The following is a 60948-nucleotide window of genomic DNA, read 5'->3' as shown; positions in this document are numbered from 1 at the left end:
CTCCTTTCTATAAAGTACACTCTAACAAATTAGAACGGGTTCAACACAAATTTCTTAGGTACTTAAATTTCAAGCTTAAAATTCCAATAGAAAACATTAATTATGTAAATTTGATGAATGGACTTAATTTAATTACGCTGTCTGACAGAAGAACCATTTCAGACCTAATTTTATTATACAGAGTCATGAACAACCTTATTGACAGCCCTGCCATCGTTGCTGCTATTAAACTCTATGTACCGACAAGAAATACTAGACAAAATACAACATTCTTTTGCGACACATATAAAACCAACTATCAGTCAAACTCACTTACCAATAGGATGCATGATTTGGGCAACAAGTTTGGTGGTATTATAGATATATTCCATGATTCCCTTTATAATCTTAAATTCAAATTAAACCAACACTTTGTGGAATCATACAAATTATTGTAATAGATTTAACGATTAGATATGTTATTGTAATGTTTTATATTATATTTTGTTCTTTGTTATTGTTAAATATTATGTTGTTTAAAATGTTTCTTTACGCCATATTCTTCAAAAACTACTTGTATATTTTTTTAAAATTCTTCACTTTTATAACTCTTAGTATAAATTCTAACTCGATAACTTATGTAAAACTTATTTATAATCTATGTAAAAGCCCCTATGGGCGTATAACAACAATAACAACAATCAGTTCCATTTTATAAATCCTGTTGATAAACTTCTTAATTGCAGTTTAACAAGACAAAGCATAGCACAGACAGTTTAGTGACATTTCACTACATAGAAAGAAGATGGCGCTGATTGCCAATTAGTAAAATGTGACGGGAGTTCATTGACCCGGGTCTTATGACTGCTTTACACCCTCCTTTTTTTCAGAAAGTTTGTCAATTCCTAAAAAATGGAGGTGTTCTGTTTTGGTAGTTGGTACCGTGAGTGGTATCTCTACGTTGGTAACGTTTTTTGTACAGTTTAAAAAGTCAGACATTATTTGATTTCTGTCATCTTTCATTGTTTTACATAACTATATCACGTTATGTTTATTCAGTGATAGATTTTTTAATTTTTCTTGTACGTTTTCATTAAAAAAATATGTTTTTATATCTAGTAAAATCTTTAGAATAAGTTGGATGTACAAATTATTGTTATGGCTTTTAGGCACACTTTAAACTACATCTAACACTTATTCTTTATAGTATTTATGCATAACCCACGAAAAGCTGCAAGGCTTTTAGCTTTTTTAACATCCATCGATAGTTCATTGAATATCTTGAATCCTTTAAAATAGAGATTATTTTGGGTTTTCGACAAATTTGTAAAGTCTAAAATCTCCACAGCTTCTCGTGGGGTATTCAGGTATTTAGAAATTAAAATTTACATTCTTTAACATGTATTTCCGGGGCATCTTATCTCAGAGCTTAAATATGAAGGTATTGTAAATTATACGCTGTCTCACACTTAACATACCTAGTTGTTTCTGCATATTCATTACCTTAGAAAACCTGCTACAATTCAATGCTCACATGCATCTATTTTGAGTTATTTTCAATTTTTTTTATCTGTGTTATTTTATTTCTTGTGCAAATACTTTTGTTAATGAATGAATCGAGACAGGGGTGTGACAGCTATTGCTTTGGCATCTGCGCTGCTGCGTTTTGGTGCTTTCACCTCATACATAATAATAATATCATATCGATCAAGATACCTATTAAAATCATTATGATAAAGGTTCAAACAATGAACGGGTAAACAAAAACATTGATTGGATAACGACCAAACACAAACCAAGCCCAAGAGAAATTTTATATCTTCTCTAATTGCAACTATCTGTATGAAATCGGAGATGTGAAAATAATGGTTGAATAGTGTGAAGTTAATCATTTGTGTCCCGATATGGAGTTAGAGATGAAAAGGTGGATGGTGTAAAGATAGCTTTAGATTATTTGTTTAATTAATGTAAAACTTGACCATTTCATGTCATCCAGGGTGGTAGATACTCTCAGTATCGCCATGGTAAAGATTCTTTTGTTCCACCGTTTATAATCCAAACATTTAAACTGTGTTTTATTTAGTGGTAAGATCTATATCAGAAAATCCAGTTCTTCCCAACCTTTCGTCCTCCTGACAAATAATCATTTATTTAATATTATCTTTTTGTTAATCCTTATATTTATGTAATTATGCTAAACTCTTGTTATTGACGAAAAAATATTTATAATTGTGTTTTTATCAAAAAATATGTTGTGTTATTTGTTGAGCGATGTACAATAAAACTAAGGTATTTAAAAAAAATGTGGATGAAAACATAACTATTGTTTTTGTTGTTGTTATTATTAGGGTTTACAAATCCCGCACCTTTTTCAAATCGGAATCCCGCAGGATTTCATCTAAGGGCTATTACATACATATGTTTGTTATCATTTCATATCAATTATCCCTGATTCAAGTATATAATATAGAAATGGTTACATAGTAAGTATTTGAATAACACTTTGGATGTTAAAAAACGAGTATGGGTCACCCATGACGTAGAAACGAGATTAAAAGTGAGCGGACAGTTTTCTAGTAGATTTCCTCAATAAAAGGCATTTGGTTCCAAAATTTCGACATTTGGAGTAAAAATATGTTATTTCGACTTTTTTCATGTTTGAAATTAAAATAGGTATTCCAATTTATAAAATTTATACATCAAGTATATTTAAAATATAAAAATCTTAGAGGCAAGTTTATATTGTGTCTTAAAATGGTATTTGTTTTTACGACATCTTCAAGAAGAAATATATAGCGCATTTAAAATACCTCGGAAATATTCTTAGAAAGTTTATAAAACAGACAAGCAACACCCCTTTGGCCGTGTAAACAATGTATATAAATATTTCCATTTACTAATTTATGTCAGTTTCTATATTAGTAAGGTTTTCACATACACGGTCGTTAATAAATTAAATTAAATTTTCAAAAAACTACCTTTTGTAATAAGACCGTTTGTTACTGCCATCTATTGGCTAAATGACGGAACTATTTACTAAACTTTGATATACCTTATTACCTACATATTGTAATGAGACCGTTTGTTACTGCCATCTATTGGCTAAATGACGGAACTATTTACTAAACTTTGATATACCTTATTACCTACATATTGTAATGAGACCGTTTGTTACTGCCATCTATTGGCTAAATGACGGAACTATTTACTAAACTTTGATATACCTTATTACCTACATATTGTAATGAGACCGTTTGTTACTGCCATCTATTGGTTAAATGACGGAACTATTTACTAATTACCTACATATTAATACTTCTATTACATTCAACAGATGTCACTGCTGATTCAGTTTATTTATTTATTATTTTACTTCTGGAGAGAATAAATTATTTAGTATTTATAGTTTTTATCATTTCTATGCTTTACATTCCGTTTCTTTTACGTTTTATTTATAAGTTTCCACCAATTCCAGATTATTAGAAGAACTACCAAAGTATGTAATGTACTCCTCATCGCCCAGAATTATAATGGAGGGTAATAATGTGGATTCTTCAGGCGATGTCTTCAATTTATCACTTAATAAATACAAATGACTGCCCCAGGACTTCACTTTTGTACAAAACGTATTGGTTTGTAAAATACCCTAAAAGGGTGTTAAAAAATAAATAGAAATTCTATAACAGAAATATTAAACTTGATTTTTTTTAATGTTGGTCCACAGAAAGTATATATTGTAATCAATTTAAGAAACCACAAAAGTAATCTTCCAAACCTAAATTAATTACCAAATCGGACTTTGTTTAATTGAATATACTATCTCAAATATTAAGAGAAATTTACTTTGCACTTGCGTATTCTGTACTACAATATATACATATTTAAATATTTTTATTTTTTTCTTTATTCATAAAAATATATTTGGATACAGGTTTTTTACATGCTTTTCGACTACCACACTAGACACATGTCCGTATTATGGTAGTCGAAATTTGTGTATAACTATATAAATGTAATACATGATTAATTCAGTTGTAAAATGGGAATAAGTTAAATAGGTTTAACTGAAAATAGGAAAGAGATGAAAATAAAGTTAAATTAAATAATTATTTTAAAAAGAAATTTTAAACAGAATTGAAATGAAAAAAAAAAAATAATAAAGCAAATGAACTTATTTAATGATGTCAGGTATTCTATAAAATAGTTATTTCCCTTCATAAATAACCAATTCTGAATATATAATATTATGTACATGATCACATACAGGAAAGGAATTGGAGTAGGTGAATCTTGTACCTAAACATAAAGATAAAAATAAAAATAAGGTAGGATACAAATAAAAATAATACATAATGCTAGGGATAATAGAAATAAAAATATGAATAATCGCATCAGCGTAATATAAAGTTTTTGTTGAAAGTTAATTTAGAGATAAAATTTTTACTCGAAAAATAAGAACATAACATAGCATAACATAGTAAGGTATTCTTTATAATATTTCCTTCCTTGAGCAAATAACCAGTTCTGTACACTAATGGCATAAAGATCATCAGTTTTCTATGTCTTAATATCAATACTCAGTAAGTTGAACATTTTAGGCGCTATATAAGAGAACTGTCGCTGGACGAAGGCTGTTTTTGTTGGAGGAATTTTACATTTTTGGTGTGATAAGTAGCGGGTGCAAATATTGTGTTGAGTTTTAAGTGTTAAATCATTTTTCCTTATGTGTATAAGAATTGTCTTAACGTATAATTGTCTAATGTCTAGGATTGCGAATTTTTTTAAAAGTGTGTCTGAAGGGTGGGGATGGGTGACATATTAATATAATCCTTAATCCTCAATATGGAATCATAGCTTGGGGGGTGCATATAAATCATCCCTTCTCCCACTCGAAACAATTAAAAGAAATCTTATAAAAATTATAATAATAAAACCGTATTACCCAACAATAAATGTATTCCAAGAATTCGCTGTTCCCCCACTTACAAAAATTTACGAAAAAATTAAACTACTTCATCTACACAAAGATATATTTAATGAAAATAATACCCCACTGCTAAATATTAGCATAAAGAATACTTCTGTTGGTGGACTGACAGTACCACCAGTACGAACCACAACAGCACAGAATCACTATGTATAAAAAGGAATAAAATTATTGAATCAATTTCCCACTGAAATGCGAACAGAAAAAAATACGACAAATATAAAAAAAAAAAATTAAATCATATTTTTGTAGTACCACCATATAATTTTAACTTTCTCTTAGATATATTCTTGACTGTTTTGTTATTCCTAATTTTTATGTACACCCTTTACACTCTTTTTGTTTTAATTACCGTTATAATCTTAAAAAATAAATAATCTTAAAGTATAAATCTCTAATTTGTTGAATTCTTAAGTTATTGATAAGGATTTATAAGTTATTAATAAGTTGTCATCTCCTAACCACAAGCGTTAGCTTTTGAAGGAGAGTGTATAAAATATGTAAGATATAATAGAAAGAGTTCAGGAACGATTTCTCAAATTCCTCAATTTTAAATCATTCAACATATACAACTCTTACGACGAAATCGAGAAACTACTCAACGGGAGGATTGTCGCTGATCAGATGCTCTTGTATAAAATTAATAACTCAAAAGTTGACTGCCCGGAGTTGCTGAACAAAATAAATTTCCATGCGCCAATTCGATATAGCATACAAAATACCCTTTTCCACATTGATAGATGCAATACCAATTCCAATCAAAATGAATTTATGCAAAGGACATGTAACTAATATAATAATAAATTTGCAAATATAGACACTCGTGCTGACATATTCACTGCTAGTTACAATCACTACAGAATTTTCTTTGTATCATACTAATATTATTAATAGATCAATGAAGATTTTAGGATTTATTATTAGAATAACCAAACAATTTTGTAACATTGATACTATTCGCATTTTATACATAACGCTAGTGAGAAGCATTTTGGAATATAACTCTACGATTTGAGCTCCACATTACAATATCCATATTCAAGCTATTGAAAAAGTCCAGCATAGATACCTTAGGTATATTAATTTTAAATTAGGTATTCCAAGAGAATCCGTGGACTATAATTTGTTATTAAACTGGACTAATCTCGTAAATTTATCAGATCGCAGAAAAATCTGTGATCTTTTAATATTATATAAAATAATTCACTCGGTCCTGGATACCCCTGATTTAATAGAACTAATACGATTTCATTGCCCTGGTCGCGCTAACAATAGACTGACTCTACCGTTCTACTATAATAACACACATACATTATCACATTATTACTCACCAATCAGTCGATTACACATTTTGGGAAATGAACATGCCAACATCGGCGACATTTATTTCTTAAAATTAGCGCAATATAAACATGCACTCAAAAATTATTTTTCCAAAATGTAATTTTATATACCTACGCAATATGGACATGTTGAAATGAGATGATGATATTTCTCGTTGTTCTTTTTTTGTTATTTTTGTTGTGATACACAAAATAATTGTACGTTATTTTTAAGTTTAAAACTACCATAATGTAATAATATTATTTTTCTTACTTTGTACTCTATTATATGTTTACTTATAAAAGGCAGTATAGCCGTTTATGTATTTAAAATAAAAATAAAATAAAATAAAATAAAAAATCACTACAGAATTTTCTTTGTATCATATTCTAACTCATATTCACGACTGTTAAATTGATTGTGCCTAATATTACTTGTGTGGCAACTTTTCCTTATCCCTCTCCTCCCCTTTCCCGTTCCAACCCAAGTCTATTTAAGTATACTTATAATCACATTTATTTTATTGCTGTATTGTAGGCATATTATAGGTTTACCGTTTGTTGAATTTACATTCGTATTATTATTTTTCTTATTTGCTGCTTTATTCTGTTTTTTTTCTATTTTTATTAAAAGTTCTAGTTTACAGGTTAGTTTTATGTTTTTGAAAATATATCTGCGAACATTAATAATTGGTCTGTTTTTTTTTGTTATCCTCTTATGCATATTGTATTACTAAGACTCTTTATGTTCCTCAAATAAATAAATAAATAAATAATATGTTATATTTTGTAAAAAATAAATAAAGTGTGGATGTAATGATAATAATAATGATAAGTTTTGTTACAGGATGTGGGGAAGTTAGTGCAATCCCACACGTCCCATATTAAAATACCAAACCAAACCAAACACTTTCCGAGCGCTCAATGCTGAAATTGATTATGTGGCAGAACGCTACAATAATATATGTGAGCATTCTAATCCATGAAAGGGGAACAATAGATTTTTAACTCTTAAACCCTACCACTCTGGGAATATAATTATTCCTACCGCGGGGTACTGAAGTACCCCGCGCAAAAATAATTAATATAATAAAAGTATATGAGATTTTTCTTTAAATATTATTTTTACTATGGCAAAGTAATAAGAAAAGACAATAAAATTTATTAATAAAAACTAATAGACATTTTTGTCGTCACATGAAGGACAGATTTTGTATTGATGGTCAACACAAATATGGCGGCGACAAGTGTTACAGACAGATCGAGAATTTCTGTCCTTTGTGCGCGGACAAAAGCAGCAGCGACCAGGTTTGGGATTATCAGGGACCGGCCTTTGATCTTCACTATGAATATTCAAGACTGCGCGTACAGTTTCTCCGATATCCCGGGGTAAACTTGGCCATTGTAATTTTGCTCTCATATGAGGCTTTATGAGTGCCATTGACAAACTCTTAAGAAATTAACACCACTTGATTATTTTCTCTTTATCAATGTTAGTTGACAGCTTGAATAAGACCCAAGAGTTGACACCAACGGCATTTCGCAACCCGTAGAAGAGACACATGGGCCACCTTTTGGTCTTCCTGGACGTCGAGTACTTCTTACAAAGTTGGTCGAACACATCCACCCCTCATTTGGTTTTATTTATTTATAAATTTACGCCCGACAGGGCTTTTACAAGTTATTTTCTTGTTTTTTACAAAGAACACAACAAATCAAAAATAAAACAAAGTCAAAGTAAAATCACAAAACAAAATCAAAAATGAAATAGAATACATAATAAAACACAACCTCTTACAAAAATAATGTCAAAAACGAAATAAAATGAATCTACTTAGTTTCTGTAGTTAAATTATATTGTATTTGATATTCTTTTTTCCAAAATAAATTGGGTAATGACTTGTTTATATGTGGTGAATGATGTGTTGAATATATCAACAACATCTTTATAGTCATTACCCAAATTTTGTATACGGCGAACGGGGGTATAGAATTGAGATTCAGTGTTGGAGTTATCACAATAGAACGGTAGATAATGCCTCAATGTTGGTTTACGAGGTATATGTAGGGAAATCAAATATAATAGTTCAGGGCTGTCAATTATTGAATTTATGATTTTATATAAACAATTTAGGTCATTAACTATTCTACGTTCAGATAATTTTAATAAATTAAGCTGACATAGTAGATAATCATAATTGACGCATTCCCTTGAAATACCCATTCTGAAATTAATAAATCTTAAGAATTTTTTTTGAATTCTTTCTATCGTGAGTGAATGACTAGCGTAACTAGATGCCCACACTGTCGAGTTGTACTCAATTTGACTCCTAACCAATGACACATACAAATGTTTATATGTTTGAATATTTTTAAATTGGCTGCAAATTCTTATAACAAAACCCAACATTTTCAAAGCTTTATTTGAATTAATTTCAATATGATTTATAAAATTCAGTTTTTGGTCAAAGTTTACACCTAAATCATTCACCTCGGTTACAGCGGTTAGAACTACATCATTGATGGAGTAATCATAAATAATTGGATTTTTTATTCTATGAAATCTCATAATTAGACATTTGTTTATATTTAGTTCTAGGTAGTTCTCTTGGCACCAAACAAATAGTTTACGCAAGTTATTTGACAATGTTTGACAGTCGTTCATATTTCTTATAGCTTTGTATATTTTCATATCGTCCGCAAACATTGAAACTTCGACATCGTCGAATATAGTGAGCACATCGTTCACAAATATCAAAAATAAAATTGGTCCCAAATGTGACCCTTGGGGGACACCGCTGGTAGCTTTAAATTTATAAGAAATAAAGCCATCAATTTTAACGGCCAATTGCCTGTTACTTAAATAACTGTTAAACCACATGTATAGATACCCTGCTATTCCTAATTTATGAAGCTTTTTTAACAACAGATCGTGATTAACCTTATCAAATGCTTTGCTGAAATCAGTATAGACTGAATCAACTTGTAACTTCTTAGACATGGATTCTGATATATAGTTTTGGTAAATTAAGAGATTGGACAAAGTAGACTTTCCTGATGTAAAACCATGCTGGTTAGGAGAAATTACTGGCTTGATACAGTGAATGATTTTATTTAAAATAAGTTTTTCAAACATTTTAGGAATAGTTGATAAAAGGCAGATCGGTCTATAATTGCTCACCTCATTTTTATCTCCTTTTTTAAATATCGGGGTGAGGAAGCTGTATTTCCATTTTTCAGGAAAGTGTCCTGTTTGTAGTGACTGGTTAAAAAGAAAATGTAGTGGATATGCAAGAGTAGTGGCGCAATTCTTTAAGAAAACAGGTGGGATATTATCAGGACCTCCGCTCTTGCTTTGATCCAATTGTTTTAGCTGAGTCAGTACATCGTTAAATTCAATTATTACATTAGTCAAATTTAAGTCATGATTCGTGAAGAAACTAGGCAAGTGATCGTTGATTATTATTGAGTCCCGGACATATACACTTTTGAAGAAGTCGGCAAATAGGTGAGCTACATTTTGGGAGTCGTTGGCTCTTTTACTTTCATAAAACATATTAGAGGGTATGCTAATATCATCATTTTTCATAGACTTTGCATGATTCCAAAATTGTTTTATGTTTCCATTAATTGACATTTCTACCGTATTTATATAATTGTTGTAACAAATTTTTGACATATTTTTACAATCTTTTCTTATTTTACTGAACTCAATATAATTTGGTAGGGACCTCACTGCTTTAAATTTTTTATGTAAAACTTTTTTTTAGCTATTAATTGAATTAATTCCTTGTTAAACCATTTTGGATGCTTTGATTCTTTGAATTTTATTAAGGGTATACAGTCTACGATAATGGCATTTATTTTATAATAAAATGATTCTATATTATAGATCATATTGTTTTCCTTGAGAAAAGTCCAATCTACTTTGCTGAGATGGTCATTAATATCATTGTAATTGGCATTCTTGAAATTAAAACTAGAACTTGAGAGTTTAATATTTTTTTACTATAGAAATGTATTATTTCTGGAAGCTTCACTTCATTATCCTTGTCAGGGCTGTCATGCATGGTGTACAGCATGATTAGAATTTTTTTCTTAGCTGTCTTCAGAGGACAATATGACAAAAGTGTGAGAGGTCCGTTGTAGGCAAACATTGATGTGCATCTCTCTCGATTTTTAGTGTCCAAGAAAACAGGAGGAATTTCTCGTTTATTCTTCTTTACAGTTCCAACTAATGTTATCCCTTCTTCCAGTAACTTCTTGGCTGTGGGTATAGACGTGAACCAACTGTTACATGTCAGGTTTCTGACCTTGTACGGGATCAGTCAGTTCCATGACATTATTATGACCTTTTCCGTACAGAACTAATGGAGAATCTAGCAAACAAACCAAGCGCCTACATTCTTCATTTATACCAGCCCCGTCATTGCCAGGTACTAAATACTCTTCATCTCCTTCTACACTATCTTGATCACCGTCTTCATGAGATGCGACTTCAGAATGGTCCCGGAAATCCTCGATAACACCGTCGGGCTCATCTTCTGAATCTTCTCCTAGGTTTAGCTCTTCGTCGTCATAAACCAACAAAGCAGCTGCAATTTCACCCTCCCAAGACTTCGAGTCTGGGATGCTAAATCTGAAAACTATACAGACACCTCATTACACTGCATACACATTCATAACACATTATTAGTCCATGAATGAATTCATTGTAAATAAACAAAATAATTTAATAGTATTTGTTTGACAGTTTCGTTAATAATTCATAATTATTATAATAATTCACGTATACTAACTATGTATATGCAAACATGTAAAAATTATTGTCAAATAAACGTTTTTTTTTTTAACTTCCGATTTTGTTGTCCGGGTTAAATCTTCCCCATAGGAAAAACTAAACCCTTCCACTCACTTTTCCACAAATGATCAGCTAGTCAATCAACACTATGCAAGTGCATTATATAAGTAAAATAAATACAAAACAATACAAGAACAACAACACGTCAACTCACCAGAGATCAAATGGGAAAAAAAAATTCACCGACTCCAGATATTTTCATATCAGAGGGTTCGGCTCGGTAGTACTTCTAACAGGGCCTATAAATCCTACTGATCCCTCAACATAAATATTTAAAAAATCTTTCGTTATCCTACATGTATTCAAAATGACCGACTTTTGCATCTTTATATATAAATTTTTTGATAGATCTAATACGCCTAAATTTTTAATGAGAGAGCTAGGTTTAATGCCAGTAGCCGAAATAACGAATGGTAATATTTTTATAGTCTGAGAATGCCAAATTCTTTTTATTTCGTTTCCTAAATCTGTGTATTTTCTAATTTTTTCATTAACAGATTTTTGAATGTTACAGGAATTTGGAATAGCTACATCAATGAAATAAGTTATTTTTTTAATTTTGTCATGTAAAACTATATCGGGTCTATTATGACTAATCGTTCGGTCTGTTAGTATAGTTTTATCATAATATATTTTATAAAATTCGTTTTCTAAAAATTAATTTGGTTCGTATTCATAATATGGTACTATATTACGGCAGTCAATCAGGTTATGTTTAATTACCAAATTTTGGTGAATTATTTTTAAAACTTGATTGTGCCTAAATGTATGCTCGGACGGTGCTAATATAGAACATCCAGATATAATATGTTCTATAGTTTCCGGAAAAGCCAAACATTTTCTACACAAATCATCAATTTGATTTGTATCTTTGATTATATGCTTTCTATAATTTTTAGTATTAATGACTCTATCCTGAATGGCAAGCATAAATCCTTCTATTTCTGCGCTCAACTCTCCAATTATTATTATTATTATTATTATTACGAATTTATTGCAGAAAAAATAGACAAAATATTTAAATAGTATCTATTTGACAGTTCCGTTTATTGTTCATTACGTAGTAAAATTCCAATGTTTTAAGGTGGTTTTAGTTCAAATTTTCAGGCATTCTCTGCATTCTCAGCTTCCGTTGATAATCGTAATTCTTTAAGTGAGTCGGTATTATTCCTTTTAACCTGCTTTTAAAACTTTTTCAGGGCATTTTTCAAAGATTTAAATGATAAATTACAGATTCACTTCTAGTACCGAGGGCTTCTCACTCGGAATGATAAAAACACCGTGATATGTGTTGACATTTGATGGAAAATGATTTAATTATTTATAACAATAAATATAATGAGTGGATTATCTACATAATATCTTACATCAACAAAATATTGTCTAAAACTATAGATTTATGTTGTAAATGTGGGTTTTATTACGTATCACTGTTTTATTTACTATGGTTGTATGTCTACATTAATTACGAAAGAAACTCTGCCATTACCAAGTCTGGGAATGGCATACAAAGGGTAGTTTTAGATGTGTTGGTTGTTTTCTGTCAAATCACATCATTTCGCCTATCATATACCTTTAATGAATCATACAAAATATGCTCTCATATTTTTCAACGGCTAATTTAATCAGAGTGAAATTGAAACTTGTAAAAATCGGTGACTGTATAAATCATTCATAGAACAACGAGAAATTAATAAAAGATTTTTATTAAACTTTCTACAATTTTTAGGCAGACAAATATAGTTTGTTTTTTTATAAATCGTTGTCAGTTACTAATTCCAATAATACTGTTGATTGAACGTTGATTGGTTGCAGGCGGCCTGCTGAGGATATCACTTCCCCTCCAGAGGTGGTGTTCGCCGTTACAAGGGTCGTGCTCCATCCACAGTTCCTCCCCGGGAACAACACTGAAGTTGTAGAAACTAATGACATAGCTCTTCTAGAAATGGACCGGCCGTAAGCATCAAACATTAATAATATATGACCTATTATCAATTTACAAATTCAATTGTCTAATATAATTTTACATAACTTATCAAATTAGCGACACATTCCATCACAATAGATACTCTCAGTATTGCCCCGGTAGCCGTGTTTGATGATCAGATCTGAATATCCAGGTACTTACTGCCCCCGCCCACCCACCGCCTTCCTCTCCCTTAATCCCTTTGGCATTATGTGGATGCCATAGTCCCACTGGCTCTGGGCAGTTGTGACCCTCGTGAGGTAATGTCACAAGACCAATTACAAATTAGCGACACATTCCATCACAATAGATACTCTCAGTATCGCCCCGGTAGCCGTGTTTGATGATCAGATCTGAATAGCCAGGTACTTACTGCCCCCCCCCACCGCCTTCCTCTCCCTTAATCCCTTTGGCATTATGTGGATGCCATAGTCCCACTGGCTCTGGGCAGTTGTGACCCTCGTGAGGTAATGTCACAAGACCAATTACAAATTAGCGACACATTCCATCACAATAGATACTCTCAGTATCGCCCCGGTAGCCGTGTTTGATGATCAGATCTGAATAGCCAGGTACTTACTGCCCCCCCCCACCGCCTTCCTCTCCCTTAATCCCTTTGGCATTATGTGGATGCCATAGTCCCACTGGCTCTGGGCAGTTGTGACCCTCGTGAGGTAATGTCACAAGACCAATTACAAATTAGCGACACATTCCATCACAATAGTCGAATAGACAATTCGAGTGTCGCCCAAACCTCCAACGGTGTTGGACGCGAGTGAGCGCCGTAAGCGGTGAATAAATAAAATAACACCTTCAACCAAGACAAATTATATAAATACATAAATTTACGGAAAATATATTTTTTTTAACCTGGAAAAATGGAGGAAGCGGTTGATCCGCATGCCTTCATAACAAAGGCGAAACAAAACATAAGTGACTTACATACAATCATAGAAGAAAATAAACTCACCAAAGAAACCAAATCAAAAATGATGAAAGAAATAAATAACATCATGGAAATGATATCGCACATGGCAATAGAATTAGCTAAATTACAAGAAAAGTGTGATATTCAAGAAAAAACCAAGCACAAAAATACCCATTATCATACTCTTCTGCAGTAAAAAACTTAATATCACAAACGCAAGAAAAACGATTTCACATAATAATTAAAAGCTTAAAAGAAGAAGACACTGAAAAAATAAAATAGAAAATACAAAAGATTAAAATATCGCAGTTGGGAATTCGAGTATGCGAAATTAAAAAAACAAAAAAAAACCTTATAATAACATGCCCAGAAAAAGAAGAAGCAAAAAAATTAAAAGATAAGATAAATGAAGTCGACAAAACCATAATAGCGGAGGTACTTCTGAAAACGGATCCATGCGTAATATTCAAAGGTCTTGACAAAGACTATACCGAAAAAGAATTCTTAGAAGACATCATTGAACAAAACAACGACATCAAAATGATATGTGAAAAATACCAAGACAAAGAAATATTACAAGTTAAGGCCATCATTACAAACAAAAAAACTAACAGCAAAAACTTAATACTACAAACAAATCCCGAAATGAGACTACATCTTATTAATAAAAAAAAATTCATCTAGGATTCATGAGAATCTATGTAGAAGACTGCAGTCCTCTTACCCAATGTTTCCACTGTCAAAGATTTGGACACACAGCACAAAAATGCTACAATAGAATGAATAAACCAACATGCAAGCACTGTTCAGAAGATCATCCCATCTCCGAGTGTAAATCCCTGGAACTGCCACCCAAATGCGCTAACTGCAACTCAGCTAACAAGAAGAAAGAAATAAACTCCTTGAACAGTAAAATGAATGAAGTAGACCACCGAACAAACAGCGAAACATGTAAGTTCCGATCTTACATGCTTAAATTAGCCAAAGAAAGAATTAACTACGACATTGAATAAAAATCTTATAAATAATTTTGTAAAATACAACCGAAAATGCATTAAATGGATGATTTCTTAAGTAACGAATTAGAGTTAAATATTAAAATTCAAGAATACGAATGTATATGTACCGATTCGTGTAACAAAATTATTTCTAAAAACATCAATGATATAATTATTATGCACATAAACATCCGTAGCGCTCAAAAAAATTTAGATGAATTAATTCTAAAAATAAATAATTTAATTAAAAAACCGGACTTTATAGTGTTATCCGAAACATTTACGAACGCTGAATCACCGTCTTATCACTTACCTGAGTACAACTATATTTCTACCAAAGTAGACATCAATAAAAATTCGGGAATAATAATATTTGCAAGCAATAAATTTAGTATTGTTAACATAATAGAACATCCAATACACTTAGTAAACTGCATCGAAGTACATTTCAAACTCGGCAAATCAATATACTATCTAATAGCTATCTATAGAACGCATGGCTCGAGTATTATTACATTTATTAATGACCTCAAATACATATTATTAAAATTAAAAAATAAACTTTGCTTCGTCGTAGGAGATTTTAACGTTAATATTAATGAAAAAATAGAAAATAATAACAAAAATGAATACATCAATTGTATGACTGAACAAAATTTTATATCTTGCATAAATAAAAATACTAGGGAAATAAAAGAACATACTCCATCTTGTTTAGACCACATTTGGACAAATGTAAACATTAAAGATCTTCACAAAATAAAATCAATTGTTTGGAAAACTAACATAACTGATCATCACTCATGCTTACTTCTGTATAATAATAAACATAAAAAACATAATATAATTACCAAAAAATCAACAATAGATATGACTATTCTCTCTGAAAAATTAAAAAAGGAGGATTGGAATAATGTTTTAAACAGTGATGATACTGAAATTTGTTCAACTAACTTCGAAAATATTATGTCACAACACATTAAAAATTCGACAACTGAGATAACAACACACATAAAATCAAAATTAAGATGTTTAAAGCCTTGGATTACCAAAGGACTTATTATATCTATCAGAAATAAAGAAAAACTTTACAAAATAACTTTAAAAAATCCCCAAGATGAAAAAGCATATATTTTCTATAAAAAATATAAAAATAAATTAACATCTTATATTAAAAAAAGTAAAGAAGAGTATTTTAAAAATAAAATATTATCTTCAGAAAATAACCATAAACAAATGTGGAAAACTGTTAATTTCGCCATAGAAAATAAAAAAAAAAACACAAAACATTAAGTACATTGAACATGATAAAAAAATTATAGATGCCAATATACAGCCTAAACAATGTGCAAACATATTTAATTCGTTCTTTGCAAATGTTGGGAAAAATCTTGCGAAAAATATTCATAAGCCTTCAAACCAAGAAAACCATAAAAATAAAAATATACAGAAACGTAATATACTTTCAATGTTTGAAACAACAACAGAATGTGAAATTTCGAAAATAATAGAAAATATGAAAGGAGGTTCGTCTCCCGGTTTTGATTCTATTACAACACACATGTTAAAAACTATGAAACCTCACTTAATAAAACCTATCACTCATTTATTAAACTTAAGTTTAACAACTGGAATTTTTCCAATGAACTACAAAACCACAATAATCTCACCTATTTACAAATCTGGAGATACACATCAATCAACGAATTATCGCCCAATATGTCTAATTTCTAATATAGGAAAGATCTTTGAAAAAATAGTAAAAAAACAATTGGTAAATTTTCTAGATAATAATAAAATATTACACAAAAACCAGTTTGGCTTTATAAAATCTCTCAGCACACAAGATGCTATTGCTAACGTAACTTCATACATTTCTGAATCATTGGATAAAAGTAAAAAATGTGCGGGTATATTTATTGACCTTAGGAAGGCATTCGATAGCATATCCCATGAGATGCTATTAAAAAAATTGAATAATATCGGCATAAAAGGCAACGCGATTAAATGGATCACCGACTACTTAAAAAACCGTCCTCAAGTAGTAAAAATCAATCGTGTTAATAGTGATCAAGAGATTACAAGCTTTGGAATCCCCCAAGGTACAGTGCTTGGACCAATTCTATTTACTATATATGTAAACGATATTTTTTTTCAACCTTTACATGGTCAAATTACGTCATACGCTGATGATACAGTATTAATAATAAGTGATAAGACTTGGGAAAAAGTAGAGTTAAAGGCCACAGAAGACATCAACACGCTCAAGAATTTTTTCGACACTAATTTACTGTCACTTAATAATGAAAAGACATTTGTAATTCCATTTGCAATCCATACAAATGATACTCCTAAAATTTTTAACATTGTCATACATAATAATACTAAAATTCACAGCCAAAACTATTGCAAATCAAACTGTACAGTACTAAAAACAACAAATAAAATTAAATATCTAGGAGTAATTATTGATAAAAATCTGAAATGGAAGGAACAAATATGTCAAGTAGTAAACAAAATTAGAAAATTAATATATATATATTTTTAAGAATTAGAAACTTTCTGTCGATAAAAAATCTATATATAATTTACTATGCCTTAGTTCAATCCACTTTACAATACGCTATTATTAGTTGGGGATCCGCGTATAAATGTAACCTTCTTCCAATTGAAATTATAAAAAGAACAATTACTAAAATTATATTCAAAAAAACCCTTTGACTACCCAACAGAACGCCTGTTTGAAGAATTTCAAGTACATTTAAGGACCTATATATTAAAAACTCACTAATCCAAATTATAAAAGAAAGAGATAAATATCAATTTTTAAATGAAAACAGAACGCGACTTAGACATGTTTTTCTATGCCCAAAACTAAATACGTCTTTTGCACAACATCATTATACTTACCAGGGAAGAACCTTTTTCAATTGTCTACCGGAAGAAATCAGAAGCATTAATGATAAAACCCAAATACTGCTCTCTGTCAAGAGACACTTTAAAAATATTCTGAAAAAAAAAACTACTCACTTAATTAATCTCACAAATATCCTTAGTTTTCCATAAATTTCTTTCTTTTTTTAAATTTATTATATTAATATATTATCCTTCACTACTATAAAAAAAATACTACAGCAAACATACATTTATGTACAGTGAATTAATTAAGTACTAACTAACAACAACAGTTATGTACACTCCCCTTCCATACACAAGCAAATGCTTTCAATGGAAGAGTAGTAAAAAGACCCAAGATGTAAAATGAATTATGTACCATGTAAACATATTATTAAAAATAAAAAATAATTACAAAAAAAAAAAATAGATACTCTCAGTATCGCCCCGGTAGCCGTGTTTGATGATCAGATCTGAATAGCCAGGTACTTACTGCCCCCCCCCCACCGCCTTCCTCTCCCTTAATCCCTTTGGCATTATGTGGATGCCATAGTCCCACTGGCACTGGGCAGTTGTGACCCTCGTGAGGTAATGTCACAAGACCAATTACAAATTAGCGACACATTCCATCACAATAGATACTCTCAGTATCGCCCCGGTAGCCGTGTTTGATGATCAGATCTGAATAGCCAGGTACTTACTGCCCCCCCCACCGCCTTCCTCTCCCTTAATCCCTTTGGCATTATGTGGATGCCATAGTCCCACTGGCTCTGGGCAGTTGTGACCCTCGTGAGGTAATGTCACAAGACCAATTACAAATAAGCGACACATTCCATCACAATAGATACTCTCAGTATCGCCCCGGTAGCCGTGTTTGATGATCAGATCTGAATAGCCAGGTACTTACTGCCCCCCCCTCCGCCTTCCTCTCCCTTAATCCCTTTGGCATTATGTGGATGCCATAGTCCCACTGGCTCTGGGCAGTTGTGACCCTCGAGTTAACCACCCAAGACGACCCTCACCTACAGGAAGACATCGCAGCACGCCCATTACAACCAGCACTTCATCTCGCCTAAAATAAACTATTAAACCTTAATAGTTTATGGATAGCAGTTGCATCCGGACAAGGACAATCACCGGGACGATATACTCTAATCACAATCCCTGAAACGACATATCAACACGTACCCTTCTACGGCTACTTGGAGAAGACCATTAATAAACAAACGAACATTTAGATGAACTTAAAACAACACGCGGCCACACGCGCAGCAATCCCAAAACAAAGGATCGATTTAAGAAAGACCACGTGTTCCACGTGCACTGGTACAATAACCCCATTATCGGAATGACACATTGACACTTTGACACGCAGCTCGAAAATAGGAAGATGACGCCCCACTCCACCGCACCAGCATGGACTATATAAACCCCAACTCCAGCTTCCAGACGACTCGATTCCGTGTATCGAATCCAAGCACTTGCTTGTCGTATTGTTCACTTAATAGTTTCCCTTTGAAATTGTACTTACATATTTTAAGTTGTATTGTTTAAATTAATTAATAAAGGATAAATCATCCACAAGTTATATTCTTTTTTTTAACACTAAGAAGACAACAAAAGTTAACTGGCGCCCAGTACGTGGGTCATTTCGAAGAAGCTGTTAAACTTGGCCGTAGCCAGGACTTCTTAGATATTCTTTAATATCTCGACGCGAAGAGGACCACACACCAAACAAATTCGTTAACTAGGCAATGAAGATCATCGCATCAATACTTCTGTGAGTACATTTTTTCAATTGATCGTCTATCCCATACGTACGATAGATCCCTTCCCTTCCTTATCCAAAAGGTTAGAGAGAAAACTATTTTTTTTTTAATTAAAAGTCACTTCGTATATTTCTAATTTATTAAAATGGCACAGCCAAATGAGAGGCCCGCTCCCCAATACTCGGAATCGATATTGGAGTACAGTGGCTCTCCCCAAGATATTAATTTATTTATAAAATCAGCCAGGGGGTATATTACTCGAAACGGCAATACGCCAAATAATGTTGAGAAAATAATCTCAAGATTACGTGGGAAAGCACTTCACGTAATTCTCATGAGCGATCATGATAACAATATTGAAACAATATTAGAAACATTGAAAAATGAATGTGGGGACAATAAGTCTGTGACGTTATTACAAACAGAATTGATAAACTTCAACCGCGGTCAGAAGGATTTCTCCTCAACGATCCATGAGATCAACCAAATTCTCTTTTCGATTAAAATTAAAATTTCCGATCAATATGGAGGGCCTAGTGCTCACATATTGATGGAACCATACAAAGATACGGCTCGAAATACTTTATTAAACCTCATGCCAACGCACATTAAATGCGCAAACTTAACAAAAAATTATGATGCCCTGTGCACAGAAATAAGGATGTTGGAGGCCCATGGCGAGCTCCACCAGCGGTCTAAACAAAATCTTGTGTTTCCACAAGCAGGACCATCTAATTTTATGCGGCCAGGACAACAATCAAATAAACCTTTTACTCCGCAAACGCAAAGCTCGTTCAAACCACATAATAATTCTAATCACAATAACTATAATAATAAACCGTGGCATAATAATAACCAGACGCATAATAATAAGTTCGGACAAAACCGCCCGTGGCACGGAAATAACAACAACAATTTTAATACGCACCAGACACGTGCCGGTGATGTCAGTATGAGAACGGCCCCAATGTCCCGACCTCCTAAAGGCCCGGTCATCGACCTCGGCAACGGACGTACGGCGCAGGAGCTATTCTATACCGACAGCAATGATCAGGAACGGCCGGATTTTTGGGAAGACCAAGAATCTCCCCGAGAAACCTAATCCACCTGAATCATATCAATAATGGCCTACCATATATAGTAGCGCCATTAAATATGAAAATTCTGATTGATACGGGAAGCTCCAAATCATTCATGACTAAAAATGTATATAATAGATTGTTTCGTGACTGTAGATATATAAATGAAGAGTTTACTGTACAAACAGCGCACTCTACGACCGCCCATAGAGGTACAGTCGTGACGCCATTTTGGAGAAAAGTATTCGGCAATAATAATGCTGAAATGCGTTTTTATATTTTTGACTTTTCCCATAAATACGATGTGTTAATGGGAATAGATATGTTAAAATTAATGAATGCAACATTAATTTTAAACAACTCAAATAATATTTTAAAAACTCCAACCAAACAAGTTCAGTTGTTCCATGTAATGGATATGAGTAAACTTGATGAGTTATTGGAGAAAAATAGGGATTTATTCTCTGAAGAACTGGTAGTTAATTGCTCACCTCATGTAAAACATGAAATAAAATTACTTAAAGAAGAGCCCGTGTATCAACGCGCTTATCGATTACCGTACGAACAGAGGCTTGAAGTTGAAAGACAAGTCGCTCAACTTCTGAAGGATGGAATCATCCGACCAAGCGATTCGCCTTGGGCAAGCCCTGTCCACATCGTCGAGAAAAAACTCGACCAATCGGGTATAAAAAAGTGGAGGATGGTCATAGACTATCGGAAACTCAACGAACAGACACGTAGTGACAAGTTTCCGCTCCCAAACATCGAAGACATTTTTTCACAGTTACATGGTAATAAATACTTTTCAACTTTAGATCTGACAAGTGGGTACCACCAGATCAAAATGTCCGATCAAGACATAGAAAAGACAGCATTCACTATTCCTAATCAACACTACGAATTTGTTAGAATGCCATTCGGATTAAAAAATGCTCCTGCTTCATTTCAGCGTATGATGAATAATGTATTACGTAAATACATAGGGAAAATATGTTTGGTATATTTAGATGACGTTATAGTATATGCCAACGACGAAGAAGAACACCTCAGGCGCTTAGAAATAGTTTTCAACGCCCTGCGGGAAGCAAATTTAAAAATAAATATCAATAAATGTGAATTTGTCAAGGAAGAAATTAAATTCTTAGGCCATATTCTTAATGGTGACGGACTGCAACCTGATCCCGCAAAACTTGATGCTATAAGAAAATTTCCCTTACCAAAGACAGTCAGGGATATAAAATCTTTTCTAGGACTAATCGGTTACTACCGTAAATTCGCCCCAAATTTAAGCAGAGTGACGAAACCACTCACAGAATGTACCCGAAAAAACGTAAAAATAAATAACCAAGACGAAAAGTTTTTAAATGCATTTAGGCTATGTAAAGAATTACTGATGAATGCCCCAATATTAAAATATCCCGACTTTAACGAAGAATTCACTGTAACCACAGATGCAAGTAACATTGCTCTGGGGGCTGTGTTGAGCCAAAAATCTCAACCTATTGCCTATATTTCTAGGACACTGTCGAAAACGGAAACCAAGTATAATACGACGGAAAAAGAATTGCTTGGTATACTATGGTCCCTCCAGCAATTCCGTCCGTATATTTATGGTAAACATTTTATTATAGAAACGGATCATCAACCGTTAGTATGGTTAACCAAATTGAAAGAACCCAATGCTAAACTTACTAGGTGGAGACTTAAACTCCAAGAATATGATTATACAATTAGACATAAGCGAGGTTGTAATAATCATGTAGCCGACGCACTTTCAAGGGTCGAAATTCATTATAGTGAGGACGGTGAGGAGCACGATTCATTACGAGTAGAAGCCACCTCGGGTGCCCAGAGTGTCACTGACACCGTGCATAGCAATGTGGATGACCATGAGGGTGGAATCCCAATTCGTAACGAACACCCACCCCCGCGTATGAATAGGATTTTTATCGAATTAAGCGATATTGAGAAGAATAGTTTAAGAGCTAAAGAAAAAGGTACGGACCTTGTATGGTGCATTCCTTTAGCAAATGCGGAAGCGGTATTTTTAAAATTGATTAAAACATGTTTAGATAAGGATAAATACGCAGTAATTATAAATAATGATAGACTATATGAGTGTTTAAGCGAATGCTATAGAAAAAATATTGATAAGAACTCGTTAAAATTAATACGTTTCACAAATGTTAAGATTGAACCCATAAATTTAGAAGAACAAAAAGAAGTAATTCGTTCGACGCATATCGAGAACCAACGTCATATGGGCCTAGATGCCTTACTTAGTAAAATAAAACGGACGCACTATTTCAATAACATGCGGACCAAAATAAAAGATTTTTTAAAAACATGTATAATATGTCAAAACTCTAAATACGAAAGACACCCAAAGTCTGCCCCATTAGAGGCTACCGTTACCCCCAATTGTCCAATGGAAATATGGCAGATTGATACTTACCATTTCGGACGTCAAAAATTCTTAACCATTGTAGATAGATTCTCTAAATGGGCATCTTGTACTTTAATCACTGTCGACAACAATGTCGCCATATGTGAAATACTTGTTAAAATATTTTCGTTAATCGGTATACCGAAAGAAATACATTTAGATCGTGAAACCACGTTCACGTCCACTACGACACGAGAGTTATTAGAAACGTACAATATTAAAACACATGTGACTACTACTGGTCATTCACAATCAAAAGCTGATATAGAACGCTTTCACTCCACTCTGACAGAAATATTGAGATTAATACGCACGGCAATACCGAACGTAACATCCGAAACCCAAATTAATTTAGCCTTGAATGCTTATAATAATAACATACATGGTGTAACTAAACATACACCAAACGAGGTACACTTTTGTCATGGGAACAGAGTACCACAACCTAATGGTGTGATTACCCAAAGCTACGTAGCCGACCACGCAAATCAATGTAAAGAACTCAAAAAATTGATACATGATTTACAGCATAAAACAAAAAATAAAACACGCGAACGAGTAAACAAAACACGTACGCAGCAAGAAATGTCCGTGGGACAACAGATACTTATAAAGGTTACCGCACGGGGTAAACATAAAAATAAATTTAAAGGACCGTTCACTATTACTAAAATACTACCACATAATGTACTTGAATATAAAAGTCTGAGAGGCCTAACAACAATTCACAAAGACAGTGTTAAATTGTTTCAGGCTGACGGCCATGACGCAAGCGCTACGGATCCGCCAATTAGCAGACAATGAGCACTTCATCGTCGCGCCCCTGGGAAATGCACGAGCCGTCGAAGGACAGTGGCACGTCATTCATACCCTAGATTTATCTAAACTAATTGAACAATCGCAACAACTAGGAATTAATTACGATAAACTTATAAAATGTAACAATGTAACCTTACCACACGTAGGATTAGAACGTTTGAAATATTTAATAGATCATAATAATCAGATAATTGATAATTTAGTTATAAATAGGAATAAAAGAGGCCTAATAAACGGACTCGGTTCAATAATTAAAGGAATTACGGGAAACTTAGATGATAATGATTTGGATAAATTAGTGCAACGAATTGAAACTAACCAAAATATAAATGAAAAGAGAATCTCGTTGAGTTCAAGAACATTGGAGGATTATCAATTGGTACTTTGGTCTCAAATGAGCCATGACCATTATGAAGATAAAACAGACTTGTTGATTACACATTTGATTTATCAGACGGAAACTATTACCGAGTTAATAACTAGAATTACGGAAGCTATCACGTTTGCCTCTCATGGAGTGTACCACCCTAGCATTATAAAACCGAAGGTATTTATGGAATCTATTTCACATGTAAATCCTGAACAACTACCTTCTAAAGATTTTGATATTATTCAACGCTTTTTGCAAGTTAAATTCGTTAAAGTTAAACAAACTTTACACTTTATTCTCTCTCTAACTTTAGTAGAACGCACAGTTTATATGTATAACGAAATAATTCCCATCATTTCCAAAACTAACAATAAATGTTTCCAACCCCACCTCCTACCGAGACGATTATTGAGAGATGGAAAGCAGATGTATAATGCACACAAGTGCCAAGTTATTACAGACAGCCTCAGCATATGCAACAAGGAACTCAACTCTATTGATGACTGCACAACTACCGTACTAGAAAACCACAGCGAACAAAACTGTAGTCTACGCCAGATTATATGTCCAGAAGAATATACACATGTCATTGGAGATAATATGATGTACCTGTTTCGCAACGAACCAACAGCATTACAAGCACAATGCCCTCAACACCAACAAAATATAGTAATTTCCAAATCTGTACTTGTAACAAATGACGAGTGCAGTATACAAGGCAAAACCTTCACTATGGGAAGAATCGTTAACCAAGAAACATTACTCATCACATATTCAAAGGAAGAATTACATGTACTAAAACTACCCATCCTACATGTAGATGAAATACAAGAACCACGCAGAGAATTCGATATCCCTACCACCACGACGGGATTTGAAGGAACTATACACATCACACTTACCAGCTGCTTGATAATTACGGCCATCGGATATATCCTTTGGAGAAGATATAAACCCTTCACAGTGCGAAGGAGTTTCAATTTTAGGGGGGGAGAGTTAACCACCCAAGACGACCCTCACCTACAGGAAGACATCGCAGCACGCCCATTACAACCAGCACTTCATCTCGCCTAAAATAAACTATTAAACCTTAATAGTTTATGGATAGCAGTTGCATCCGGACAAGGACAATCACCGGGACGATATACTCTAATCACAATCCCTGAAACGACATATCAACACGTACCCTTCTACGGCTACTTGGAGAAGACCATTAATAAACAAACGAACATTTAGATGAACTTAAAACAACACGCGGCCACACGCGCAGCAATCCCAAAACAAAGGATCGATTTAAGAAAGACCACGTGTTCCACGTGCACTGGTACAATAACCCCATTATCGGAATGACACATTGACACTTTGACACGCAGCTCGAAAATAGGAAGATGACGCCCCACTCCACCGCACCAGCATGGACTATATAAACCCCAACTCCAGCTTCCAGACGACTCGATTCCGTGTATCGAATCCAAGCACTTGCTTGTCGTATTGTTCACTTAATAGTTTCCCTTTGAAATTGTACTTACATATTTTAAGTTGTATTGTTTAAATTAATTAATAAAGGATAAATCATCCACAAGTTATATTCTTTTTTTTAACACTAAGAAGACAACAAAAGTTAACTCTCGTGAGGTAATGTCACAAGACCAATTACAAATTTCCTGGTATCAAAACATTTTCATTAAATTTTTCATATCTAAAATAATGTTACAATGGTAGTAAAGGTACAAATAAAACGGTGATCGGGTATATCATCAAAATGACAATTCAACACACAATAGGTTACATAGGTAACTATTAAACCTAGTTTTTGTTTCATCACTTTTAATGAATCTTTATCACTTTTTAAAGATAATGTAATAAGTAAAAATAATGATAGATAGAGTAACTCTGTGATGGTGTTTCAGGGTCCTCTTCAGCAAGAAGTATCGGCCGGTCTGTCTACACACGCCGCAGAACTCTGTGGGAGGACTGACACTGACTGTGTGGAACTGGAGGGGTAATAAGGTAAGTTAACCATAATGCCCGGGCAATGAGCTTGCAGAGGTCGCTGATATTTTCGTTTTAAATCTAGACACATTCAAAGCCAAATTAGTTCAGCACTTTTAGTTCATGTAAATAACGAGTAGGTTATCATTATTATTCACAATATCCTTTTCAATTATTCTTTTTTATTACACGCATATAAATTTCGAGTGCTTTTTTCAAGTTAGCGAGAAATTTAAGTGTTTTTGAATTTCATGTTTTTTTTAAAATATTTTTTTAACATTAGCTCAATACAGGAGGCAAAAAAAGCAAAAAAATCTTTGGGGATGCTGTGTGGGGGGGGGAGGCTTTTTAAGGAAAGGAATCATAGAAAGTTTTGGGAAGGAAAAAAGGTATGAGGGTTGGGTAGGAATCAATATGTCCAGGAGGAAGGGGAATCCATCCCTCCCACTGCGGTACAAGGCGATGGGTCGACAGGGTCCGGCTGGAGAGGTCAAAAGGTCTCCCTCAACCAGTCTCTCTCAATCTGACTAATCTCATCCATGAACCCGGGCACCCCTGCTAAGTCACCAAACGTAGCGAACCACTGGCATTGGTTATCCAATAAATGGTTCCCGGTAAATAATATTAATATTTCACACACTCTCCTGATAAAGCTGACGCTTGTGCTTAGGACAGGAGAACTTGTATATTACAACTACTCGTGTATATTATTGTGTAAAGTTAACTAAACGAAGTATAAAGTGAAAAGTAGATAGTTAAGTTAAGTGATATGCATGTTTTTAAACTTTATGGGTCTGACTTATAAAAGTGTTTTAAAACTAACACAACTGTTATTCAACCATTCATATATGGCAATCTGTTAAAATTTAAAATACGTTTATTAGTAAGGCGATAAGTATGTAAATTAGTGGCCTCCAGCATCTCTTCAGTACAAAAGTAAATACATAATAATTAGTTGTTATTGTTTCTGTGTATATTCACAGTTCCCAGCGACCCTTCAGCCCCAAGAGGAGTGCAGCAGACGGTTCCCTCACGGCAGTTATGGAGCACCTGGCGGAGTTACAGACGGACACATGTGCACCAACAGCAGTACGAGGCATTGTGCAAGTAGCAATGACGCAACTATTCATTAATTCAATGCACTGCTCGATGGGCCTTGCGGGCTATTCTGTGATTTTGTTAAATCATTCATTTATTAAATTTAAATATCCCTTTAGTTCCCATTTCTTATTAAATTAAAAGATTAACACACAAAGGGATCTTGTTGTATTGGTTCATTCAATCGCAAATGTTAAAATGATATTACAATAATACTAAATAGAATATTTGGTTATTTGTGTAAATTAAATGTTTTCTTTAGGTGGGTAGGTACTTACACTTTTTATACACTGTGTCCGGTAAATCGTAGCAAAAGTGGGAAGTTTGTGAATCTAAATAATATTTTGTGTTAATTTTGTGGCACAACAGTTTTTGATTTGAGATTTCGTTTTTGAGTAAATCGAGTCCAAAGATGGATTTTTTAGGTCTAATTTGAAAAAAAAAAAAGTTCCTTAGGGGGTTAATATCAGCTGTTATAAAATGCACTTAAGCGTACAGCCTGCTCTAATATCAGCTGTTATAAAATGCGCTTAAGCGTACAGCCTGCTCTAATATCAGCTGTTATAAAATGCACTTAAGCGTACAGCCTGCTCTAATATCAGCTGTTATAAAATGCACTTAAGCGTACAGCCTGCTCTAATATCAGCTGTTATAAAATGCGCTTAAGCGTACAGCCTGCTCTAATATCAGCTGTTATAAAATGCACTTAAGCGTACAGCCTGCTCTTATATCACCTGTTATAAAATGCACTTAAGCGTACAGCCTGCTCTAATATCAGCTGTTATAAAATGCGCTTAAGCGTACAGCCTGCTCTAATATCAGCTGTTATAAAATGCACTTAAGCGTACAGCCTGCTCTTATATCACCTGTTATAAAATGCACTTAAGCGTACAGCCTGCTCAAATATCAGCTGTTATAAAATGCACTTAAGCGTACAGCCTGCTCTAATATCAGCTGTTATAAAATGCACTTCAGCGTACAGCCTGCTCTTATATCACCTGTTATAAAATGCACTTAAGCGTACAGCCTGCTCTAATATCAGCTGTTATAAAATGCACTTAAGCGTACAGCCTGCTCTAATATCAGCTGTTATAAAATGCACTTAAGCGTACAGCCTGCTATAATATCACCTGTTATAAAATGCACTTAAGCGTACAGCCTGCTCTAATATCAGCTGTTATAAAATGCACTTAAGCGTACAGCCTGCTCTAATATCAGCTGTTATAAAATGCACTTAAGCGTACAGCCTGCTCTAATATCAGCTGTTATAAAATGCACTTAAGCGTACAGCCTGCTCTAATATCAGCTGTTATAAAATGCACTTCAGCGTACAGCCTGCTATAATATCACCTGTTATAAAATGCACTTAAGCGTACAGCCTGCTCTAATATCAGCTGTTATAAAATGCACTTAAGCGTACAGCCTGCTCTAATATCAGCTGTTATAAAATGCACTTAAGCGTACAGCCTGCTCTTATATCACCTGTTATAAAATGCACTTAAGCGTACAGCCTGCTCTAATATCAGCTGTTATAAAATGCACTTAAGCGTACAGCCTGCTCTAATATCAGCTGTTATAAAATGCACTTCAGCGTACAGCCTGCTATAATATCACCTGTTATAAAATGCACTTAAGCGTACAGCCTGCTCTAATATCAGCTGTTATAAAATGCACTTAAGCGTACAGCCTGCTCTAATATCAGCTGTTATAAAATGCACTTAAGCGTACAGCCTGCTCTAATATCAGCTGTTATAAAATGCACTTAAGCGTACAGCCTGCTCTAATATCAGCTGTTATAAAATGCACTTAAGCGTACAGCCTGCTCTAATATCAGCTGTTATAAAATGCACTTCAGCGTACAGCCTGCTCTAATATCAGCTGTTATAAAATGCACTTAAGCGTACAGCCTGCTCTAATATCAGCTGTTATAAAATGCACTTCAGCGTACAGCCTGCTATAATATCACCTGTTATAAAATGCACTGAAGCGTACAGCCTGCTCTAATATCAGCTGTTATAAAATGCACTTAAGCGTACAGCCTGCTCTAATATCGGCTGTTATAAAATGCACTTAAGCGTACAGCCTGCGCTAATATCGGCTGTTATAAAATGCACTTAAGCGTACAGCCTGCTCTAATATCGGCTGTTATAAAATGCACTTAAGCGTACAGCCTGCTCTAATATCAGCTGTTATAAAATGCACTTAAGCGTACAGCCTGCTCTAATATCAGCTGTTATAAAATGCACTTAAGCGTACAGCCTGCTCTAATATCAGCTGTTATAAAATGCACTTAAGCGTACAGCCTGCTCTAATATCAGCTGTTATAAAATGCACTTAAGCGTACAGCCTGCTCTAATATCAGCTGTTATAAAATGCACTTCAGCGTACAGCCTGCTCTAATATCAGCTGTTATAAAATGCACTTAAGCGTACAGCCTGCTCTTATATCGGCTGTTATAAAATGCACTTAAGCGTACAGCCTGCGCTAATATCGGCTGTTATAAAATGCACTTAAGCGTACAGCCTGCTCTAATATCGGCTGTTATAAAATGCACTTAAGCGTACAGCCTGCTCTAATATCAGCTGTTATAAAATGCACTTAAGCGTACAGCCTGCTCTAATATCAGCTGTTATAAAATGCACTTAAGCGTACAGCCTGCTCTAATATCAGCTGTTATAAAATGCACTTAAGCGTACAGCCTGCTCTAATATCAGCTGTTATAAAATGCACTTAAGCGTACAGCCTGCTCTAATATCAGCTGTTATAAAATGCACTTAAGCGTACAGCCTGCTCTAATATCAGCTGTTATAAAATGCACTTAAGCGTACAGCCTGCTCTAATATCAGCTGTTATAAAATGCACTTAAGCGTACAGCCTGCTCTAATATCAGCTGTTATAAAATGCACTTAAGCGTACAGCCTGCTCTAATATCAGCTGTTATAAAATGCACTTAAGCGTACAGCCTGCTCTAATATCAGCTGTTATAAAATGCACTTAAGCGTACAGCCTGCTCTAATATCAGCTGTTATAAAATGCACTTAAGCGTACTTCCTGCTCTAAAAGTTTTATACCCCTTTGGTTGCCGAAGATAAAACATAATGGCTTCTCTAGATGATGTAGATTTACAAGTTTCCCGCTTGTACGTGCGTGTTTCCGGACACCGTGCATCTAATTTATCTAGAGCACACATTTGGATGTATTTGTTTGAAACACCCTCCCACAGTCCCCTCTTACCCCGAAGTAACCCCACAGTACTGCAAAAAAAAAGAATTCTTTATTCTGATATTCTGTACCTTTCACATAAGTAGTGTAATGATTATATTATTTTTAATTTAAATCTCCATTTTATCAATTTACAGACTTACAAAAATTAAAGTGATTTAAAAAGTATAAGGGCCAGTTGTTCAAAGTTAATATTCAAGTTCTGTGAAGGTTCTATCCATGTTCTATTATTGTATCATTAGTAGAACTTGGATAGAACCTTCGCAGAACTAGAAAATTAACTTTGAAATTTAATGAATCGTTGAAATTCTGTGTAACAACCCGTCCCAAGTGTGTATTTTATAATCATTGTTTCATATTTAAGCCATATTTAGTTTAACCGTCACGTTGTTTGACAATGTCACTAATATTGATTGATTGATTAATCAACTGTGAAGATTACTATTTTTACAAACTGTTTATAACAGATAATACAGAACAAGTTTTTTTAGCAAAATCAGTAAATTAGACCAAGTTTAAATATGCTAAAATATTAAACAAAACTTTGATTGTTGAGAATGACTCCCGTGTGAATTACTGCGTACTTACTGACCACGGGCAGAATACCTCCCATTACCTTGTGGGCGGCTGTTGTGCCGCGCTGTCCACTCGTGCCACCGAGCTTTTCACTGCACAAAGGGATATTTCGCATAGACTGACTCTAATGTGTGCATTGCAGTTCTTCGGAGAAAACTACCTCACAGCCAGCAACGGTGGCAGAGTGGCCTGCACCCGGCTGCTGGTGGGGCTCCACATGGATATGGAGATAGTCGGTGACACCTGCCAGCGACTGTTCCTCCGCATGTCCCACTACATCCCCTGGGTGGAGAGTGTGGTGTGGCCATAAACTGCGTCTGCCCGTCTGACCATCAACTGTTCCTCCGCATGTCCCACTACACCCCCTGGGTGGAGAGTGTGGTGTGGCCATAAACTGCGTCTGCCCGTCTGACCATCAACTGTTCCTCCGCATGTCCCACTACACCCCCTGGGTGGAGAGTGTGGTGTGGCCATAAACTGCGTCTGCCCGTCTGACCATCAACTGTTCCTCCGCATGTCCCACTACACCCCCTGGGTGGAGAGTGTGGTGTGGCCATAAGCTGCGTCTGCCCGTCTGACCATCAACTGTTCCTCCGCATGTCCCACTACACCCCCTGGGTGGAGAGTGTGGTGTGGCCATAAACTGCGTCTGCCCGTCTGACCATCAACTGTCCCTCCGCATGTCCCACTACACCCCCTGGGTGGAGAGTGTGGTGTGGCCATAAGCTGCGTCTGCCCGTCTGACCATCAACTGTTCCTCCGCATGTCCCACTACACCCCCTGGGTGGAGAGAGTGGTGTGACCATAAGCTGCGTCTGCCCGTCTGACCATAAACTGTTCCTCCGCGTGGCCCACTACACCCCCTGGGTGGAGAGTGTGGTGTGGCCATAAGCTGCGTCTGCCCGTCTGACCATAAACTGTTCCTCCGCGTGGCCCACTACACCCCCTGGGTGGAGAGTGTGGTGTGGCCATAAGCTGCGTCTGCCCGTCTGACCATCAACTGTTCCTCCGCATGTCCCACTACACCCCCTGGGTGGAGAGTGTGGTGTGGCCATAAGCTGCGTCTGCACGTCTGACCATCAACTGTTCCTCCGCATGTCCCACTACATCCCCTGGGTGGAGAGTGTGGTGTGGCCATAAACTGCGTCTGCCCGTCTGACCATCAACTGTTCCTCCGCATGTCCCACTACACCCCCTGGGTGGAGAGTGTGGTGTGGCCATAAACTGCGTCTGCCCGTCTGACCATCAACTGTTCCTCCGCATGTCCCACTACACCCCCTGGGTGGAGAGTGTGGTGTGGCCATAAGCTGCGTCTGCCCGTCTGACCATCAACTGTTCCTCCGCATGTCCCACTACACCCCCTGGGTGGAGAGTGTGGTGTGGCCATAAGCTGCGTCTGCCCGTCTGACCATAAACTGTTCCTCCGCATGTCCCACTACACCCCCTGGGTGGAGAGTGTGATGTGGCCATAAGCTGCGTCTGCCCGTCTGACCATCAGCTCAAAAAACCAGATGTTCCTTATCTTTATTTTCTTTTAATGTAATACACCATAGAGTAATATTTTGTATATTCATATTTTTTCAATATATTAATATTTTTTTGAATTAGAAAATATATTTGCAATTACTATGAATGTTTATAGCGTTATGTAATAGTACTAAATACTTCATATTTAGTTATGTAATAGCGCACACCTTTAAAAAATCACGGGATAGTCTGAATTCTCGACTAATAATTTCCATTTTTGTAAATATCAATTAAAATAATTTTCTGTTAATATATTTTATTAGAAGAATATAACTAACTAACTAACCAACCATCACGCCGTTTCCCCGCAGGGGTAGGCAGAGAGGACGGACCGCCAAACAACTCGGTCTTGGCACACACTCCTTGCCTCATTCACATTCATACATCGTCTCATACATACTCTTCTATTATTCTGACTCTTGACATGACCCGACTCGAGTATCTGATTCACTTGATCGTGCCATGTCTTCCTCGGGCGTCCCCGACTTCTGCTACCATTCACATTTGCATCATATATCCTCCTTACACTCCTATCTTCGCTCATTCGCTCTACATGCCCAAACCATCTAAGCGTCCCTTTCTTAATCTTACTCATTACGCTTTCATCAGCCTTGCACTCTTTGCGGATCTCCACATTCCTCACACGATCAAACATGGTTTTACCACACATACGCCTCAGGGATCTCATTTCAACAGAATATTATATACTTAAATCGCTTGTCTGAATTCTTCACACAATCAGTTCCAATTTTTAAATCCTGTTGACAAACTTCTTAATTGCAGTTTAACAACATAAAGCACAGACAACTGTAATAAGTGTTTGATTATGTACCCTCTCTGCAATGTGTTTTAGTGTTGCTGTCGCTCAATCTGCCTGTGGAGATAGAGAAACAATAGCGCATGTTGGTTTTACGTTTAACAGATTGCACTGTTTTTCAAATAAGTATTTTGCCCAACAGATGGCGCTGTTTTTTTAAACATGTTTTTACCTGTCACGGGTGACATCTATATAATATAGGTATATAAAACACACGCTTATTCGAACGCAAAATTGTGTCAAAATTTCATATCAATCGGTAAAGAACTTTCAAAGATAAGATTTTCAACAAACGAAAATTTACATTTATAATAATAATAATAATATGGAATTTATATAGCGCAGTTTAGTGACATTTCACTACATAGAAAGAAGATGGCGCTGATTGCCAATTAGTAAAATGTGACGGGAGTTCATTCACCCGGGTCTTATGACTGCTTTACACCCTCCTTTTTTTCATAAAGTTTGTTGATTCCTAAAAAATGGAGGTGTTCTGTTTTGGTAGTTGGTACCGTGAGTGGTATATCTACATTGGTAACGTTTTTTGTACAGTTTAAGATGTCAGACATTATTTGATTTCTCTCATCTCTCATTGCTTTACCTAACTATATCACATTATGTTTATTCAGTGTGAGATTTTTTAATTTTTCTTGTCTGTTTTCATGAAAAAACATGTTTTTATATCTAGTAAAAACCTTTTAGAATAACTTGGATGTACAAATTATTTGTATGGCTTTTAGGCACACTTTAAACTATAACTAACACTTATTCTTTATAGCATTTATGCATAACCCACGAAAAGCTGCAAGGCTTTTAGCTTCTTTAACATCAATCGATAGTTCATTGAATATCTTGAATCCTTTAAAATAGAGATTATTTTGGTTTCCCGACAAATTTGTAAAGTTTGAAATCTCCACAGCTTCTCGTGGGGTATTCAGGTATTTAGAAATTAAAATTTACATTCTTAAACATGTATTTCCGGGGCATCTTATCTCAGAGCTTAAATATGAAGGTATTGTAAATTATACGCTGTCTCACACTTAACATACCTAGTTGTTTCTGCATATTCATTACCTTAGAAAACCTGCTAAAATTCAATTCTGCTCACATGCATCTATTTTGAGTTATTTTCAATTTTTTTTTATCTTTGTTATTTATTTTCTTGTGCAAACATACAAAGATAAAAAATGAAAATAACACAAAATAGAGGCATGCGAGCTTTAGGTTTTTAGGAAATAATACACGAGAACTTTACATACGAATAAAGAATATCTATGTGTGTTAACTTCTGTTGTAAATACTTTTATTAATGAATTTTCGAGACAGGGGTGTGACAGCTATTGCTTTGACATCTGCGCTGCTGTGTTTTGGTGCTTTCACCTCATACATAATACGAATATCATATCGATCAAGATACCTATTAAAATCATTATGATAAAGGTTAAAACGATGAACGGGTAAACAAAAACATTGATTAGATAACGACCAAACACAAACCAATCCCAAGAGAAATTTTATATCTTCCCTAATTGCAACTATCTGTATGAAATCGTAGGTGTGAAAATAATGTTTTTTTATAAATTTAATTTAGATTAAATTTGATAATATTATTATTAAGTTCTGCAAGTGTTTTCGTTTTTAATTATTGTGACAGCAGTTTCGGCTTACAAGGCCATTTTCAAACTGTGGTTAGTCCACATTGAGACGACGTATTTATACTATTTCAAATGTAAATTTTTAAGGTGCATTCATTGATTTATTACTGTTTAAACCGATGACATGATCTATTGTTGGTTAAACCAATCTATGTTTTCCCCACAGTAAATGGTAATGAGTTCTTAATTATTTATACTCAATAACAGTGGCATATATGAATTAAAATGTGACCACGCCGATTGTAACGCCACTTACATCGGACAAACGGGGAGGGCATTCTCAACTAGATTCAAAGAACATATACGATGTTATAATAATAAAAACACATCCTCAAAATTCGCAGAACATCTCTTGGTGAATAATCATACCCCACTTAACAACAAGGGTCCTAAACCATTGCATATAGAAAAAAAGGGCATTAGATTAAATTTACTTGAACAATTAGAAATCAATAAACGAACGAATGACCCAAATTTAACACTAATTAATAAAGTACGGAAAATAATTTACTCACCACTTCTCAGTATTTTCACAAAACCCAAGCAGTATAATGCACCCAAATAATTCATAGCAATAAATTCATTAGAAAATAATTAAGAACTCATTACCATTTACTGAGGGGAAAACATAGATTGGTTTAACCAACAATAGATCATGTCATCGGTTTAAACAATAATAAATCAATGTATGCACCTTAAAAATTTACATTTGAAATAGTATAAATACGTCGTCTCAATGTGGACTAACCACAGTTTGAAAATGGCCTTGTAAGCCGAAACAGCTGTCACAATAATAAAAAACTAAAACACTTGCAGAACTTAATAATAATATTATCAAATTTAATCTAAATTAAATTTATAAAAAAATTAAATGGAGTTCTACGAATTAAACACAAAAACAATAAATAGTGAAAATAATGGTTGAATAGTGTGAAGTTAATCATTTGTGTCCCGATATGGAGTTAGAGATGAAAAGGTGGATGGTGTAAAGATAGCTTTAGATTATTTGTTTAATTAATGTAAAACTCGACCATTTCGTGTCATCCAGGGTGGTAGATACTCTCAGTATCGCCATGGTAAAGATTATTTTTTCCACCGTTTTTAATCCAAACATTTAAGCTGTGTTTTATTTAGTGGTCAGATCTATATCAGACAATCCAGTTCTTCCCAACCTTTCGTCCTCCTGACAAATAATCATTTATTTATTATTATCTTTTTGTTAATCCTTATATTTATGTAATTATGCTATGCTCTTGTTATTGACGAAAAAATATTTATAATTGTGTTTTTATCAAAAAATATGTTGTGTTATTTGTTGAGCGATGTACAATAAAACTAAGGTATATAAAAAAATATTTTTTGTTGTTATTATTAGGGTTTACAAATCCCGCACCTTTTTAAAATCGGAATCCCGCAGGATTTCAACTGAGGGCTATTACATACATATGTTTGTTATCATTTCATATCAATTATCCCTGATACAAGTATATAATATTAAAATGGTTACATAGTAAGTATTTGAAGAACACTTTGGATGTTAAAAAACGAGTATGGGTCACCCATGACGTAGAAACGAGATTAAATGTGAGCTGACAGTTTTTTAGTAGATTCCCTAAATAAAAGGAATTTGGTTCCAAAATTTCGACATTTGGAGTAAAAATATGTTATTTCGACTTTTTTCGTGTTTGAAATTAAAGTATTCCAATTTATAAAATTTGTACATCAAAGTATATTTAAAATATAAAAATCTTAGAGGCAAGTTTATATTGTTTCTTAAAATGGTATTCAAATTATTAAAATGGTATTTCAAGACGAAATATATAGCACATTTAAAATACCTCGGAAATATTCAAGTTTATACAACAGACAAGCAACACCCCTTTGGCCGTGTAAACAATGTATATAATTATTTCCATTTACTAATTTATGTCAGTTTCTATATTAGTAAGGTTTTCACATACACGGTCGTTAATAAATTAAATTAAATTTTCAAAAAACTACATTTTGTAATAATACCGTTTGTTACTGCCATCTATTGGCTAAATGACGGAACTATTTACTAAACTTCGATATACCTTATTACCTACATATTAATACTTCTATTACATTCAAAAGATGTCACTGCTGATTCAATTTATTTATTTAATATTTTACTTCTGGAAAGAATAAATTATTTAGTATTTTCGATAAAATTTTTACAAGTTTTTATCAACTGCTCCCGTCTGGAGCCAGTGAGACTATGGCATCCCCAATTGGGGGATGTTGTGAGGATGAAGGTAAGTGGGGAAGGGAAAGAGGAAGGTGGGGAGTACCTGGCTATTCAGATCTAGTCACTAAACACGGCTAAAGCCATTTGGAGCAACGTTTCAATTCTGAATGGTGGTCTTACACCAGGGCGATACTGGTAGTATCTTCCACTCTGGAACGTGCCGCAAATATACTATATATTATTTTAATTAATTAATTGTGAAATAACACAAATTAATCAAATAAAATTTATTTGCGCACGCCGGGTTCGAACCCGCGACCTTCGGAATGGCAGTCCAATGCGTTACCACTGGACTATGCCGGCCGTCAGTTATTAATGGCTTAATAGTTATTATAGGTCACTTCAAGTAGTTCGCTACGTTTGGTGACTTGGCAGGGGTGCCCGGGTTCATCGGGTGGGGTGGGTCCAGGTCTTGGCGACCCGACTTGGGCCCAATCAGGAGAGGCCGGTTGGAGAGAGACCCTTTGACCTCTCCAACTGGTCTCGCTCGACCCATCGGGAGGGATGGATTCACACTTCCGTCACTTCTGGACACACTGAATCCTACCCACCCCTCATATCTTTTTCTTTCCCAGAACTTCCACACTGCATCACAAAAATGACATAGTGTGTGTGTAATGTAAAAAAAAGTTAAAATTAATGCTGTAATTCAAATAACGCTTTCTTGAAAAATACGAAATTTCAAATATAGGATAAAAAAACTTGTTTTTGTAAAAAAAAAAAAATAACAATTTTTTGTTATTTTCTCAACTACTATACAAGGCTCATGTCCGTATTGTAGACGTACATGATTTGTGTAAGGATGACAATAATAAAACATAACGGAAAAGAAAAATGTACTTAAGGGTAAAACAAAAATTTGAAAAATGCATATCATAATTAAAGTTCACAGTTTTTTGTTTTTGTTTTCTGGGAATTAAAAGCAAGCAGTTTTTTCTGTTATTTTTTCTGGGTAATTAAAACCAAGTTCACAGTTTTTTTTCTCAGATTTAAAAGCAAGTAGGTACACAGTTTTTTGTTGTGTTTTCTGAATTAAAATCAATATCACAAAAGTGAAGAGATATTTTTCTTCCCAATTCCTTAAATAAAATGACTTTGTTTTTTATCATCCAATCAGTTCCAATTTTGAAAATAACACTAAAATTCAAAGCAAATTCTCACATTATTTGTGTGTATATTTTTGTTTGCTGTTTGAAGTCCTGCCGTTTTCAGTTTAAAATTATTAGTGTTTTAGTTTCTCCGTTATTCATTTTGATGTGTATCGGTTTTAGGTAGATCATATTCTAAAACATTTTATGTTTCATCAACAGATGTCTCTTTTGCTTGAAAATCTTTTGGTTGGCTTTTAGTTTCATCAAAAGATGTCGCTTTTTATTGTCTTTTACCAAATAATCAATGATATTATTAATACATCTTAAGCTGCTGCCACACGCAAAGCTCAGATCAAAAGTTAATGTACAGCGCATCATCTTTTCTACCGACACACGACGCTATCAAATATTTCTTCCTATGGTAGGAGAGGGGGTCAGTTGAATTCGAGAGCGGCCGAGGAACATAATTTCATCTGTCAAAGTGACAACTTTACTTACTGACAGCTTGAGCACGTTTTCGAAATGGATGATACTTGTCGCCTATTGCTGGATCTGTTGGACAGCTCATCCTCAGATGATGATGCCGCCAACTATATAATTATAAATGCTATTTATAAAATTTTTAGATTTTAAACAATCTGCGCGTAAATAGCGCATTTTCACATAACCTGACATAACCTCTCCGTCGAATCAGGAAATTCGCAGTTCGCACGCCGATCGACGAAAGCGACATATAATAAATTATTGTAAAATAAGCTCACGTCGATTTCCAAAAATGTCGAAGGCAAAGGCGGCAAGGACCAACACCAGGGCAGGGAACGAGAAGAGAGCACGAGAGCTGACAAGAGCAAACCAGATTACCCAGGAAAACAATCAACAAACGAACAAACTAGAAGCTTCTCTATGTAGGTATCAGGCCGTCCAACTTTATCAAAAAACCGAATGATATTACCATATAAACATACTGAGATTAAAAATATGATTAATTTTGAAAGGGCGAAAATTTGTTTACTTCAAATTCAAATATTGATTATATTTATATTTTAAATATATGTTAAGTATGTTTGCCAAATAAAGTTTTTTTTTATGTTTCTAAATTTACTAGCACACATGACGATATGAGCTAACATAATAAATAAGAAATGCATTATTAGGCTGCTTATGACGTCATGGCTGTCAAAGGGAACACGGAACTTAGTTGGTAGCTCCGTAATTAAAATGACCCCCTCTCCTTTTTACGGCGGAGAGGGGGACGCATAAGTTTTCAAATATCGCTTCGGGAGCGGATACGTAAAATAAATTCGGTTAGCGAAGTTCAGAACCACACTTATAGCGCGTTATCTTTTTACGTGTGTCGGGTCTGTATGGGATTGTATGGCGAGCGCTATTGTGCTTTATATTATCTGTTGATGTGAGCTTTGCGTGTGGCAGCACCATTACTCCAGTGAAATAGTTGCTATATCAACAATTCTAGCCGCTAGAGGCGCTATTGTAGCTTATTGAGTGTGATATTCCTTTCAATGGCAGCAAATTGAATTTCTTCAGTACCTACTTCAGTGGCGGTGTTTGACGCTTTTTAATTTGTATTTTATATTTCAATCAATATTGATATTTCAATATCAAAAATAATATATAAAAATGTCCCAAAAAGTAGGTTCTGTGTGTGCAGTTTACTAACGTAATAATTACAAACAACAATGGATGCCAAAAAAAACAGGTTGACAGGTTGGTTGGTGAAATATAAAACAGGTTGACAGTTTGGTTGGTGAAATATAAAACAGGTTGACAGGTTGGTTGGTGAAATATTAAACAGGTTGACAGGTTGGTTGGTGAAATATAAAACAGATTGACAGGTTGGTTGGTGAAATATAAAACAGGTTAACAGGTTGGTTGGTGAAATATTAAACAGGTTGACAGGTTGGTTGGTGAAATATAAAACAGGTTGACAGGTTGGTTGGTGAAATATAAAAATAGTTCGTTAAATCCTAGCGAATAAATTAAGTATTTTATTACATTTCTAAGCCATCGAAGACAGTGTAAAGCTGCTGCCACACGCAAAGCTCACATCAAAAGTTAATGTACAGCGCATCATCTTTTCTACCGACACACGACGCTATCAAATATTTCTTCCTATGGTAGGAGAGGGGGTCAGTTGAATTCGAGAGCGGCCGAGGAACATAATTGCTGTCAAAGGGAACACGGAACTTAGTTGGTAGCTCCGTAATTAAAATGACCCCCTCTCCTTTTTACGGCGGAGAGGGGGACGCATAACTTTTCAAATATCGCGTCGGGAGCGGTTACGTAAAATAAATTCGGTTAGCGAAGTTCAGAACCACACTTATAGCGCGTTATCTTTTTACGTGTGTCGGGTCTGTATGGGATTGTATGGCGAGCGCTATTGTGCTTTATATTATCTGTTGATGTGATCTTTGCGTGTGGCAGCAGCTTAAAGATTAAACGCGACGTTCGTTATAATATACGTGTCCATAGATGGCGTTAATTTAATTATTTCATTAAAATACGCTTTCTACAAGCTATGTTTAAAATATGAAGATGAATTATTTGTTTGCGCCCGTACGTACGTAATATGAATATGATAAGATAGTTTTATCTCTAGAAAAACCCCGTTCTTATATGAAAGGCACACAAATACAATATAGTATCGATTATTTAATCCAATATTGTATTTGGTATGCCTTTCTTGAAAGAATTGAGTTTTAATACGGATAAAACTATTAACGGGTGTACGTACGAGCGCAAACTAATAATGCATCTTAATATTTTAAAGCTTAATTTGCAAAAGGTATATTTTAATAAAATCGCATGTGCTTACATATAAAGAATTTATTCCGTACATGTAAAAACCATTAACATTTATGAAAGAAAACCTGACGCACAACTCACGCCGCTAGGAGGCGCTAGTGAAGCGTGTTGCCATCATAATGATGAACAGTAACTGTCGTAATTCGAGTCGGACGTGTCGGACTGTGCTCTACATCGCATATATATCTGATATGGCGACCAGATCATCCCAAGCTTGGGACACAATTACCACGGCCCTAAAGGACCTCACGGAACAAATAGGAGGACTTAAAAATCATATAAAGGAGCTCAACGTCAAAATTGGTGAGCAATCCAATATTATTGTCACTCAAAATTCTACCTTCGCCAATCTATCGGCGAAGATAGTAGCACTAGAGGCGGCATACCGTACGGAGGGGCGCGCAACCAGCGATCCGGGTGCCCCACCCGCCCCGCCCGCCCTACCTGCGGACAATATCCCGACACCATCGAAAATTCCGGAGGTTGTCGAAATATTTCACAACGGTGAAGATAAACCTGAAGAAACGGAAAAACCGAAGAAAAACAGAAAACCGAGAAAGAGGAAAGTGGTGCCTGCGGCGCAACATCAAGAAGAACCAAACCGTCCCTCTCTCGACCCGGAAGACCAAGGAGACTGGAAAACACAAGCCCGCAAACCTCGGACACGCACGCGACCAATAACGGGTACTAGGAAAGACACCTCTTTACGCGCCGTCGAACGTAAATTCTACATTCACGCTTGGCGTTTTAGCCCGAACACCGAAATCGCGCATATAAATACTTTTCTTAGGTCTATAGAAGCAAACATAGATTTTGACATTGTCAAATTGAATGCGAAAGGGAACTACAGTTCCTTTAAAATTGGCGTTCCTCAAGACAAAGAAGACACATTCTTAAACGCAGCAAATTGGCCGGCAGGAATTTCAATTTCAAAATATAAATTCCTAGGAAAAAGCGTGCCGACTTAATGGCGATATTAGAATTAAAATATCAAAATGTTCGTGGCCTAAACACGAAAATAGATGAATTTTCAAGAAACGTTATCTCACAAAATTCAGAAGTAATTGCTTTGACAGAAACATGGTTGCAAACCTCTGTTTTTGACAAGGAACTGTTTACCGATCAGTATACAGTACATCGGCGGGATCGAGACGGGCAGCGAGGGAGAGGGGTACTTCTTGCTGTCCGCAAACCACTTGCATCGATGCGCTTAAAGGAACTAGAAACAGACGGCGAGCATCTATGGGTAAAGGTAGTTAAATCTAACTTTACCGTAGTCATATGTGTTACGTATTTTTATTGCTCAGACGATACTGAAATTAGACGCAACTTCTATGAGCATCTAGATACTAAATCCAATTTATTATTGAATAAAAATATTATTATACTGGGTGATTTTAACCTACATAATAAACCCGAGGACGTGTTAAACGACTTTAAATATTTTTGTGGTTCAAATGGATTAACTCAGCACAGTGAAGTATTAAACCGTTATGACAATATCCTGGACCTCGTCCTAAGTAACTTGTCCCTGTGTGAAGTGACTAGAAGCGAAGAGCCGCTAGTCAAGGAAGACCATCATCATCCAACACTGGCCGTCGCGGCGCGTCTAACGCGAGCCGCACCATCACATAGCAACGGCCACAAACATCACCGCGCTCGCGCCCGCCCCGCCTCGTCTACACACAATATCAACTGCTACTCGCAATATAACTTTAAACGTGCTAATATAGAACTGTGTCAAAACATTCTGTCACATTTTGACTGGAAATTTCTTAAAAGTATACATTCTGTTGATGTTGCGGTAGAGTATTTTTATAATGTTTTAACAAGTGTTTTTGATTTATGTGTTCCAATTAAGAAGTCAATAAATGTGAGTGCAACCTACCCGGTATGGTTCACAAAATCAATTATTGACAAAATAAAAATCAAGGAAGCGCATCGCAGAAAATATAGAGTACACAAAAAGCAATCAGACTACTTATTGTTTTCTGCGATGCGATCCGAGCTCAAAAAAGATATTGTCATAACTAAACGACAATATTTAAACAGAATTCAGGACGGGATTAAAGACAATGTCAAATGCTTCTGGGATTTTATAAAATCACAGAAAGCTAACTCCAGGTCACATAACGGCCTGAATAGTGGAGACAAATTTATAACGGACTCAGAATCTATCTGTCAGAAATTTGCAGACTACTTTCAATCTGTGTATGATAGTGAAACCCCTAATCTTAGTACAGATTTTACGCGAACAGAGGTCCCATGGAACGTAGGTAACATTTCCCTAAGATTAACGAGCCCGACAGAGGTAGAAGCTTATATCCGTAAACTGAAGACTGACAAGGCTACAGGGCCGGATGGAATACCTTCCAGTACTATCATTAGCATAGCGCCAATGATAAGTGAAGCTCTTTGTCATATATTTAATACCAGTATTTTGACTTCTACTTTCCCCCAGATATGGAAACTGACCCGAGTCAGTCCCATTTTCAAGGCTGGTGACAAGACAGACGTCAAAAACTACAGACCGGTAGCCGTATTATCAGTGCTACCAAAACTATTTGAAAAAATGATTTGTGACAAATTAAGTCTCCAGATTATACCATTCATTGGAGAAAATCAACACGGTTTTCTTCCAAAGTAATCAACAGTCACAAATCTGCTTACTTTCTCGAGATTGGTAGCCACCGGTTTAGACTCAAGGCGCCAAACAGATGTAGTTTACACCGACTTTGCCAAAGCATTTGACCGTGTTAACCATGATATCTTACTGAGGAAAATGTTTAAACTAGGCTTCGACCTACCAACACTAAACTTTTTCTCATCATATTTAAAATCCAGAAAACAATTTGTTTCGGTAAATGGACATAATTCAAAAAAATTCTCAGCGAAATCTGGAATTCCTCAAGGGTCTAACCTCGGACCGCTGTTGTTTCTAATACTAATAAATGACATCCAAAACTATGTTAAGAATAGTAAATGTCTACTGTTTGCAGATGACCTTAAAATTCTAATGGAAATAAGCTCCCAACAAGACTGTCTTAAAATGCAAGCTGATCTGGATGCACTATCTGAATGGTCGTTGATAAACAAATTAGATTTCAATACAAAAAAATGTGTCACTATGTCTTACACTCGCTCTTTAAACACTATACTTTACGATTATAAGATAAAGGGCGAAACACTATCACGTGTAAATTCCGTAAAGGATCTCGGTGTCGTCTTTGATCCCAAACTGAAATTCTCTGGCCATATATCGCAGCTCACTCAGTCTTGCTACAAACTTCTTGGGTTCGTCATTAGGACATGCAAGCAGTTCAATAACCAAGATGCTATGTTAGCATTGTTCGATGGCATACTGAGAAGCAAGCTGGAGTATGCGAGCGATGTTTGGGCACCGTATCACCAGAAGTACATTGAAATGATAGAGCAAATCCAGAAGAAATTCCTCAGGTATGTCTATATGCGGACGCATGGAACCTATCCCAGATTCATGCACCATATCGACTTACTTGAGGAAACCAATTCTGTGAGTCTGGAAACTAGGCGGAAAGCAAGCCTAGCCACCATATCTTTCAAAATTTGGAACAATTTTATTGATAGCCCATTCCTCTTGGGATGCTATGATTTATATGTACCAGACCACTACAGCCGAAGTCGATACCATGACTTATTTAGAGTACCAAAAGGCAAAACCGACGTCCTGGCAAAGCATAGCATGACGAGGGGAGTGGTGCTGTTGAACGAACTAGCAAAGAATTTGGATGTAAATGACTGTTCTTTAAACGACCTAAAACAATTATTGAAGAGTCACTTACCCAAATGCTGATATGATGTAAAATTATACTGTTTGTAAAATTGTACTGTAACTGGAACGAATGTTCTGTTGTACAATTAAAAAAAAAAAAAAAAAAAAAAAAAAAAAAGTTCAACAGCTCGGCTGTGGAACGAACTGCCGGCCTCTGTGTTTCCTCCCTCCTACAACATGGGACTCTTCAAGACCCATGTTCACTCCTTCCTCTCCACAAAAAGACTCTCCACACAGCATCCCCAAAGATGACATAGGCCCTGAGGGAAATTATTTTCTTCAGGGCCTTCTGTGTGGAGTTAATGTAAAAAATAAAAAAAATACATATAAACTTGAAAATTATGAACATATGTGTACAGAATAACAGATACGCGAAATATTACAAAAATAAAAATATTTTACAGAAAATATTCCTGCGTGTAAAAACATTTATTTTTAACACTGATTTTTAATGCAATAATATACAACACAGCCAAATTAATTTGAGTTAAAGTGTATTTTAGTTGATAATTTTTAAACTTTAATAATTTTAGATAGTTTGTTAAAACATTTAATGGCTGAGTATGTGTAATGGTGTTGTGCCGTTGTTGTATTGACTTTAGGGATTATTTAATGGCTGAGTATGTGTAATGGTGTCGTGCCGTTGTTGTATTGACTTTAGGATTATTTAATGGCTGAGTATGTGTAATGGTGTTGTGCCGTTGTTGTATTGACTTTAGGGATTATTTAATGGCTGAGTATGTGTAATGGTGTTGTCCTGTTGTTGTATTGACTTTAGAGATTATTTAATGGCTGAGTATGTGTAATGGTGTTGTGCTATTGTTGTATTGACTTTAGGGATTATTTAATGGCTGAGTATTTGTAATGGTGTTGTGCTATTGTTGTATTGACTTTAGGGATTATTTAATGGCTGAGTATGTGTAATGGTGTTTTGCCGTTGTTGTATTGACTTTAGGGATTATTTAATGGATGAGTATGTGTAATGGTGTTGTGCCGTTGTTGTATTGACTTTAGGATTATTTAATGGCTGAGTATGTGTAATGGTGTTGTGCTATTGTTGTTTTGACTTTAGGGATTATTTAATGGCTGAGTATTTGTAATGGTGTTGTGCTATTGTTGTATAGACTTTAGGGATTATTTAATGGCTGAGTATGTGTAATGGTGTTTTGCCGTTGTTGTATTGACTTTAGGGATTATTTAATGGATGAGTATGTGTAATGGTGTTGTGCCGTTGTTGTATTGACTTTAGGATTATTTAATGGCTGAGGAGTATGTGTAATGGTGTTTTGCCGTTGTTGTATTGAATTTAGGGATTATTATTTGTCCGGGATTTTGAAATTTTTATAACCATATTTTCATGGTATTATTCACGTTTAACGTAATCAAGAACATTTTATTTGCTAAGATTTAACGAATTTATTTTCACTAACTTCAACGTTTTGAAAACAACTTGAGAATGTTTTTGTTGTTTGTTAGTAAACTGAATCACAGAACCAACTTTTTTATATAATTTAAAAAAAATGGTTAAGTAAATTAAAATATTATTATTTTTCAAAATTTGTCAAACAACAAATTATAAAGCGCTGGCAACCGCCACCAAATTCAAAATAAAACCGGTTTGCCGCCATTGAAAGGAATGTCAAAGACAACTTGCTACACTAGTTCCATCTAGCGGCTTGAGTTGTTGATAATGCCACTATTTCCCTGGACATATTATTAATACTATAGCGTATTTAGTTTTATTAAACTCAATGGAAATAATCTTCTATATAGGTATATATAAAATGAATGTTTCTTTGTTTGTGCCGTACAAACTCAAAAACTACTGACCGGTTTCGCAGGAAATTTCAATGTTTGTTCTTATTAGTGCCAGGAGTGTTTAGAGAGTGGTTTAAATGGTAGAAAAAGTAGGGAACGGTCGATGAAGACTTAACTCATTTTCTGTGCACTGGAATGAGATACCGAGTAGAATAAATTCGATATAATATAGTTTTTTAATAGTAAAATAAATAATATAATAAAATAAACCTGCTTGAATCTGTGCAAAGGAGAGCGATCCGTCTGATTGACAATCCGTTGTTAACAGACCGATTGCCTTCTCTAATGCATAGACGCAATGTAGGCATGCTGTGTCTGTTCTACAGGTATTTCAATGGTGCATGCTCCAAGGAGCTAGCAGCATTGATTCCTGATGCACCGGTGCACATGCGCGAAACTCGACGGACACGAGCTGAACACCCGTTCACGGTTGACGTTGGCTTCATGAGAACGGGCCGTTTTTACGACTCGTTTTGTGTAAGTCGGCTCGTATGTGGAAAGAGCTACCGGCATCTGTTTTTCCTCCCTCCTATAATCCGAGCCTCTTCAAGGCCCGCATTAACAAATCCCTTCCTATAGCCCCTACCTTATTCCGCCTCACAACGCCGCCCAACCGGGTGGTGACATAGTTCCCCTGTCTGTACACTGCACAGGCAGGGACGCTCTTGTGATGTGTCACATAAACAAAACAAAAAAAAAAAACAATATGACATACAGTTATGAATGGTTGCAAAAGTCTTATAATAAATTCTAACAAAACTAAATGAATGTATATACTGTCTCTATATGTCAAATATTATTAAACAACAATACTATTAAACCTAGTTTTTGTTTCATCACTTTTAATGACTCTGTATCACTTTTTAAAGGTGTGTTGAATTTTCATTTTGACGAAATATCATGGAACCGTCAAAAATGCCATCACTCCCATAATAAAGTCGCATAAATTTGAGTGTATACAAAATTTTACACAGCCCTGTAAATGTGACGCACACATGAAATGAGATACACGCGTAAGTTGTATTTGTAAACGTCTACGAGCTATTGCGGGGCGAATTTACTGAATTAAATATGTCATGCCTAAAAGTACGTTCAATATAATCAGATACGGAATAACGTGTTGGGGGTGCAAGATAAACATAGTTACATTCAAACAATCCAAAATTGCACAAAGAAGAGATAATAAATTATCACATGAGTCCATAGACTAAATTAGACGCATCAATGCAAAGATAGATTACAAAGTATGTTCGAGGGATATTATGTTTTGAAATTGTAAACCTTTTGTTTAAATATGTCGGATTACATGATTTAAGATTTTCACGGCCAAAAGTATTTTTGTTATTTGTTTTTGGGGTATTATGCCGTGTTGCGCTAACTCCTTCTTTAGCCAACGTTTCGGACAGCATTGCAGTGTCCATCATCAGGGCAGATGTCTTATTTGAGGTTGTGTTAAAATGTGAGCTTAAGTATGAGGTTGTGATACCGTGTTGCCAGCTCCAACCCTCTGAGCTAACATTAACGTATCATTTTTTTATTTGTGGTTTTCTTCGTTTAGCTCTGGTGTATCCGTCAATTACCGGATACCAAGAACTATTAAGCTTAGCTCCATCGTCTCTATTAATGTTTACGGGATTTTTATGAATTTCAATGGCCTCCGTAATCAGCCGTGCTCTATAAGTTTTCGGTCTCCCCAGGATTTCAGGAACAAATCCAAAGTAATGCCCGGTGTCAATCAAATGCTCGGCAATTGCCGATTTGTCAGGGTGGCCGAGTTTACAAGCTCTGAAGTGTTCCGAAATTCTTTTGGAGATAGTCCGCTCTGTCTGGCCTACATAGACCTTGTCACATCCGGAACAGCTGAGTTTATACACTCCATCTGTTTCCAGAGGAAACTTAGTCTTTGCAGACCTCAGTAAGTCCTGTATCTTTGTTGTTGTTCCGAAGACAGTCTTGATATTTTCCTTTCTCAAAAGCTTGGCAATTTTGTCTGTCACATTGTGCACATAAGGCAGGAAGGCACAGCCTTTCGACTCTTGTTCAACTCTGTCTTCGTTTGGTGCAGATTTGGCTCTTATGATTTGCCTTGTCTGACTTGCTGGGTAGCCGTTACGCTCCAGTGCATCGGTCAGCTTCGTAAGTTCCGCTCCGATTTTATGTTCTTCGCATATTCTGGTCGCTCGGGTCACCAATGTATGGATAAGTCCTCTCTTCTGCGCTGGGTGGTGGTGCGAATCAGCGTGTAAGTACCGATTCGTATGGGTTGGTTTCCTATATACAGTATGCCCTAGGCTACCATCGTGTTTCCGCATCACCTCCACATCTAGAAAGGGCAGGATTTTATCTTCGTTTTCCAGTTCCATTGTGAATTTAATTTTGCTGTGGAGAGAATTAAGATGGTCCAGGAATTCGTTTAGTTTCTCCGTTCCATGAGGCCAAATGGCAAAGACATCGTCGACGTAGCGCCACCATACTTTAGGGACAGCCGAAGCTGTGTCGAGTGCCACTTCTTCAAACTTCTCCATAAAAAAGTTGGCTAGTACTGGCGATAACGGACTGCCCATTGCAACTCCCTCCACTTGCTCAAAAATTTCACCCTGAAACGCAAAGTATCCCGTTTTGAGGCAGTGTTCAAAAAGTTTGCAGATGTCTTCCTCATATATCTCACTGAGCATTGTCATTGAGTCTTCTAGAGGCACATTTGTGAAAAGAGACACGACGTCAAAGCTGACCAAAATATCTCCTTCCTCAGTCTTAACCTGCTTGAGCTTACTTATCAGATCTGTTGAATCCTTAATCCACGATTCAGTTTTACCAGTTTGCATCTGCAGTAATCTTGAGAGGTATTGGGAAAGTTTGTATGTAGGAGCGCCAATAGCGCTGACAATCGGTCTCATTGGGATTTCCTTTTTATGTATTTTCGGGAGACCATACAGGGCAGGAGTTCTAGAGGCTTTTACAAAAAGCTTAGACCAATCCTCTTTCCTGATGCTAGAAGCTTTCACTAGTTCCCTTGTCTTTATGTCAATCTTGTTGGTGGGGTTGTTTTTAATCTTCTTATAGGTGCCTGAATCGCACAAGAGGTCTTCCATCTTCTTTGTGTAGTCTGCCGTATTAATCACGACAGTGGCATTTCCTTTATCGGCTGGCAGAACCAAGATTTCCTCATTGGCGCGTAATTCTTTTAGGGCCATAAACTCTCCTTTCGTGATATTGGGGCGGGGTATTTCAGCCCTTTTCAAAATATGGCAAGTCTCTTGCCGGATGTCCTCTGCTTGCACCTCTGACATTTTGTGTACTTTCATCATTGTATGTAGTGCAGTCTCTACACCACATACGATGGATTCCACAGGTATCTTTTTGGGGGCCACTGCAAAATTCATCCCCTTTGCCAGTACAGAAGTTGCGTCTGGGCTCAACGCAAGGGTCGAAATGTTGATGACAACTTTATTTTGATCGAGTTGTTTTCGATCACCTTTTTTGTCTCGGTTGAGCCTTTCAAACTTTTGTTTCTGTCTCGCATCTGTTGACTGCTTAGATCTTACTGCTTGTTGGTAAGTCATGTTGTCAACTTTTCTCCAGTCTTCTTCGGTAAGGGTTGCACTTAGGTGCAGATGTAGAGCGAAAAGGTCCCGAGATACTCCATCCAGCTCGCCTCGCACATTGTGGATCCTCTCCCTTAATAGTGCAGCCTCCGCTCTTTGGAATACTCTATCTGCTTTCCGGGATGTGATGTGTCTTTTTATTTGGATGTGTACTGGTACAATCGATTCTTCTTTACACCTCTTGAGAAAAGCAAGGCTGCCCAAAAAATAGTTTCTTTTCTTTCTCAGATTCTCCAATCGTCGTACCAGTGTGTGAACTTCCTCCCCAAAAGAATCTCCAAAAGAATTTCGGAACACTTCAGAGCTTGTAAACTCGGCCACCCTGACAAATCGGCAATTGCCGAGCATTTGATTGACACCGGGCATTACTTTGGATTTGTTCCTGAAATCCTGGGGAGACCGAAAACTTATAGAGCACGGCTGATTACGGAGGCCATTGAAATTCATAAAAATCCCGTAAACATTAATAGAGACGATGGAGCTAAGCTTAATAGTTCTTGGTATCCGGTAATTGACGGATACACCAGAGCTAAACGAAGAAAACCACAAATAAAAAAATGATACGTTAATGTTAGCTCAGAGGGTTGGAGCTGGCAACACGGTATCACAACCTCATACTTAAGCTCACATTTTAACACAACCTCAAATAAGACATCTGCCCTGATGATGGACACTGCAATGCTGTCCGAAACGTTGGCTAAAGAAGGAGTTAGCGCAACACGGCATAATACCCCAAAAACAAATAACAAAAATACTTTTGGCCGTGAAAATCTTAAATCATATTTGACGAACCTCTATGGGGAGGAAGTTCACACACTGGTACGACGATTGGAGAATCTGAGAAAGAAAAGAAACTATTTTTTGGGCAGCCTTGCTTTTCTCAAGAGGTGTAAAGAAGAATCGATTGTACCAGTACACATCCAAATAAAAAGACACATCACATCCCGGAAAGCAGATAGAGTATTCCAAAGAGCGGAGGCTGCACTATTAAGGGAGAGGATCCACAATGTGCGAGGCGAGCTGGATGGAGTATCTCGGGACCTTTTCGCTCTACATCTGCACCTAAGTGCAACCCTTACCGAAGAAGACTGGAGAAAAGTTGACAACATGACTTACCAACAAGCAGTAAGATCTAAGCAGTCAACAGATGCGAGACAGAAACAAAAGTTTGAAAGGCTCAACCGAGACAAAAAAGGTGATCGAAAACAACTCGATCAAAATAAAGTTTTTTTTTTTTTTTTTTTTTTTTTTTTATTTAGTTACTTTTTAAAATAATTAGGTACATTTTTGTATGGCACATGAAATAAAATATATAAATAAAATTAAAACAGATCATTGAAGTCCTCCTCACTAGGAGATCCTGTGCTGAGGGGGACTATATATGTTAGAATACGTTTTCAGCAACTAAGATGATGTTTTAAATATATTAGTTAGTTCTTCTTCCGATATTTCCATAAGCCAAGATTTGATGTCCTTAATGTAGTTATTTTTCGTTTTCCTTTGTTTGATGTTGAGAGGGAGTTTATTATATAATTTAATTGCTAAAAATTCAGAGTTTCTTTGTCCAAAAGTAGAATTACATTTAGGAATATTTAGCATGTCTGTTTGCTTGGCTCTGGTTTTATGATCGTGAGAGGGGTTTGCCTCTGGTTTATTTTTTAAGTGATGAACTAGAATATTTTTAGCATAGATTTTTTGTAAACTTGGAACATCAAACAGATTAAAAATATCAGTAGTTGGCGTCCTTACGGGGAGCTTTAATATGGTCTTTATGATCCAATTTTGAGTTTTCTTTAGTAGTTTAATATGGTTTGATGATGCTGAGCCCCATCCTATTATTCCATATTCCAGTAGAGAGTGGCATAGCGCATAATATACTCTCTTTAGATCTGTAGTTGACAAGATATTTCGTAATTTTTTGAAGAAATAGATGAGTTTTGTTAGCTTTTTTGAGGTTCCTTCGATGTGTGCATCCCAATGAAGTTTGTCGTCAATTACGATCCCAAGATATTTAATTGTTTTAGTTTGGACTATATGCGGGCAAGAACATTGCGGATATTTATTTAGACATTCATGTAATTTGAGTGTATGCTCATTCGTTGGTTGACCTCTGTTGGTTTTAGAGAAAGTTAGATATTTAGTTTTACTCACATTTAATGTAAGGGAGTTTGCTTTTAACCAGTTTTGGAGTACAGTCAGACCTTGCTCCGCTTTTTTATGTGTGCTTGTCCAATTTTGTTCATAGAATATAATGACAGTGTCATCTGCAAAGCTCATTATGTCTCCTTCAATGGGAAGACTCATAAGGTCATTAATATAAATGAGAAATAGTATTGGACCCAATACGCTTCCTTGAGGGACACCGTACTTGATTGATAGTGTTTTGCTACTTTTATTACCAATTTGTACATACTGCTCTCTTCCAGTTAAGTAACTTTTAATTAGATTTAGAGTTGTTTGTGTTATTCCATTTTTTTTTAATTTAAAAAATAGTATTTCATGGTCAATTGTATCAAAAGCTTTTTGAAGGTCAATAAAAACTGCCAAGCATTTTTTACCTTCATCCAGTTTTTTTATAATTGTATTTGTTACTTTAGCTATAGCATCACCAGTACCCAGGTTTTCCCTAAAACCGTATTGTGTCGTTGATAATATTTTATTTTCATCCAAAAATTTAACCATTTGTTAAAGTTGTCATCAACATTTCGACCCTTGCGTTGAGCCCAGACGCAACTTCTGTACTGGCAAAGGGGATGAATTTTGCAGTGGCCCCCAAAAAGATACCTGTGGAATCCATCGTATGTGGTGTAGAGACTGCACTACATACAATGATGAAAGTACACAAAATGTCAGAGGTGCAAGCAGAGGACATCCGGCAAGAGACTTGCCATATTTTGAAAAGGGCTGAAATACCCCGCCCCAATATCACGAAAGGAGAGTTTATGGCCCTAAAAGAATTACGCGCCAATGAGGAAATCTTGGTTCTGCCAGCCGATAAAGGAAATGCCACTGTCGTGATTAATACGGCAGACTACACAAAAAAGATGGAAGACCTCTTGTGCGATTCAGGCACCTATAAGAAGATTAAAAACAACCCCACCAACAAGATTGACATAAAGACAAGGGAACTAGTGAAAGCTTCTAGCATCAGGAAAGAGGATTGGTCTAAGCTTTTTGTAAAAGCCTCTAGAACTCCTGCCCTGTATGGTCTCCCGAAAATACATAAAAAGGAAATCCCAATGAGACCGATTGTCAGCGCTATTGGCGCTCCTACATACAAACTTTCCCAATACCTCTCAAGATTACTGCAGATGCAAACTGGTAAAACTGAATCGTGGATTAAGGATTCAACAGATCTGATAAGTAAGCTCAAGCAGGTTAAGACTGAGGAAGGAGATATTTTGGTCAGCTTTGACGTCGTGTCTCTTTTCACAAATGTGCCTCTAGAAGACTCAATGACAATGCTCAGTGAGATATATGAGGAAGACATCTGCAAACTTTTTGAACACTGCCTCAAAACGGGATACTTTGCGTTTCAGGGTGAAATTTTTGAGCAAGTGGAGAGAGTTGCAATGGGCAGTCCGTTATCGCCAGTACTAGCCAACTTTTTTATGGAGAAGTTTGAAGAAGTGGCACTCGACACAGCTTCGGCTGTCCCTAAAGTATGGTGGCGCTACGTCGACGATGTCTTCGCCATTTGGCCTCATGGAACGGAGAAACTAAACGAATTCCTGGACCATCTTAATTCTCTCCACAGCAAAATTAAATTCACAATGGAACTGGAAAACGAAGATAAAATCCTGCCCTTTCTAGATGTGGAGGTGATGCGGAAACACGATGGTAGCCTAGGGCATACTGTATATAGGAAACCAACCCATACGAATCGGTACTTACACGCTGATTCGCACCACCACCCAGCGCAGAAGAGAGGACTTATCCATACATTGGTGACCCGAGCGACCAGAATATGCGAAGAACATAAAATCGGAGCGGAACTTACGAAGCTGACCGATGCACTGGAGCGTAACGGCTACCCAGCAAGTCAGACAAGGCAAATCATAAGAGCCAAATCTGCACCAAACGAAGACAGAGTTGAACAAGAGTCGAAAGGCTGTGCCTTCCTGCCTTATGTGCACAATGTGACAGACAAAATTGCCAAGCTTTTGAGAAAGGAAAATATCAAGACTGTCTTCGGAACAACAACAAAGATACAGGACTTACTGAGGTCTGCAAAGACTAAGTTTCCTCTGGAAACAGATGGAGTGTATAAACTCAGCTGTTCCGGATGTGACAAGGTCTATGTAGGCCAGACAGAGCGGACTATCTCCAAAAGAATTTCGGAACACTTCAGAGCTTGTAAACTCGGCCACCCTGACAAATCGGCAATTGCCGAGCATTTGATTGACACCGGGCATTACTTTGGATTTGTTCCTGAAATCCTGGGGAGACCGAAAACTTATAGAGCACGGCTGATTACGGAGGCCATTGAAATTCATAAAAATCCCGTAAACATTAATAGAGACGATGGAGCTAAGCTTAATAGTTCTTGGTATCCGGTAATTGACGGATACACCAGAGCTAAACGAAGAAAACCACAAATAAAAAAATGATACGTTAATGTTAGCTCAGAGGGTTGGAGCTGGCAACACGGTATCACAACCTCATACTTAAGCTCACATTTTAACACAACCTCAAATAAGACATCTGCCCTGATGATGGACACTGCAATGCTGTCCGAAACGTTGGCTAAAGAAGGAGTTAGCGCAACACGGCATAATACCCCAAAAACAAATAACAAAAATGTCGGATTACATATTTAAACAAAAGGTAGATCACACCCACAACACAAGATTTAGTTAAAATGATGGCATGTCCACTGACTTATCTTGTGTTTTCTTTATTTAAAGATGCCAATGGATGCAAAAAACTAAAACAGTGGTAAATGGATCAAGATATTAGTCCAACATCCAAATTCAAATATCTTGGTGTATATATAGATAAATATTTTAAATGGAAAACACATATTTGTGAACTCGTCAAAAGGATTAGAAAATGTATTTATATATTTATAAGACTTAGAAATATTCTTAGATTAGAAAACTTAAAAAGAGTGTACTATGCGATTGTTCAATCTATATTACAATATGGTATTATTGGTTGGGGAGGAACATTTAATAAAATTTTGAACACACTTAAAGTAGTTCAAAGATTGGTAATCAAAGTAATTTTGAAAAAACCGTCAAAATTTTCTACCGAAATTCTTTTTACAATTTTCAAAGTACCTACAGTAGACAAAATGTATCAAAAATATTCAATACTTCAAATTTACAAAGAAATACAGTCAAATACTCATAACTAGCAATTCAATACATCAGCAAGATACCAGAAAATTATTAAAATCCCAAAATTTAATACTAAGCTCATTCAAAATACCTATCTTTATCTAGGCATAATTTATTTTAATAACCTTCCATTAAATTTAAAAAATATCGAAAATATTCAGGATTCGAAAATTTCACCTTAAATTAAAAAATTACCTTAAACTATTACAAGTCCAAAATACGTTCACTACTTACATCTAGAAGTAATATTGTTTAAATCTTGTGTTGTTTCTTAATAATTTATTTACTTTAATACTAACATGTACATAATTGAACTAGAATTCCCTCACCAAACACAAGAGCATTGTCTCTTTATGGTGAGGAAAGGCTACTTTAATTTTTATTGTTTTATGTCTTGTTTATATCCTGTATACTTATCTATGTAAAAACTTTTTTTTTCAAATATTAAATAAAAAAATAAAAAATATTCCTTATTGAAATTGTTTACAGATGTATTAGTATCCATTGATTGTATTTAGTTATATAAATATGCCTACGAGAGTGTTTTAACTATGTTGTGTGCCTTTGAGTGTGGGAATGCTTACGAGTAGATTGACTGTGTATAGTCTGTCTATTTTGTTATTTTAATTTATTTAGGAAACAGACAGTTGTAGGTACATGTGAATTAATTTTACATTTAAATTCAATACAAGATAAACCAGTTAAATTCCAATCACAATCCTTTTTCTGGTTACAGTTTAGGAAGAAAGTAGATATTTAAAGACATTGGTAAAAACAGAATTAATAGATGAGAAGAACAATAAAAAATAATCGATGTGATGAAGGTACACTGTTAGGTTAATTTGTTTTTAAAAGTTTTTAGGGTACATTGGAAAATATCACAGTATCACAGTGTGTGCTTCCTAATTATAGTATGTGCTACTCAATACACAGTGTATGCTACTTAATTCATAGTATGTGCTTCTTAATTCACTGTGTATGCTATTAATACACAGTGTATGCTACTTAATTCACAGTATGTGCTACTTAATTCACAGTGTGTCCTACTTAATTATAGTATGTGCTACTTTATTCACAGTGTATGCTCATTAACTCATAGTATGTGCTACTTAATTCACAGTATGTGCTACTTAATCACAGTGAGTGCTTCCTAATTATAAGGTTAATTTGTTTTAAAAAGTTTTTAGGGTACATTGGAAAATATCACAGTATCACAGTGTGTGCTTCCTAATTATAGTATGTGCTACTTAATACACAGTATGTGCTACTTAATTCACAGTATGTGCTACTTAATTCACAGTATGTGCTACTTAATTCACAATATGTGCTACTTAATTCACAGTATGTGCTACTTAATACACACTATGTGCTACTTAATTCACAGTATGTGCTACTTAATTCACAGTATGTGCTACTTAATTCACAGTATGTGCTACTTAATTCACAGTATGTGCTACTTAATTCACTTTCATTGAATATCTTCACAATTTCGCAGAATTATTATGTATTTTTAATATTAGCGCGCTCCCTCTAACATTCGTATTTACATATATCCCTTTCAGACCATCTTCTTCTTCTTTTTGAATGCTTACTACGAGCTCTAAGCAGTTATAATAGTTGAGCACAAATAATAGACTGTAAGTTTTGACTACAATATGGTATTTGACAATGTTAGACACCTCCTTATCTCCGCTCCGAGGACCAAATTGCTATTTTTAAACACTACAGATTACGCTACTCGCTAATTATTCAAGGACATTTACATATATCTCCTTCAGACCATCTTCTTCTTCTTTTTGAATGCTTACTACGAGCTCTAAGCAGTTATAATAGTTGCGCACAAATAATTGATTGTAAGTTTTGACTACAATATGGTATTTGACAATGTTAGACACCTCCTTATCTCCGCTCCGAGGACCAAATTGCTATTTTTAAACACTTCAGATTACGCCACCAGCAAATTTATTATTTATTTAAAAGATTAACGAGAAGATTATTTATTTATTTAAAAGCATACGGCACAACATTAACATAGGTATCAACAACTATACTTAGCATCTGTATGGAATTAGAGTTTACATCTACTATGTTGGTTTCATTTATGCATTACATTTTATAATATAATATAATATAATTAAAACAAAAAATAAATCACGAAATTAATTTCTTACAAATCACACAATCGATCTTTTTTTAATTCCTTTATTTTTCTCAATTTTTCCATTAATTACATACAATATTATATAAATCAATACGAATAATGGGAACCCACTAAGGCGCAGCCTGTGCGTGGGTAATATATTTAAGTTATTATATTATTGTACCTAGCAATAAACAAACTGTGGGCATATAAAACAAAAACAAGATTACATTTTGTCTAAGCGTTTTGTATAAAATGTGTTTACAATAGTGTATACTGAAGTTGTGTTTAGTGTTTAGTGTAATATATGTTGAATATTTTATGAGAAACATAAATTGATACAAATTAAATAAAAAAAAATTCAACTGCTGTATCGAAAAGCCATAATTTTAATTCTTTTAAATATTGAGGAAGTTTAGTAATCACTTGAATATTTTTCGGTAAAAGATTGGTCCAATGAAACTGCAGTGTGTTTGCATTTGTTTTGTATTCGTTTGGGGAGTTTAAAATACATTATTATTTCAATTCTGTTTTCATTTATTTCTAAATTATTTTTGTTTTTAAAGATGTGTTTCATAGTTTGCAAAATAAATAGTTTGCGGAGACAGAATAGTTTAGATTCTCTGTTCTTTTCCGACTATACATAACTTTGATGATATAATTTTGAGTTATTTGTAAAGGTTTTATATGTGCATGAAACGCACCACCCCATCCTATTATTCCGTATATGAGTGAAGATTGCACCAAAGAAAAATAAATAATTTTCAGGCTTTCATCTTATAATTAATAATCTAGTTGCAACTGTGTTTTTCAAAATGTGATTCATTTAGTAAACACTTTACAGATATTATTATCTAAAATCGTAAAAAACTTGACCTTACTGAATGTACTGAATTATTAAATGAATTGATTTACTAGGCCGCACACGCATTTGTGATTTATTTTTAATTAAAAACATTGTAGACGAATTCTAATCAAAATGTTTAGATTGTGTTCAACATAATATAATAAATGGTAATGAAATCTAAAATTAATTTGTCAAGTAAATTACACATGCACACGTATAAACCAACAATATTATAAACTGTTGTTTTCCAAATTAAAAAGCTTTCGGTGATTTAATTAACATATCATAAATAAGCTTGACATTAAAATAATCATGCATTTGAAGGTCATCGAGAAAAAACATTTACAAAGAAGCAATCATTTAACCTTTTGGGTGCCAGTACACGATTAATCGTTGGGGTGCGATTAATTCTTGGCACATGTGAGAACTGTAAACTGAAATTTAGTATGACAAAAAAATGGAAAGTGAGAGAACATAATGATGTTTTTTATGAGCTATAGTAGATACTGTTCTTTAGCAGAAATCATTTCAGATACTCTTCCGGGACTCAGTGGTTTTATTTTAGAGAAAATAACCTTAAAAAATATCTTTGAAAACATAGAATGACACAGACTTAATGTTCAACACGTTTGGTGTAGGTACTAAATAACCTTAAAAGTTATCTTTAAGAACATTGAATGACATAGATTTAATGTTCAACACGTTTGGTGTAGGTACTAAATATGTGCCATATATAAAACTCTAACTACATTTTTGAACAAAAAAACAAATTTCGACAAACACAAACGATCTAATGATCGCTTGTACGATCGATGATCGATGTACGCTTGTCTTAAAAGTCTATAAATATAGACTTTTAAGACAAGCGTACATAAAAACTCCGACGGTAAACCCAAGCTTTGGACAAAGACAGAACAAATATCAGGAAATAAAAGCATTTAACAATCTTTCATACAAAAAATTAGGGAAAAAAAACATTTCACAAAAAATAAAAAGATGGATTAAAGAACAAAAAAACCCACATTAAAAAAATAGGTAAGTAACAGAATAAAACATTTACAGTAAAACCCAATCCGAGTATATACAAAAATACCATATAAAATATAGCAAGACGCAATCCCAGTAAATACAACAGTACCACATAACATATAGTAAAACGCAATCCTAGTTTTATTTTATTTATTTTTCAATTTATTATTCGACAATATTATCTTCATACAATTTTATTAAATAAAATTGTAACATTAGCACGAGCAAAGTACTAAGTGTTTCAATAAAAAAAAGCATAATTGAAGAACGTTTTTGACCTGAAAAGTGAATTTCACTAAATAAGCATCCTGTCATTTCACACAACTCTACCTCGGTACACACTACCCGCCTTATTCATATTCATTTAGTGTCGTGAAAAGTCACATTAAAATATGTAAATCGCCCCCGAGGCCTCCACCGCCCCCCCCGGATCTCTACATTGCCCCAGGGGTCGATATAGATATGGGCACTCAGTGGGTTAAGCTACCCAAAGTGAAGCGCACTTTAGGCGTGTCATTAAATGGCGCCGCTCAAACGTTGTATTATCAATTTTATTGGTTTGGCCCGTTTTTGCTGAAATTATTTTTTAATATACTTAAAAAAATATTTATTCTCGGTCCTTATCTTGTGTAGATGAATAGGCATTTTTTTCGAATAAGTCATTAGTAATTTTAGTCGAATTACAGTCGATGTAATGTAGTTTTGTAACAGTAACAGTGTGGTATACAGCGGTGAATGGAGGAAGAAGTCGGAGCATTGCGTGGTACACTTGTCTTATTCATAGTTGGTCACGTTACGTAAGAATTACAGTCGATGTAATGTAGTTTTGTAACAGTAACAGTGTGGTATACAGCGGTGAATGGGGGA

At 35.2% G+C, this 60948-nt stretch overlaps 1 protein-coding gene across 1 annotated transcript; it reads left to right on the top strand.

The window, feature by feature from the left end:
* Positions 1–7633: 7633 nt before the first annotated feature.
* On the top strand, positions 7634–33731 carry LOC149409009 (uncharacterized). The gene is made up of 6 exons (XM_089650248.1): positions 7634–7677; positions 12965–13105; positions 26330–26429; positions 27402–27518; positions 31450–31600; positions 33688–33731. The coding sequence occupies exons 1-6, from the start codon at positions 7634–7636 to the stop codon at positions 33729–33731; spliced, it is 597 nt and encodes a 198-aa protein (XP_089506374.1).
* Positions 33732–60948: the final 27217 nt, after the last annotated feature.

Source organism: Hesperophylax consimilis, unplaced genomic scaffold (assembly GCF_061612785.1).
Source record: "Hesperophylax consimilis isolate HC1 unplaced genomic scaffold, BYU_Hcon_1.0 scaffold_39, whole genome shotgun sequence".
NCBI lineage: Eukaryota > Metazoa > Arthropoda > Insecta > Trichoptera > Limnephilidae > Hesperophylax > Hesperophylax consimilis.
This window is presented reverse-complemented; position numbering and strand designations above follow the sequence as displayed.

Excerpts from the sequence above, each read along its gene's own strand:
- LOC149409009 (XM_089650248.1), top strand. The coding sequence starts at position 7,634 with ATGAATATTCAAGACTGCGCGTACAGTTTCTCCGATATCCCGGG. Across the intron at positions 13,106-26,329 it reads CTTCTAGAAATGGACCGGCC|GGTCCTCTTCAGCAAGAAGT; the intron begins GTAAGCATCAAA and ends ATGGTGTTTCAG. Across the intron at positions 26,430-27,401 it reads GGAACTGGAGGGGTAATAAG|CGACCCTTCAGCCCCAAGAG; the intron begins GTAAGTTAACCA and ends CACAGTTCCCAG.